This window comes from Argentina silus (assembly GCF_951799395.1).
Source record: "Argentina silus genome assembly, chromosome: 9".
NCBI lineage: Eukaryota > Metazoa > Chordata > Actinopteri > Argentiniformes > Argentinidae > Argentina > Argentina silus.
The window spans coordinates 16139883-16211971 of record NC_139663.1 but is presented as its reverse complement, the minus strand read 5'-3'; the positions used below and the strand labels follow the sequence as shown (position 1 = coordinate 16211971).

At 42.7% G+C, this 72089-nt stretch overlaps 1 protein-coding gene across 1 annotated transcript; it reads right to left on the bottom strand.

Moving 5' to 3' along the window:
* Positions 1 to 13834: 13834 nt before the first annotated feature.
* On the bottom strand, positions 13835 to 56594 carry LOC310809594 (shisa family member 6; the record flags this gene model as incomplete). The annotated part of the gene is made up of 8 exons (XM_083676944.1): positions 13835 to 14442; positions 18295 to 18423; positions 19502 to 19522; positions 20745 to 20810; positions 46490 to 46558; positions 47399 to 47497; positions 51421 to 51578; positions 56050 to 56594. 8 exons carry the CDS (start codon positions 56592 to 56594, stop codon positions 13835 to 13837), a joined length of 1695 nt encoding a protein of 564 aa, XP_083533070.1.
* Between the last annotated feature and the right edge of the window lie 15495 nt (positions 56595 to 72089).

The window sequence follows — 72089 nt, the reverse complement described above, 5'->3', positions numbered from 1 at the left end:
TATTCTCCTTGGCAAACTTGCAGCATTTGCTAGAAATGCCCACAGGAGGAGCCAGGCTCCCGCGTTGATGGCAAACAACAACGGCAGCATAAATTCCTCTTATCCACTCCAGTCCAGAGAGGCTGGATAAGACGCTGCAATTTTGAAGACTCTCACTCCTTTATTCACAACCCGTTGTACACCTATATGCTTGCTCTAAGGTTATCATTTATTTTAGGTGATGAATTTGTGGTTCTGCTTCTTTCTTTGCCCAGAAAAACATAATGTTTGTTTCCTCTCCGCGTCATATCTTTTCACAAGGCCACTTAATTATTTATTTATTTATTGCTGTGGAAGAAAAATACCCTACATATGCACCAGTCAATGAGAGGCACATTCAGTTTCCTGATGCTGCTTGTCCCTGGCCCTCCTGCTATTGTGACGTCAATGCTGTGAACTGTGTCACCCCTGCTGGGGGGCGTCAGAGAGAGAGAAAGAGCACTAATACATGCAGAGGCAAAGGTGTGGCTCGTATAAACAGATCAATAGCTCAGCCAGGACTAAATTCTGACAGATTTGTTTTCTAAGTCTGGTAATTGGCAAGGACGGAGCACACCACACTCCCCTGTTGATCTGACGGTGCTCTGTTTGTGTTGTCTGTTTACGTCTCGCTCGCTGTGGATTCGCATCAGCGGTTGTTTATCGGAGGTTGTTGATGGCTTCCGACTGAACTCAGACTGGGCACTTCGCTCGGCTATATCTTGGAGTTTGGGGGATCAAGGATTTAGTTGAGGAACATTTCTGGTCATAACACCCTCTTTGAATCTTAATTTCTCTTTGACTGTCTTTTTTTTCGCATTTTACTGGGAAGTCAGAGAAGGTTGACTTTGAGTCATACATCAAGTTGGAGTCTGCAGTTTTAGGATAAGCTCAAAAAGTGTTAGTTGTAACTTATTTCTCTATTTCAGGCGAGGCTAGGCGAGAACAGGCGCGGGCAGCGTATCTGTGCAATCTCAAATTGCAATTGTGACTGCACAGCTGGAAAACATGGCAGTGACAACATGACGGCCATTGAAATCCTCAATAAAATGTTCTATGAATTCTCTTTGAATATTCACCACATAACACAACCATCAACTGAACATATACAGTATGTGCAATCAATAGATCTCTCAAACAGCATAATGATTTATATCTTACCACAGTCTACACATTCTGAGGACCAGGAGGAGTGTCGCCTGGACAATCTTCCTCCTATTCTCAAAGGTGATGCAGGACTTATTTCTATACAAAAAAAACAATACAAAAAACAATGTCAACTCTCAAATTCTTGATCAGTTTTTCAACATGCATTTCAAAATGTCCAGGTACCTATAATGAGGGACTTGTTCAATTTGGGCTCCCCTCAGGGTACAAATATGCAGATCACTGTAATCAATATTACGGGATCTAGAGAAGAATGTAAACTTAGTTCCTCATTCAGCACCAGCTTAAGATCATTCAGCGATTTTTGAATTGAATCAAAACCCTGTTGAAAGTCAAGAAGGGCCTGCTGGGCTGAAGGGGCACAGGAGTAGACAACAGTATCATCAGCATAAACATGCAATTTACAATTGTTCAAGGACAAAACAACATTATTTATGTAAATGGTAAACAGGAGTGGACCTAGAATCAAACATTGCACACCTTGAACCTCAACTGAAATACATTGGATACTATCCTGCAGGTGATTTTGAAACTATTATAGGCTGAGTGATCCAAACCAATGGCAGATAACCTCTGCAATAGGAGGGCGTGGCCAAAAGTATCGAAAGCCTTAAAGAGGTCGATATAAAGGGCTGCACAATGCATATCCATAAGTGCACATTATTGCAAGTTATTGTTAAAAAGGGCCGCATCTGAGAATTGATCATGGACTCCAATATTTTAGCTGAACAAGAAAGCCTCAAGATAGGGTGGTAGTTATTCAAATCACTGGAATCTCCCTCCTCATGTCCCACCCCTGCCTTCCCCATTTTGGGAACGGTACTAGAGAGAATTGTCATGTTAATACAAATATTGTGTGTTAAAAAAAATATGAGCCAGAGGTTCAGCTATTAATAGGACAGAGAGCGCAGGAGATGCGGGTCAAGCATGTCAACCCCCTGTAAACTTTTTTGCATAAATTTTACACAACTCATCAAACACTTCCATGGTAGAATGAAGGAGAATGGATGGAGAATTTAGGGTCATTGTTTCTTTCAAATAGGTAGCCTGCAGTGATAAAATGTTGTTTAAAGGTGTCACTTATTAATTGTTTATCTGTAATGAGGTTACAATTGGATAAAACCTGTTGAGGTAGAGAGGGAGAAGAACTATTGCGTTTCTGAATGCAAGAAATCATAATACATGAACAAGTTATGAAAAAGACTTGTATTCAGGTCATGGAACAGTTTTTGAGTTCCAGGAATTTTAAATAGCCTTTTTGATTAAGAGAGTTTCTTAGGTAACTGTAGGGGACGTGCCCTGTAGGTGTCAGCTCAGTTTCAACACTGTCACTGCTGTTCTGCATGAGTGCAATGCTTAGAATGAGAAATCCAATCATCCAGAAAGAACTGAATATTTCCTTTGATGGCCAAAGCTATGTTACTGTCAGAGTTGTAGATCAACTATGCACTTAAGGAACTTTTTCTCCCCAGAAATGATCCGTTAGAAGATTTTAAACATGGTCATTTAATTAGTCAATGGTGACTCACCATTTTGTACATTGATAAGGGCAGATAAAGGCAATGGATGGATAGGCAATGTTTGGTCATTGTGCTGGTGGATATGGAACAGTTATGGGTGAAAAGCACCAGGCAGCCTAACCTTTGATGTTTAATGTCAACACCCTGCAGATGTCATACGAGGTCAAGACAGTGTTTTCAAGTGTCAACACACTGTTCTCTGCAGCCTTACACTTGACTTAAATTTGTGCACACTGTCTGCAAATAAATTTGACAAAGAGGGTCAATTCTATTTAACAGGATTACTCCCTCCCCCCACCCCCCACCCCCCAACCCCAACACACACAAACACACTCCGACCTCAGTCCATCCTAAGCACACAAACAAACAAAAAGTCTCGGCTCAAAGGCCCTAAAGTGATTGAATGGCCTTTGGCGGTTAGCAAACTTTCATTGACTGCCATCTTCTGCTCTATACAGTATGATCCTCTTAAAAGCAATAATGCTGGTATGGTGTCAGCACCAAACGGGGGTTGAGAGGGTTTCATCACGGTTGCAAGTGGACCACGTCAATATACTGAAAGTTATGACTGTGCTTCACAAGAGAGAGTCTGACATCTAATTTCAGATATTAAGAGAAAGGCTAACGGTATCAAGAGGTCTGACCATTCTGAGCCATGGGAAATAAGAGAAATCTACCAGAGGTCATAGGGATAAAAGAGGGGTAGATACACCAGTAAGTCTACCCTGTAAATATGGCTGTGGCCTGACCAAAAGCACTCTATAGATGGACTTGAAGAATGCACCATGAAGTGAGGAGGTACTCTACCTCTGACACAAGCGGTCAAAGTTCATAGCAATAATCAGCAGCCATGTGTATGTGTGTGTGTGAGAGTGTGTGTATGTGTGGGGGTCTGTCTGTCTTGATACCGCTAAGCTGTGGTCAGGGACGCGTCTCCCTTTGACAGTAGTGACCCCCCTGGCGGGTGTAACTACAGAGCCGTAACTATTGAGGCTTTTGAAATGCTAATCCCTGGCGGGGATGTGTCCAGTCAATGGTATTGATCCGCCATGCCCATCAGCAGTGAGGAGAAGGTCCCTCGGTCTTGTGGGAAAGTGCTGGTGTGAACTGAAGGAGCTGGGAGAGCTGAGAGTTCAGTCAGGGCTAAACCTCATTGACAGCCTGAAGGCTAAGGTAGTACAGATGTTAAAGCCTAATAAAGACAAATGGGCCCCATTTTCGCTTCATGTTAACTTCAATATGGCAGCCATACTCAGTGACCTATCAGAATTCCCTATGGGGCATGTGGCCTTGCAGAGTTTGGATGACTCTGAGGGAACAGTTTGTGACTAAGAAGTTGTAAAGTATGTTTTTACTGAACCTCAGTGGTGTTTTAAAGCACCTCAAAGTGCAACAGGTGTTTTAAGGCAACAGGTGGATTTCTGTCAATTTTGCTCAAGTCAAGACAAATTACTATCAAACTCTCACAAGTACACTGTATAGTTGAGGTTTCTGTCAGGCACGTTGGTCATTGGAGATCATGCTGAAATGTATCATAGTTTTCATTCAGCCTTTTGGGTAACATTTCAGATCGATCCATTCCTTTGACAGATAAATATTCACTTCTTCTCTGCATTTGTTTTTTTGTGGAGCCCAGTTCTGCTCTGTACAGAACCGAGAAAGGACACTTATGCCCCAGGATTAGGTCAATAACATTGATTCTGTCTATTATTTTCATTCCTCTTTTGAGACAATAATTGACTTTTTTTCTTGCCTCATCGAAAAAAGATGTGAAAATGTCATTATAGTGCACCCCCCTGCCCTCGACCCCCCCATGTCAAATCCCCCAACATAATGTGCAGTACATTTCTCTTTATCGATAATCTGAACAAAACGACATCCTGCACTCAATCCCAAAATCATACTGAAACTGTTATTTAACAGTTTTAGGTAAAACTGCATGATTGTCACACATTTTGATTTATACTGGGATTTGTTTTATGAGAAACAGTTTTTGGTTTTGCTTTAATAACAAGCTGAACATTGTCAGTATCAACATATTCTTGGAGGCCTTAATTTTCCTGCTCTCACAGTTCATTATAAAGTGGTGTTTACTGAGAGACTAACATACTGAATAATTCATGAATGTGCTTTTTTTCTGCATCTGTTATTGCCTGCTACAAACTGTCTCCCTGCATTTTAATCACTGTTAAGCCTCTCAAAACTTCGGGGACAGCTTGGCCTTAATGCAAACGATTTGCCCTTAACTGTGTCATCTTTTTTGTGGTGTGAAATCTACACTCATTACTTTGTATGCCTTTTTTCATCAAATAATGTATTTGTTGTAGCTTCCAAAGCGGTTGAAGTCAGCATAAAATCTATTTATAAAAGACCACCTTGCTCTTTTCCACTCTTGTCTATGGAGATCTACTTTAGCCTCAGTGTAATTCAGCTCAACTGTTTAGTCCAACTTCACACACTTGTTTATGCAATGTTCACCACTGTCAATGAAGCCCCATGATGGTGAAGGTAGCCAAAGCTGGCATGAAATGCAGCTGAAGATGAAGATGATGAAGATGGAGGCGTGACAAAGGTACAGTCTTCTAGAGGTGGCATTTAGATTTTTTAATAATCTTCACTCCATGGATTTCACTCTAGCAGAAATCAAGGTCACGGAGTGTCTTAAGAATCTAGGACGCTTCACCCCGTGAGAGTCTTCATCTCCCATCTATTATCACAGAGGCAGAAGGACAGGCCTTACACATGTGTAAACTGCGTGCACCTCAGTACAGACACCGCCACTATACGTTAGCAGTCATTGGGGAGATTACATCTTATTCATTGTTTAATTGACCTGCCAGACCTTCTTGTGACCTGTAAGAATGTTTGTCTACTATAAGTTGTGCTGTGAGAGGCTCCATGATGTGGATGTTTTTCTAGTTGTCATTTATATATCACTGATAATAAACCAGGCTATGGGTTCTCGTTATGAGTCTTGTCGTGTCCCTAGATTCGTTCCCTACCCTTTGAAATTTCTTGCTCAGTCATGATTGTTGAGCATTGATTGATTGATACCCTCTTGACTGATCAATGAGCTCATCCATAAACCTATAATGGGTTAACCTGTGGACATCTGAAGGTTGGAATTAAAATTCTAATAAACAATTGACCGATTCACTTATAAATCCAATACAGGCAGAGATGGGAAATTATGAGTGTCTATATGCATGTATGTGTGTACATATTATATGCACTTCACCATGGAATGACAAATAGCTGTACAGTAAGTAGAAGTCTAATTATTATTTTCTTTTCATGTCCTGCAATTAGAGGAGAATTGGGGTAGGGGAAAAAATAAGTAAAAAAGAGGAAGGGACTAGATATTATGCAACCAATGCTATCTGATAGAACTTAAAACATTCTATCTCCACAAGCTGATCTAAGCCTACACAAATAAAAATACCAAAAATAAATAAATGGAGGCCATAATATATGCACAAAAAATACATATATAATTGCTTATGCATAGACCACTCCAGAATCCAGAAGAAATGTTGAAACGTGTGTGTGTGTGTGTGTGTGTGTGTGTGTGTGTGTGTGTGCTTGTGAACAGGCCCAGTGGGCTTGCCGAATTGTTCTGGGCCTCATATTGCGCCCTCCTCTCCAGCGTTGTTGATTAATGGATCGACGATGTGAACTCTTGAACTGCCAATCTGCTGGAGGCCGCTCAGAGTTGTTTGCTTGAGAGAAATTTGAGAGGGAACAGAAATATGTTTCCTTTTGTGTGCTTACTAGTGTTCCTGCAGTGAATTCCTCCGAGGGATTTCAGCCTAGTTGCCTAGATTAAATGTTTCAGTCCTAAAAGAGGGGTGTTCTACTCGAAGGGAGCTCTATCAGCATGAGAAAGTAAACTGCCCTCTCTGCAGATATGTCAAACGTATAGTAAATACTCTTAAAGTTTTTAAACCCCTCTAACACATCTTGTTGCATAATGTGCACAAATGGAACAACACGCACGCACGCACGCACGTACGCACGCACGCACGCACGCACGCACGCACGCACACAGACACTTTTTTACAAACAAGCATACACCTCTGTTGGTGGTGGTAGCTCCTTTCAGGCAGCACTCTGCGGGATTCAGACACATCGACAGAACAGAGAGGTGCTGTCAACGCCCTAGTTTCAGCATATTCAAACAGTGGGAAGGCCAACACCTCAGCCTCGGTCTTCTCCTCCGACTGTGGAAACAACAAGTCCCACTTGTCATGTTCCACTTTTCCAAACAGCAACAGTGGGAGATGACTTGAACAATCTTTCCCAATTGTGTCTTGGTTGAAAGCAGTGACAGGACATAGAGGCTAAGTTAGTCACAGCAAGTTACATTATTATCCGCTGTCAATACTGAGCAATTGTTGAATGTTGAATTTTAGAATGTGTTTTTTATAACTGGGTTTATGCCTGTAATGCGAGCACCTGCTTAAGAGATAACGCCAAGAAAACACGGAAAAATACTTGCATGGTTTTAGTTTAAAAGACCTCAGGTGATTCTTGGTGCGTCACTTGTTGAAGTGAGCAGGAACTTTTCTTTGAATGATTTTTCTGGCATTTGATCAAATGGAAATATCTGCCAATCACACCACACGTCTCAAGGGATGGACTGATCTCCACTATGTTGTGCATTGATCCGATTCATGCCTTGGCCTTGTGAAGTCAGGATATAAGGTGAAGCTACAGGACTGATTGAAAACTAGCAGAGAAATTCAAAGTGCCTTTGCCCGAGATGAAAAAAGCTCAAGGAGAAAAGAGAGAGGGAGAGAGAGACGGACAGACAGACAGACAGAGGGGGGAGGGGGGGAGAGAAAGAGAGGGAGAGGGAAAGAGAGAGAGAGAGAGAAGGGGGTGTAATAACCATGGGATTGTTTTCTCAGTAGCAGATGGAGAGTGAATTATTGTGGACTTGTATGTATATTTGTTGATTAATGGAGGTTGTTGTCTATAAGACACTGCAGACAGCATATTAATCAACCTGGCGGGAGACTCTGACAATAATTGAAAACGCTTCTTCTTTTAGGAAGTGGAGAAGCCAAGAGAAGTGAAATGTATGGAGCCTCAGTTTCTTAACGACAGGGCATTGAGGATTAAGCCATATGACTGCAAAAGTTCTTGACCCCTATGAGTCCCAATACAGCCGAGAAGAATGCATAACGGTTTCGTTTGAATATGTTTATATATATATACATATTCTACAAATGGTCATGGTATCCGATAGTCATTGCTTTCATTTGATACTTTTCATAAAGCAATATCAATAAGGACCTTTATAATGCAAAAAAAAAAAGAAAAGAAAAGAAACACAAATCATCCGTCAGTGTTCTTAAAACACGTAATGGTCACGTATGTTCTTTATTCCACCGTCCCGCAGCTGGAATGTTTATATGACATTGCGCCCTGGTTGCGTTAGAGTTTAGGAATATGATGTTTGTCCTAGACCTCTCTCGCTGCTCTGCATCATCGCAAAGCTATTGCCATGAGCTTCGGAAAGGCATTTCATAATTACTCCCCTGATTGTTGTAATTATGGTTATTATGGTAATTATCATCATCATTTGCTGGTCAGATGCCCCTTCCATCGTACTTCCCTCACACAGTGGGGTCCTAACCTCACTCTGTGGGTAAAAGCGATCAAGGTGATGAGGGCCTAGATCAACGAGATGAGAGAGCATGGCTGGGCGTCTGTGGTCCGGCGGCGCCTCGTCAGGCCTCATTTAGGGAAATTACCCTGAGAGTTCCCACATCGTGTATCCATTATCTGCAAGTGGCCACCTCTCATGACCATTTCGCCACTCAATGAGGGAAGGGTTCAGATTCAGATTCAGATTCCGAAAACTTCATCGTCCATCAAATTTGCATTTAGACAGGGTGGCTGGAGCAGCTAAGGATCTGACGAAGACTTGTTGTGAAGATTCATAATATGGTTTCCATAACTAAAAGTAACTTATTTTAGCATTAGCTTCCTACACATTTTCACACCGACATAACTGTAGTAACACTTGTTTTCTCCTTTCTTCCCCTCGACCAGCCACAGCATTCCACAGAGAGCACACCTTCACAGCCTCAGTGCCTGCTCTCCAATTGACTGCTCTCATTTAAGCGGTGGCCAGGCAGTGTGTTGGGGGGGATCAATACTGTCAGCCTGTGGGGGCTGTGTGTGTGTGTGTGTGTGTGTGTGTGTGTGTGTGTGTGTGTGTGCGTGTTTGTGTGTGTTTGTGTGTGTTTGTGTGTGTGTTTGTGGATTTAGAACTGGGATCATTGCCTGGCCCTATTAGGTGCATTCATCATCAGACTCCCAGGGTACGCTGATCATCGGTGAAAGTCATGGTGTTTACACAGTCCTCACACATACACACTGCCTCCAGAAGCAGCCAGACACATTTACTCCCAGCATTTACATGGTGCCCACATCCATATATTGCTCCCATGGGTCGTGGAGCTGTAGTGGTGAACCACAAATTACACACACCCATGCAGTGCTACGGTTCTGGATATGTTATTAAAACATAATTGCTACCACTATTTCCCCAATGGCTGGTCAACATGTACTGTATGCGTGTGTTTTGTGTCAGCAGTATAGCATGTGATAGCCCCCCCATCACTGTTATTATTTCTCAGCACCATCAACCATAGATAGTCCTATTCTCCATGGTGCCGCGGGTCTTGATCAGATCAGGTATGTGGTGATACAGAAGGTGAACCGCAGTCCTCTGAAATCCTTCACTTCACAAGTCAGCTTAACCAACAAATGCCAGCTGTAATCAAAAGGAAAGGAATGCAGGAAACAGACTGTCATCCTCTGAAGGTGTTGTGTTGCTAAACTTCATCCCAGAAGCCTTTTTTTTTTTTTGTAGGATAGAAAGGTCATGCTATCAGAAATCTTGCCTCAAAGCTGGAGTCGGCTGGAATGTGCCATGAATGACAAGACCCATGACAGATATAACATGGCCGACGTACGTTGTGTTGGCGGTGTGTGGCATTTCCTTTGAATGGGAAACTTTTGAACATGTTCCACCCTGAGGCAGAGCCATAATTCCTCTGGTATGTATGATCTATCAAATCATGTTGTTTTGGCACGATTATCTAACACACATCGTATGACCATGGCGGCAAAAATGTGACTGTCACGTCAGATGAAGTTGAAACAATGGAGAGAAGGTTAGTTGTTTAATGTTCTCTGCCTTTAACTGACGTGAGCACTCATTTGATCTTTTCCTCTGGAACTGTTTGTATTGGACCACTACTTGGGGCGGTTTCGTTCTTACCACACAAGTCCCTATTTCCATGTCCTTCCCATCTAAATGCAAATGGGAGGGTCCTGTACAAAGTGAGAACCATAGCCTTTTCTCATTTATCCATTCGTCTGTGTGCATTTGTTTGTGTGTATCCACAAGGCTTGGTTTTCATGTTGTGAAAAATTTATTTCCCACCCACTCCTCTATGAATTTAAAGTGTTTTTAAGATGTATCCGGCTGTGATAGAAACAGTGAGTATTAATATGGGTGTCAAGGTATTGGCAGTCTTCATGCTTTCTGTTGTTGCTGTGAGAGCCATTTGGTCAGTGACCTCTATCAATGGTGCAATACTGTAGATTCAACCTCTCGGGGGGAAGAGGAGGAAAAAGAGCCGTTAATGTCCCCCTAATGATTTAGATTATCAGTGTGTGAATGGTAGTGTAGTAAAAATGGACAAAACAGAAACAAGTTATCTACCTCCCACTGAAATGATATACAAATCAAAACTAAATTTGCCAGGGATAATATCATAGCAATTGCAATATGTAATTTAAACATTTAACAGGATTGGATCAAAGTAAAACAACTATATTTATTATATGTTTCATATGGTTTTGTGTGTATTTATTTGGGAACTTAGTAGTATGTGAGAACCTCATTTGGGTGTGTAAAATAACAGCATGAAGTCTATGGTATCCTATTCTTATTAAAGGGACATAGCTGCTTTGACAATGAAACATGTAGATTAATGTATGTATGTATGTATCAGAAAAGTTGTATTATTCTATATGTAGATGGGGATCATGGCTCTGTGTCATTCTCCTTAATCAGTACAGTAAGTAAGTAAGTTACTGTGATACCTCAGACCACAAAAACATCTGTAGTTATAAGTGAGCCTGTATACAGTCTATGAGTAATTCTCTCGCTATGTGTTATTCATATATTGTATAAATGGAAATGTGAAAAAAATCGCCTCAGACTCCATATATTTACTAAACTGATTATAGATTTATACAATACACATGAGAGGTGCTTTAATAGGTCATTTGTAAACAAAAACATTGCACAGGAACAGTCATATACAGCTTACTTTGAAGCCTTTCAAACGACTCTCCCATTGTTTGTGCAACAACATAGACACCAACGGTTTCTTTCATTCACACCACATTTAAGCTGTACTTAAACATGAAAACAAACAAACTTCAAACTAAAAGGGATATTTTCCTCAAAAGGCAAAGAATACTTCTATGGCAGCATGTTTGTCTTATAATGTCATGAAATTAAAGAAATGCTAAAACTCCAGCCTCATACTTGGGAAATATTAACCATGGTGCAAAAGTTTGATGCATGATGACATCATTTATTGAGTGAAAAGCAGAGCTGGTGGTTCTGAATGGAGTAGTATTTATCTGAGCCAGACAGATGTTTGCTGCAAGACTTGTCTTAAAGATTCAGCAGGTGGTTTGATGTCAGTATAACATTGTGTTGCAGTTCTAATCGTGTCAACTTGCCTGCACATCCCATCCCAGAGTCAGGGCCATCCAATGTAGCTTCATCTTTGCTCCGAGAGCCCCAAACACTACTCATATGCGACGTTACCTGCCTTCAGAGTCTTTGTGACTAATGTAATCATATGCTGTAGCTTAGTTCTGGGGGGAATTACAGTGGGTTGACATGACAAAATGATGATTTCAATGTAATGTACTGTATCAAGCTAAAACAACTTCAAAGGGGAATGTGTGTTTACTGGTACACTGTCTCCTATCTCCAGTGTCTGTATTGTTACATATTTATGAAACAGCATGTGCATATTATACAAGCATAGAATTTACTGTGTAATGAGATTATGATTGGAAGTAAATATGGATTTACAAACACTACATACAGGCTTTATAACATGATGGTTCAATGGATACCTAAGCGCTTCACATTTTAACCTACTGTACCACACCCACCAGTGACAAAATGTAGTAATTTGCAACGACGAGCGATTTTCTTCTACAATATTTGACAAAACATTTCTATATACCTATAGCCATGTATTATAGGTTTTGACCATCATCTTTGAACTTTTGTGGATAAAGGAGTAGTTGAAAATAAAACCTACTTCAAGTACACACACTGACCTCCCTTAACCAGTTTGTAAGAGTTTTCCTAATATGAGAGGGCAAATCCTGTGAATTAGATAATGTGAAAAACAATAACAATTATCATCAGATATTTCTTTCATTTTAAGACTTCTATGGTCCTCTGATTGAACAAACATGTTCCTTTTCCTTTCCAAAGAACATTTTAGATTGTGTATTTAAGATTATTATCGTACACTTTTAGACTCTAAAGAGAATCTGAGGTATTGGTCTTTTAGCCGCTGGTACTGCTGGTAAATTATTCATGATTAAAACAGGACATACAATGCTGGTTACGCAAGAGCAAGATAGGCGCAATACATACTGTATAACACAAGCATGATTGTACAATTAAGAACATGGGATATAAGTATGGGATTCCACACAATAAGGCATTGCTTTTAATGAAAACTTCTGGACAAACAATTCACAGTTTTTAATCCTTGCTTAGCTAATGATTATAATGATGTCCTCTTTGTTGATTGTTTCAGTTACGCCAAGACCGCTGCGACAATGTAACCATTGTGACCACATAACAACAACTATTCTTCAATGCTGACATATTATGGAGTCATAAATATAACACTGAGTCATTGATATGTCAAAATGAAAGCAGCTTTTCCTGGCCAAAAACAGATTGAGGTCATCCCCACTAATGGTATAGCAAGGTTGTGAGTGAAAAAAATATAGCTATTGAAATAAGCATATACATGTTTACCTGTGGAGCAGTGACTACCTTCTAAAGCTGCCAGTTAACAGTGGCGTGAGGTTGATTCAACCATAGCCATACAGAATCATTCCACAAGCACAGTAAAAAACAACAAAAAGAAACACACACATACCGGTCCACACACACACACACACACGCACACACGCACACGCGCACACGCACACGCACACGCACACACACACACACACACACACACACACACACACACACACACACACACACACACACACACACACATTATTGTACACATTTGTAGAATCAAGTATTAGTTTGGGGGGTTTGACTAATATGACATTGTGATCATTAGTTGTGAATCCACTATAGATTCAGGGTACAAACATAATTCCATAATTCCACAGGGCCAGCTTTTCTCCTATATGCTGCTAATATAGCCTATTTACAATCATCTATGCAACAGAAAGTGCCACTGTTTTCACTAATAAGCTGATATGTGCTGGCCTTTACCAAAGGAGAAGAATAAAACAAGAAAACAAATTCAATAATTGTGCTTTTTAACCCACAAATCCACTTCATCATTGAAATGGGACAATTTTGAGAGGCACCCCTTGAAGTGCTGACACCATTTAAGTTCAATAAGAATCTCTAAAGCTATAACAAGGACTGAAAATACAAATAGTAAATATATGTATATATTTATAAAGTTGATCCAGTTCCTTTCCAGTTCCATCCCAATTTTTTAGAAAATAACCTCAGTCATCCCCTGACTTAAAGCAGTCCTTATGTGTCAACGTGCAAAGCCCTTATGTTGCTCTATGAGAGAAAAGCACAGATGTCTTTGTGATTGTTGACTCTAGCTGTGATGATCCCAATCTGAATGACACAGAGAGCTTGTGCTGAAAGCAAGAAGAGTTTTTTAGTTGGTTACTTTAAAAAGAAAACCTACGGAGGCTGCACACCTCTGCCTGGGGCATTTGCTGACTGGAGAGTTTCTGCCGTCTCAGCTGTTGTCTGTTGACACAGGAATCCTTGGCCAGCCACCCTCTGGTTAAACAGTTACCTCGTTCTTACTGGCCGTGCGGTACTGGTTATGGTGGTGGCCTGGGAGGTACTGTAGATGGTCCACCGTGTGTGTCCGTCGCGAGGCAAACTGCTGCCTCTTGTTGGTGGGCGGGTTGACCGTCAGCGTGTTGTACGAGTCGGCATTGGAGGCACTGGGATGGGAGTGCATCTTGGTCATCTTGTAGGCCCGGTCCACGACGGGCGTGGTGGGCACAAACATGTCCGTGTGGGACAGCGCCCGCGACATGGCCTCCTTCCGGAAGTTGGAGCGCCGTAGCGACAGCATCTTGTCGGGCGAGAGCAGGGGGTCCTGGGAGTGGAGGCGGTCGGTGGAGAGCAGCTGCTCCTCTGAGAGATGGCGGCTGCTGCCGTAGGAGACCATACCGCTGTAGGAGGACAGGCCGTAGTCGTGGCGCGGGGTCCTCTCGGGGGACAGCACGTGGTCCTGGGACATCGCCCTCTGGACACGGCGTGGCCGCTGGCGCTGCTGTTGCTGTGGCTCTGAGTTCAACTTCACCATGTGGGGGGTCCCCCGGGCCGCCATGTCAGGGTGGTGTCGCTTCCGCATGTAGTACTCATCTATGTCCTTATCGCCTGAGTTAGACAAAGGGAGAGGGCGAGGAGAGAGGGGGAGGGAAATTAGAAACATTACACTCTATAGAGAAAATTATTCCATACCTCCGGCCTACCTTGGGTGGATCTGCCCCGCAGTTCTACTATGACATGCATGCATGTCAACTCCTACATATCCCGTCAAAAAAACATTTTGTAACTGTTTTTCACGAGGAAAGGCAGCAGCTCTCATCACAATAATTGCACTGCTTTTCGGGTGTGGAGAGGACGATCAGCCTGCCGCGAGGCTCAACAATATAACAGTCAATGGTGTCAGCCTGGCACTGGAGGTAGCCAGCGATTTAACTCTCATGCCAAAAAGTAGGGGCACTCATCAGTGAGTGCCAACACACTCCTGATGTTTAAGCCATTACACCTGCATGAGGAGAGCTGCAGGCACCTATTGAATGACTTTTAAACAGGCTACCTGCTTTTCAATGGGACTGATGGCCACAGAGTGATGCTACCCTAGAACAACAGTGACTAGCTGTCACCCGTAGCTGGGGGTGGTTACCTCAGCCGCAGTGAAATACTGAGCTTCTCAAGAGCACTGTGCTTGGAATAACAATGTTAGAACAACACTGCTGCTCGACTGAGGTTTAGAGTATGAGGATTTCGTTTTTTGTGTGGATGTTAGAACTCTCCCCTTTGGATGGATGCCATGGCTGGGTAGAGAAGGTCACCTTATTGTTACCCCCATGTGGGGTTTGATTCCCCCAGCCTTGTGCATTACAAATGACGGTGGACCCAGGACAGGCCTGTGGCTATAACATCCTGTCTGTTTCTCCAGGGTTCACTCTAGATGTGACATTATGGTAGGAAATGTCAAGATAACTAACCCTGAGGATACAGCCCGCCCACCATCGACCAGGAATGCCCCGTAGCTCAATGAATAGGTCGATCTTAAGTGTCCAATCATTGCCAGAAGGAGTGTCACAATGTTGCACAAGGCTTTGACATATGGAAGAAAGACATTGATTGAATTGATTGTTGTACTCCCCTGTCAGCACAGAAATTAGGGCCCAGATCTGGTCCACGTCTGTTTTCTCCCGGCAGCCGGATGTGGCCCAGATACAACTTTGCTCCCCGGGCCAGAAGTAGGCCGACTCTAGCTGCCATCCCTGAGCTTTACCTTGGCCATGAAAAGGCCAGACCTTGGCCAGCATGTGGATGTGACCCAGGTATGACTTTGTTTTCCAGTACTACTCAACCACACTCAGACCAAAGATAGCCCAGTAACTACAGAAACATATCGGGGACACATTCCTCATATCATAGCTGGCCTATAACAAAATTGCCTACTCTCACCCAGAGCTGCCCCCCCCACACGCACACATTCAGACCATGTCTGGCCCATATAGTACTTGCCATTTCCAGCACTGTGTGCCCCCACAAGACCGGTTCTGGCCCACAATATGTAACAGCATCTCTCCTTAGATGCATTAGCTCTGGCAATAAAATACTTTGATTTTAACTTATGATAAAATGTGCCTCCTAAATAATACACACAGGGCTTGAGGCTACATTATTAGCATACACTTTTGTGTGAATGATGCAACACTCTATCTCTTGCCATGTTAGTTTGGCAAGTATTGACCGTGACAACCAGAGATTGCTCTGAAACGCAACTCTTGTCTGTTGTTGCCAGGTTGATGTAGATTCCACCCATAGTGTAATGATTGACGGGTCTCTATTGTGTGCCTGGGGCCTGTGTGTATGATCTTACAGCATGTATTAATCAGAGAGGATGAATATTTCCTTCCCTTTTTTACTTTCTTTTTACAGATGCTGGGTTCATTTTGCTGCCATGCAAACATGACTTTGCACTTCAAAAATTCATTAGATTTTGGAGAGGGGTCAAGGGGTCTCAAGCATGAGGTGAACCACAAACACCACAACATCCCAACAGTGGCTAACGAAGCCAAAGCTTCCACTCTCCAAGATTAAATTCAATATGGCGAGTACACTCAGCTATGGCGGCTATTGATCCAAACACTCTGTCCGAGCCCAGAAGCAACAGTAATCACATAATGCACATACCCTTGTGAAACTTGTGAAACATCAATTAAAAGTGATCTTTAGAAGGGATTTAGATGAAGGCACAGTAGAAGGAAGAGGGCCACAGTGAGATCATTTTGCTTTGTTCGCCACATAGGGATTAAAGAGGCTGTGTTGTTCTAAAGAGTGTTCTAATCCCTTTTAGGGTGATTGAGGAGGAAGAAAACAGAGCCAAATAAGATTCCTCCTGCCTCTCTCTCTCTCTCTCTCTCTCTCTCTCTCTTCTCTCTCTCTCTCTCTCTCTCTCTCTCTGCCTCCTTCCAGGAGCTGAGCAGGTTATTTTAGAGGAGTGTCCTCCATCTCAGATTCCCAGTCGCTGCTGAAGGACAGCGAGAACAAGAGAAGTAGAAGAACGTGTACAGTGTGTGCATTTAGAGTCACAAATTAACCATACTAATTTGATTTCGTCCTCATCTATCCAGATGGTTTCATTAAAAAAACCGACTAATTATATTACTTTTGGGATTTTTTCCAAAGACCCTCCCTTTGCAAAAAGCCACCCATGTACTTACACCACATATATCACAGGAGAGGCAGAGAATGAAATAGCTTTCCTATAAGACGAGCTGTCACAAAGCTGTAAGGAGGTAGAGAACTAGAAAAGGATTCACTTTTTTTTCTGACCAATATTCCAGAGGCCCAGCAAACTGGATGGCTACTTTTAGTTTCATTTAATTAATCTCTGTGCTTTTCTGTGTGCTTACAAGATAAGAGAGGGTTAATAAGAGAGAGAGAGAGAGAGAGCGAGAGAGAGAGAGAGAGAGACAGAATCAATATGTCCCTTTTACACTAGGCCCCATGTTACATTCCCTTAGATGTAACACAGGGCCTAGTGTAAACGGAACATATTGTTGTTCCCTGGTTGCCATTAATAACCAAGCACACTAAGGTAATACATCATGTATGAGACCTCTATTTTCTTTAGAATCAAGGTCACTGAATCCTTGGATAGTGGTGGTCTTGTATGTTTCTTTCTATTAAACAGCACTTCAGTAGATGAAACAGCAATATGATTCAGTTATCAAATATTTGTCCACATCACAGGTTGAGGGTTGAGTCACACTGATTTTCCCTGTCCACACTGAGAGTGACAAACAAAAACGTCCTACTGCACACACTGCACTGTTGAACATTCCAACGGGAAAGAACTACTGCTGTCCAGCATGCCACATGTGACCAATCACATGAGATCAGAAGATCATAGATCATGCAGCTGTCAGCGAGGCTGAGAATGATAAAAGTCTCATCATCAGGCAGAGGAAGTAATGGGGATAATCGAGGTGACCCACATAGCATTTCTAAGACATCAGTCCCATCTTGTAGGCATATAGGCGGGATGTTCAGCTGGAGAAATGTCATTAACACACATTAGCAACATGACATGGGCCACAGATGGAGCCAAATTATATGCCAATTAGATGTCAGTCTATGGGCTGGGGCGATATGTGGGGATGACGATAAGAGCCAATTTGACGACTTTAACGCCTGGTTGTGCATTTCATGGCATGGCTTCCCCCGTTTTAGACTCAGCTCATAACCCCATTGGCTTTTTATTGTGTACATCACTATGTACATATCCCTGTAATGGACATCCATACAGGGATACTATTGCATCACTGGTAATGCCATGTGTGGCAATACTTCAATGCAATGTGCAAAGATCAACCTTTTTTCCCCCCTTGTGTGCTGGTGGGCTCCAAGCAGGAGATCAGGCAAACAAGGTGGCAGATGAAATGAATGACCACCCACTTAGTTTCTTGAGAGAGGAATATTTACTTAGTTCGGATTTGACTGCCAGCTCGTAGGAGGGTGGAAGGTGGGTGAGGTTCTGGAAGGAGCGGGAGAAGGACAGGTCGTACGGCTCCGTCTGCGATGTCAGGATGTTGTTCATCCGCTGGGGCTTCTCTGCAGGGGAGACAGAGGAGATTGGCACAGTGCAATCAGGCCACAATCAGCCAATCAGCAGCCTAGAGGACGCCACACACACGGGGCTGATACACAGGGGGTCTTCACTGGGGGAGACAGGGGAATAGGGAGTGTGAGGGTGAGGGGGATGCGTGAGGAGATTGGAGAGAAGAGAGAGAGAGGAGGTGGGTGGGTGGGTACTGCAGTGTTGACTGTAGTCCACCAAATCGACTTTTCAAACCTGAGTTTTACATGATTTGTAAAAACATAACAGTGCACTCCTGGTGTGATTTGATTGGCTGTGGCTGCACTCTGTGCTCTGGCTGTCACAAGGAAGTGTGGCACCATTGCGGTTCGCTGCTCTGCGCCGCCTGCCTAGCTGGCCTGTGTGCCTGTGGATATGTGGGACACGCGGTCACGGTGCAGGCAGCTGGAGCTGGAGCAGCAGGGGGGGTGAGGTGGCGGCAGGGCTCGGTGGAGACGCTGGCCACTGGTGGCAGGTTTATAAATAGGGTTGGGTGACTACTGCGGCAGAGAGGACAGGGACACACAACACCAAGGAGCATGTGGCAAAGAAGTTCAGTGAGTGGGAGAGAGACACAAAATGAGAGAGAGGCCGTGGATGTGGTAGCCAGAGAGATGGAAGGAAGGAGAGAGGCAGTGTTGAGTTTGTGTGTGAGTGTGTGTGTGTGTCTGTGTGTGTGTGTGTGTGTGGGACTGTGTGTGTGTGCGCGTGCGTGTGCGTGTGAGATCAGCTCCTACAGAGGTCATGGACTAAAATATTAACACGGTTCTTAATGAGATTTCACAAATGCAAACAGTGCATGGGAGTTAACCTAGCAAGAGAAGAGAGATGAAAGGAGAGAGATAAAGAGAGAAAAGTGAGGGGAAAGAGTTCAGCTTCAACACTGGTGCATTCAGTCGGAGCAAAAAGGAAGAGCGGTCCCCCCTGCCTCGACCCCAGTGCTCTACGGGATGTCACTGTCACTGACTGTCACAACAGTGGTTGACATATACAGTATGTGTGAAAGAGGAAGGGAATACACATGTACAGCAGGGGTATATGTGTATTACTTACCATGTCTCATTGTTCTGTGGGCTACATAACAAATCCAAGTAAGAGAAAAAGGATCAATAACAAACATGATTCAGAGTATTTTCAACCAATGTGGCAGACCTTTTTTGTTTGCAACGAACATTGTTATGTGTATTGATTACATACACATCTGCTACAATTTACTGATCGTACTAGTCAACAGATGTGATAGAATAGCTGTGTGCTGTTCAGGTCATGAACAGCACACAGCTGAATAGAACATCTTCAGCTCTGGTTTGCCCAGGTTGAATCTGCCTTTAAACAGTTTTTTTCAATCCAGTTCTCCATTCTTGTCTTTTTGCCTTTGAAAATCATGGCCTTTAAAAATCCAGGATGAGTGGATACTACTGTAGCTTGACAATAAGTTGAAGTTTACAGCTTCAGTGATATTGAAACAGAGAGTGTGTGTGATGTTTCAGAGCTGAACTCTCAGCATGAACATTCTAAAAGATATTGACTTTGCTCTTGGCCAATCATGTTGGATAGATGGAGAGGCACCCAGGCATAAAACATATGTGATTTTTACTCTCTGATTGCATCACCGTGTTTTAGAGGTGTTTCACCGTGTTTTAGAGGTGTTTCACCGTGTTTTAGAGGTGTGACCACTCAGTAATCCCATGCTAAAAAAAAGTCTCTCTTTTCATAGAAAAATACATTTAAAGAAATAGATAAGGGCGCAGTTTTTCAATAACTTGAGTGAACTGCATAAATTTGATTATCATACATTTTTGTTTTTCATTTTCTTCAAACCGCATTTCATTTGCTATCTAAGCTTTTAATTTCCCCTCCAGAAAAATTGTTTTGTCAGTAATTACATTCACACATCTGAAAGAACATCTTTCGACTCATTTTCAATTTAGACAATGTCCATGTGTCTTATTAGAGCTGCCAAAAAAATGCATCTCAGCAATCATTATGACTGAGTCATTCCATGTCCTGGGGTAAATGAAGCCATCGGGGTGGCATACTGTACTCAAGAGCTCCCGTTGGCAGTGTGTAAACCGTCACATAATTTGCTCATAATGTGGGCGTTGTAAATCTCAATATTCTATGTCACATGAGATTAAGAGTGCTGGAATGATACTGTACATACCGCATCAGCTTTCTACAAACCTTCTTCTGCATTTCTACAAATTGTAAGTCTATCTGAAATATTGACTAGGACAACACAAGTACCAACAATAATCTAAGATTTACTTGAAATCTTAACCTTAGATATCCTTACCAATTTTCGGTGTGTGCAGAGCTGTGAGGTCCAGGTGACTATGTTGGTAATCATGTTGATGGTTGCCTGTTGGGGAAAAACATGAGAAAGTTAATATTAAAAATCAAAACATATTTTATGAAAATATTCATGTTGTTCCTCTTAATACATGTTTTATGTTGTTTACTTCTATCTGAAATGTGGATTCCACCTTGAATTACAACAAACAAAACATAAATCGAAACAAAATCAAAACACGTTTGCCAGTGGCCACACATTTCCCACTGACAACATTTTTGTTTAAACTGTCTTTTCGTCTCAAAACCCAAACTCTGAATTCTGTCTATAGATAGCTGTGTATAGCTGTGTCTGCCTGTCAGAGGTCTTCATGAAGTCTGTTCAGATGATTTATGGTATTGTGCGCACTCATCCTCCACAGAGGCCACCGCTGAGCACTGCATCACTGCTGCCCATTGATTCATGGTCTCTTTTGATCTGTCACGGAGGTAGGATAACAACATGGGCTTGATGGGCATCCATTTCAATGGTAGCTTATTACCATGTTACAAGCATGGGTCTGTTGAAACATGACCTTTCGTGCTACTTTCACACTGTGTTGCAGTCATTTTATACTTTCCCCTTTGAGCAATGAAGGATGAGGTAAGACAGATTTAATTTCAAATTCCCATCCTCTGACAGCTGTGGGACTTCAAATCATATGAGAGAATGAAAAGTTCCCTTTATTCAATTACGTCTGGTTAGTCGACACAAAGCAAGCTTTTCCTCTACAGCAGAGGAAGATACAGGGCATGAATATTTGATAACTCTACCTTATTTGCATTTAAACAACTTCATTTATCATCCCATTAGAAGGCTTAACACAATAGGAAATGGAACATAGTAACCTGGTAAGACTCAAATTACGTGTTTTAATTTGGAGTGACAGGACAGTGTGTTCTTTTTGGTGAAGGAGAACAGTTGGTCTCTCTCTGTTACAGGGACTTCCTAATGGTGAGAGGTGGCAGTTACAAGAGAGACACACAAGCCCGCATTTCATTCTCTTTATCCTCTAACTAAGTAATTGGAAATGCAAATAAAATACATTTGGGGAGGAAAAAATTAATAAATAACCCTAACCCTTTCTGGTGGAAATATTCACGTCATCAAGACAATAGCTCAAAGTTCCTTGTTAAACGTGATTTTTTACAAAGCTTCAGCATCTTTCAGACAAGCACAATAGAGCAGAAAACCAACAACAGAAAACATGGTCCAATTAAACAGTCTTAAATGACAATGTACTAGTATTCCAAATCCCAGTATCCTTTACATACATAAAACAAGACTTTTGCCCAATCCCTGCACTAACTACAGCTGTTCAATCACTCTGGTTTGATCAGGGGACCAATTATATGATCTTCAGATGGCTGAGTTAAACGAACCTGCTTTGAGCTTGGCAAGCAAACAGCTTACTTGAAAAAAAACAACAACACTGCTATCTCCCTATTTGCACAAGTTGCCCATCCTTAGGGAAGACCAGCCGACCATCTCTTAAACCTGGGAGAACAGGCCAACGGTTTTTAAAGATGGTTCAAATGTTGCCTTGGATGACTGACTGACTGCTCATGCAATCAAATGCTCTCCTTCTCTGTTGGTTTTCCTTTTGCTTGTACAGGTACATGTAATAACTGGCGAGAACAGCTACTATAGTATTATACTATATAGTGGTTATGATACAGTTCATATCTCATCGCCCACCGTTGTCTGATCAGGGCTCATCTCTACAACTGAGTATGAATCCAAGGTGAGAACAGCCCTGTGCCTTGAAATATAATACTTTTAAAAACTGTATTATAACAAATGCCATTGTTTGCAGAAAATGTTCCCTCTTTAACCCTCCAGATGCTGCTTATCTCTGACAAACAACCCAAAAGAGTCGTGTAGTGAGGAGGTGGAAACAAGCCAGGCCTCAGGACCCCCCCCCACCCCACCCCTCACTATGCAAATGTCCCAAGTATGAATCAAATGGAGATATTGTGTAGTCATACAACAGAGAGATCTATACAGAGGTTTCCATTCATGTAAAACCAGTCGAGAATGTGGGCAGGAGTGGAACATTTGCGTGAACAGCTGTGCTGCCTACAGGGCTCTGGAGCCTAATGTTAGTGGAAGGAGCTCGGAGGGATTTGAAATGAGTAACATCATTATCTGAATTGTGCGAGTTATGGAACTTCTGCACCTCAGGTTCTGTCTTTCAACTGTAAAAGTGCTCCTTCAACAATGAGGGCCAGGAAAATGGAGCAGATTCCATGGGATTGCTTTGGTTTGTGAGATTAATCATCCAGACTTGATACTGTATGTCAATGTATTACTTATCATATTGTTCGCCCCGAGAAATGTTTTACTGTAAATCCACTGTAAAAGATACACACTTACAGCATAGGTATACTGTACATTATGGATAATGCAGCAGAAAATATCGCCCTAGCATATCATATAGGCTTGGTTGCACAAATGCAGGCATATTGGGCACAAATGAAAAAGAGCCCTCTCAGGTTCCAGAGGATGGACAGAGCAGAGGGAGGGATCCCACTGTGACCCAGATCCATTTTAAAAAACCTCCCCTGCTCTGGCTCTGTCAGAGAAACCTGACGGATGGATGGATGGGCCGCCTGTAATGATGGGAGCCCACGCCGTGTCACTACCCTGGCACTACCCTGGCACTACCCTGGCGCTGTGGGAAGAGCTGTGTGGGTCCAACGGGTGGCTCACCATGTTACTCCTCACACCTGGTGGGAAAGCGAGGGACACGGACCAGTTGGGACAGTTACAGCCCTGGCTGACAGAGCCTTCCATCAACACAGGCTTCATATTGAAATGGGCTTTGTATTGATATGGGCTGTGACCAGAGGTTTCTATGTACACAATGTTCCATAATGGGATATGCACGTGCATATAACAGTGTAGTTGCTGCTTCTCGTCACAGTGCCTTCAATTATGAGTATTGTTGTATTATATACATTGACATGGGCAAGAGGGGCCACCCACGGGTAAAGCATGACTCACTCTGTCACTGTGCCGGAGTGAGTCAAGAGAAAACATTCACAGAAAACACATCAAAATGGTCTGATAAAGCTTTTCGGAGCATACAAGTTAAAACAAGGACTGAAACGTATCAGTGTCACAGACTGGCCATGTCAATATACTACTACCACTGTACAGTGTATTACACAGTAACATTTTGAGGCACAATAAGAGATCGTGCTTTGAACAGGGTGCAATTTAGGTCTGGACACTTGTCACTGTTGCTTTAAGACACGCTGAGACACAGGAGCTTTAACTAATGCTGGTCTATAATTGTATCTGCCCTACATTGACAAATCTTCAGGGGGTCGGGGCATTTTTCATCCAGCTCATCTGCCAATGCCAGTGTCGACACAAAATCACTAGTGTTCTGTACCACATACTGAAAACAGACCCCACTAGGAAGAGTGGGAGGTGTCATCTTTATTTTGTAATTAATATGGTATATATATACAGCTTTTACTCACCAGAAATATTTATAGTGCAACCAAAGTCACTAGTTTGTATAAGGGGAGCGACGCAGTAACTGCACATGATTGACACAAACCAAAAACAGGTTGTAACTTTACCGACGTTGGTTGATCTTGCCTTGAAGAGCTTCTTCCTGAGGTGACCGAGTTGCTAACAAGGATAAGCACAGATTTATCTGATGTCTTCTTAAATATGAAAGAAGTAACATCATTCAAAGCTGCCTTTATCCGTGCCTTAGCATGCACCTTCTTGGTAGATGAGTCCGTAGAAAGAGGGAGATCCAAGGTGAATAGAACAACAAAGCCTGAAAACGTACTGGAGTCATAGGAGAGAAGCCTGTATTATGAAAGGTATCCACAGGCAAAAGTAAAAAAAAAAATAAAAGTGAAAGATGAACATGTATAAACAGGATATAAAAACAGCATTGCTTTTTTATATTTTGGAATTACCTGTAATGGGTATCTTCACTAGAGAATGCTCTTACAATGGATGAGTCATATGTTAAAATTTCAATTAATTTGTAGTGATGCTAAGCTTTTCAAGAAGGGGTCTTTGTGTTTGGTACATTGCTCAGAAAATTAGCTGCAAATTAGTTTCTCTTTCTCTACTGTTTGTTTCAATGATTGCTTTGAATGTTTTCCGCAATTATATTTGTATTTCAGCATTAGGCAATAGTTAATAAGGGAGATGATTAAATAATGAAGGAGAAATGTCAGGCTTTGTGAAAACACCACAAACTAGAAAATTACAACTCAGATCTGTTAATGACTTTGCAATTATGAGCTGGAGCTGGCTGCTCACTGACATTTTATCGTAAGTGTACGGAATACAGAATCTAAATGTTTACATACTTCAGTTCAATTTCTGCAGGCTTTCCATAGAGCTCTGCTAATTTGAGTTCACTCACTAAAAGTCAACATTTTGAAGAGACAAAATCACTCAATCATGCACATTGTAAACTTCACAGTCATAAAGCACCACAGAGAAGGCACTGTACCTTATATTGGTACAATATCAGAGGTTTCATTTCATTGGAACACACCAAAGGGTGGATAGGAGGTTTCAAATCTAGGTGTTCCTGGAAACTGAGCATTTAAGTGGGTGCCGTGGCTGCCACCGCCCCTAAGATCTTTCTGGACCTCTCCAGCTATGTGCTAGGAGGTCCATCTATTACACTGACAGATCTGTGTCTCTGTGTGAGGCTCTAAGGCTCTCCGACAATCCTCCCTCCCCTCAGAGAGACCAATGCCAGGGGGGTGAGAGTGCTAGGCTGGCTTTACAGATGACGTCTTCCCCCATGTGGCCCTCCCTGGCATGACGATCTTTGATCCGTCCCCATCGATTATGGATCATGTTTCGTACCGCCTCCATGCTGTCTTGGTGGAGACTGAGGTGAATCATGCTCTGGTTTGGTCTGGCATGCTGCTTCCAGTCAAGCGAAGGCAAAACCCTTTTTCCCCCTCAGGCTGACTTTGTGACTCATGTACAGGAAATCCCACATCTAACACTGAGTCTTGGGCATCAGGGGACATGGAGTCTATATATGCAGGGAGAAAACACTCAGGTATAAATAAAGGTATAAACAGAAGGTATAACATACTTCAGAAAACTCTCAAAAGAGTCTCTTTCTTATACAGTGTTTGTACAGAAGGCTTTGAGCCTTAATAAGTAAGTAAGTAAGTGGCTGATGTTAGTCCTATTTGTAAATGTGGTTTTACTTGCTCACCTTCTGTGATGTGCCATCCTTTGTCTAACTTTTCTCCAATTACTCAGAGAATCTTTGAGCAGGACGCTTGAAGGAAGTGGGTGTTATTGTACCGGCTTTTCAGGGAAGGAGGGATGACTCGGCTTAGTATCTCCTGTTATTAGCAGTTGTTTTCGTCTCCCTCGCACTTCTGGCACTTTCAGAGGATTTAAAGTAGCTAGCCTCCCGTCTTCCCCAACACCCTTGTTATGCAACTAATCTGATGGAGAACGTGTTCCGCAACATGATTAGAGCAGTTAATTGTATCTATTTACATAATAACCATGATTGATACTGTGCGTACTATTGTACACAGTTAACTTTGTTTATTGGAGCTGCATGAGCTGTTTGCTCCTTATCTGGTTACCCTTCCCTCAAAAAATGTTTGGGATATATCTCCCATCTAAAGTTACCTAATTAAATGATCGCTCACAACCCGCAAACAGTTTGGGGTACGATGATGCTAATTAATAGTCATTGAACACAGTGAGGCGCCTTGTGTGACTGTGCCGGATGGATGGCGTTCGTCTGGTAGCATGTATCATGAGGCTCATGATTAATGCAGCGCTATCCTCTCGTAGAAAGGGAGAGAGCCTGAGCCGCAGCACCAACAGCGGCAGTCGGATAGTGATGGAGTGACGGCCGAGGCGCTCGCTGCTCCAGAAGCTATGGGCTTCATTGATTAGTCGCCTTAGCTTCTGCCTTCGCCCATAATGATGAGCGCTAAGTTTTAAGTATCTCAAATAAACAGCGGCAGGCTGCGGTCGGCACTCCAGTCTGGTAATGCCCACATTAATTACAGATTGTGCACGGTGGCAGGGGTGGAGATGGCTCTGTTATTTGGAAAGCAGTGAGACTCCCTTTCATTAGCATATTAAGGGAGGTAATTGGCGCCGTACACCTGTCCTCTGTGTTACCGTGGTGGGTGGCACAGTACGGCTCTGCCCGGCTAGCGTTCCACGTCCCGTTGCGAGGGTCACGCCACCGTGTCTCACCGTGGTTTCTGATGGAACAACCACTGTGCCCTGCATTTCTAGGCACTTCTTGTGTGTGGAGGCTGGTAGAGGTAGAAATTGGAGGACGGGCTCATTGTAATGCATGGAATGGAATGAGGAATGGTATCAGTGGTATCATGACGTGCGTTTGATACCATTCCTCATCTTGGATACCATTCCTCATCATGCATTCCATTCCATGCGTTATCATGAGCCCTTCCTCGGATTTCTACCTCCACCAGCCTCCACTTGTGTGTACTGTACTGTACGTCAAGATGATAACTATCGGGCCTTTACAGTAACGACAAAACGAACTGCAGGGGTTCTTGGCAACGTTGTGTTATTGGATTTGTGTGGGTGTCCAACAGTCTGCCTCGCGCCCTCCTAACACTGCGCGCAGGAGTCAGAGCTAATTAATGAGCCTGCCGTGTACAACAGTACAACAGTGGAGTAGCTGAGGAAAATGAACAGGTCTGGTAGAAGAGGTAAGATCCAAAAAGTGTTTTTTTTTCTGATCAAAGCTACCGATTTCTCTCACCCCCATACTGTACACAATACACATCCATCCATGTTTTCATACCCATTTGGAGGCAGGGGACAGAAGAAAATGTTTACAGTGCACATCCAACAACTGAGATGAAAGAGATGGCAGGAAGATGGAAGAGATTGAACCAGTAGGAGATTATACTGAAGGGAGATACTTGGACAAAAATGGTGCTGGGAGATATTGATCAAATGCAGTGAGAGTCAGCAATGTTTTTTTGGAGCACATACCTGAACTCGACAGAGAGAAGAAGTGATGTGAGAAGATTAATATGAAAGGTGATGGCAAGCCAGGCAGCAGAGTACATTGAGCATGTAATGGAAGGCAGAGGATAAAAGTAAGGTTATTATGTTCAGGCTTATTTTAATGTATGCAGGTTGAAGCTAAGACATTGACAGACAGGCAATGCTCTCAGATATTCCGAAAAGAAAATGGATGGACAGGGAGAAAGATTGGTCTAGCTAGTTTGAAGATGGCTGTGAGTTTGAGGGAAGGTTCTTAAAAAAGATGAGCTTTCATGTTGTGGGGTGGAGTGTAGCATGAGAGGGGCTTTTATTCTCTAATCTGAAAGGTTCAATCATGAAGTTGAGATGAAAAAACGACAAAAGGGAATGAGGGAGATGAGGAACTGGAAGGAGGCTGGAAATGATGAGAGGGAAAAGGGCATGAAAGACAGTGAGGTGGGTGGAGGGCTGTGTTTCACAGTATTGGAGAGCTGTTAGAATCAGAGAGAAGAGGGGTCAGGGAAGAGGGTGAAGAGTAGGTAGGCTGGGTCAAATTGTCCAAAGAAACAGGTTAAAGGAGCAGAGAACGCCAATATGAAAAGAGTCTGTAATATTGTGGATGTAGACAGGAGGCCATGTCATTAGTGGTTTTAGGGGATATGAATAAGCTACCGACTGAAGTGATGGTGAATTACCAGGGGGAATAAATTGAACGTTTGAGGTTAGGTCTAAGGAGATGAAGAGGCAGGAGAATGAGATGTGGTCTGAATGGAAAGGAGGTAAAATGACTCATCTATGGCCTGTCTTCGGGAGAGGTACAGTATTCACACAGGTATTCCACACATCACAACATCAAGGAATCAAACACCTCTAGCTCTTTCCAGTTTCAATCTGACAGCCTGCATAGGTCAGTTCACGCTGTCAATCATTGATTTGCAGTTTCCCTTTATGTTCACCTCCCATTCTTGTTCTCATGACTCCTCCTGAGTTCCATTTTTGGTTGCTCAAACACTGTTTGAAAGTGATCAATATTTATCACACACCAAAACCTCCTGAAAAGCCTCTTCTTTTTGTAAGCGAATCAATAACACCCTCCGTTATGCCTGCCTCAGTAATGGCATTTCTATGACCATCCCATCCCCCTTCCTACAACCTTCTTTTCTTCTTCAGCTGAGCCACAGTCAGATACTGTACCTGACTCAATGGGAAAATCAAAGACTGAAGAGGCCCTAAAAGCATTTTCCTCAAGACATTCGTACCGCCTCTGGACCATGCATCCTGCATTTCCATCACAACAGAGCAGAATGATCTAATGAACTGAATGTGAAGGCATCTTTCTACATGATGTACTCTAGTTTACATAGGAAGTTGTTCGATGTACCATTTTCAGTAATGCCTATGACAATAAAAACATGCTTAGTCATCACACACAATCATCAATCTCAGCAGAGAAGAGACTGGGAGTCTCCTAAGTGCTCATTTGCAGGCATTGAATAGGAGAAATCAAACAACGATTTGAGGGACTGATTTGTTTGGAGTCGTGACGCACCTGCGAGCGCATCAAACTGCAGAGTAATTGAAAACCTTGCTATCTCTTAACAGCTCTTGTTGTCTTCCATCTGAAGACTGCTGCTGTCAGTGTGCCTGCACGGGTCAAATGCTGCTCTTTTCTTCCATGTCTCTCTCTCTCTCTCCCTCTAACCAAACATCTTAAGCTCTTTTCATAAGACACATGAAGAGATCATCACGCTTTGCCTACGCATTGGTTTTCTTTTTTAAGATACACTTGAGAGACAATCTAAACTGAATAAAGCAAAGCAGATTTCTCCGACTGTTTACAGAAAGTATAGGTCTGCAGTTATTGTGTTTTGATCATAGACTGGCTGCTTTAAATCTGTGTAAATTATAGAAAATTACATCCCAAAGAGCTGTGAGATTACTTTGAATACAGGTTATATGGAATGAATATTTAATTAATATATACTGTATATATATATATATATGTTTTGTCTTCGAATGCACCCCTATGATTATGATTGCAATGTATTTTTAGGTATTCCTCAAAAGACAGAGTACAGCAACATACTTAAGTAACACGCTCTGAGAGTGCCTCATTTTTCTACCACCATCCGTTTGTCCTTTTTAGGTGTGAGGCAAATCCGTCTACTGGTGTTGTGGGTTATGACTCCTTCAAGATGAATAGCTAGCAGGCATACAGTGACTATGATCTATCTAGTTATTCAATCTCATATCTGCAGTGTCTGCTCTTGTCTCGGGAACCATAAAACGATGTGCTGACCGGAACTCGGGGGAACACAAAGGAGTTGCCTGTTGAGTCAATCACACACCCGTCTAAAGGAGTCTATATACCGCTCCTATACACCCTGTTTAAATTATATAGCTGACACACCAGTGAAGCCTTTCAAACAGTGAAATAGGGAGATGTAAACCCAATTACAAAAGGTCTCCAGCTACTTTCCAGAAACGCTTATCAGAAGTGTATGAGAGATAATGGGTCCTATTACAAACTGGCGGACACCACCTCCTTGCTGACTCCATTAAAAATCTATTATCACTTTGGCAGATTAAACAATCAACGGCAGATATGGAAATTCATCATTCATTTCCAGTTTGCAATATTGGATGACATAAAACCAGGGAGCAGCTCATCGTTCATAAAGGCAATCTGAAGAGAAAGAGTTAAAAAGCAGGGCAAGGAAAGGAGAAACAAATAACAGAGCGCAGTGGGAGAGACAATTTCAAATAATGTCATGCTAATTAAATGTTCACATAACTCTGGCAAAGGCCATTAAAATCAAGGCAATATGGATGTGTCGTTATTGAAATCACATTAGTTTGAAACACATCAAAAAACAAAATGGTGCTAAGTGAAATAATTCAGCCGAAAGCCTGCTGGGTCGTGATCATCAATTTACATCCTTTTCATCAGAATACTTTAATGTAAGACGTTAAAACCCGTTGATTCGCTTATCAACAACAGTAAGCTCCATGTTAATCTATGTTTAGAAACTGCAGTCTAAATGCTATGAAGCTTTGTCTACATAGATAAAAAGCTGCAACATAAAGCAAACATTTACCAGAAGTCAAGGTTAGAACAGTTTCCATCTGACTTTGATTCTAATCAATGCATCATGCATTTCAAGAACAGAGCAAGGCAATGTGACCTTGACAGTTTTACCAACCGACTCTATGGTAATAAAGCAGCCAATATTACACCGCCAGTATTATTGAGTGCAAAAGAGAGACCAGGATAAACAATCCGTCTATTTTAACAAAGTTCTGCTACTTGTGGTGTTATTCACCAGACAGAGCGATTGGGAAAGGCATCCAGTGCAAACATGATGCAACAACAACGCATGGAAGCTGATTCTCTCATTCCTTCAGTCTCAAGGAGGAGGACGCCTGAGAAGGAAGAGGCTGAACTTGAGAAAGAGACAGATCGCCGTTAGAGGGCAAATAAGCCCGTCTGGGAAGTCTTAAAATACCCCTTTAACTAGGGCAGCTAGAGCGTGAAGGCTCGGGGTAGGTTAACACTACCCGTATAGAACAGCCAACCTGTCCACAGACACGGGACCAGCAGTTGCATGACCGTCCAAGACGTCTCAAACCTAGGATCAAACCTCGTGCTCCAACGACCCGGGGAAGTGATCGGTCGCTCGAAGACGTCGTTGCCACCACATACAATGGGGCAACCTGGGGACCGTGTTACACATGAACCACCTTAGACAGAGCAGGCAGCTGCACAGATGAAAGCTGGCACTTCCATTTTACATTCCAGGGCCGCCAACTAAGCAGGTTCTGCAATCAGGCATTTAAGGCAGCCTTATATAGCAGAGCTAGTTAAAGATACATGGGCCCTGCATTCACAGCCATTCGTTTCATTAATGAGGACTAGCGGGGGATTAAGAGATCCCCTGCATATTGTTAAAGTAAATTGGTACCTTTCAATTCACACAATATCACCCAGTCTGTCCACAGAGCACAATGAATTCCAGTAATGAACAGCCCCTATATAGGAGAGTACAGTATAAATTGTAAAGTGTTGTACTCTGCAGTGCGCATTTGTCACCATTAGCCAATATTTGGTGACTGGCACAAGACAAATGTGTCCCCTGGGAACCATGAACGAAGCCTGTTTTAATCTAATGGGAGCCATGATGCCCTCGCCCTGCTCCTGTAGACCCAGGTAATGGCCTGCATTATGCAACAAAATACACTCTGTTGACTTATTTTGCCTCCACATCCAGAAATGTGCCTCTGCTAAATTAGTTTTTGTGGCGAAAGAACAGATAGCTAACCATTAAAATAATCAATCACCAGATTATGCCCTATTTCCAAGATCAATTAGGTGCAGAGAACTCAGTTGGTTGGTGCATGATGATGGCTACACCAAGTGGGTTCAGTTCCATTTTGTGACTTCTTTCTCTATACAATGATAAGATCCATCTTCTCCTTGTAAAAGTCTGGAAACCCCAGTTTTCCCACATTGTTTTTGAAATAAACAGAAAGGTGTATTCATTAAATCCACCAGAACATTATTGGCAAAAATCTGCTCTGTTTCTGATTGCTCTGTTGTCTACTGTGATTGGCTTTAACAAGACATCTGTTCATCCAATTGAAGTGTTTAATAGGTTTGTACTCCCTTCAGTAACCAAACGCTGCCACATCCGTACCTCTTTTCAGTCGATGCAACACAATCAGCCTGAATATCAATGATCATCAATCAGCTCACTCTCGAATCCATTAAGCCCAAATTAATGAGAATATGTTTCATGTAATAAGCTGTTTCTGACTTGAAATGCTCAGTCAGTTCTTCAGCGGTTTGAGATGTTTTTGCTTCTGTGTGATCCCAGACATAGACAAGTTAGAACGTTGCTCACTGAGCATCTGTCTTTTATCATCCATGCTTCCATCTCATTTAGCCTATGTGAACATCCTCTGGTTTCATTAGAATCCAACCAACCATTCCAGACAGGGAACGTTTCAACAGGCTCACACACTGCAGCTCAGGGAACATGCCTCAGGGCTGCTCAGCACACAAGGCAGGGCCAGAAGGATATTACCATGCATATTGAGTGTAAGCTTCAGGTCCACACCAACAAACCCGGTGTAAACCGAACATCTGTCGATTCCAAAAGAGTGAAAACACACAACATACTTCTACACGTTGCTATGGTAACCTCATATGAGGACTGTTAACGATAGCGGTGTTGATATTGTAAAAGCATGTGCTGTTATAGCCTGAGGCCTAACACCTCACTCACACACACTCACACACACTCACACACACACACACACACACACACACACACACACACACACACACACACTCACACATTAATTTTCAGTTAACAACCCTAGGACATTTACATGATGTCCTATGGGTGTCTGATTCACTTTGTTGGTCTTTGGTTTTTGGTCACATTGCATGTGCATCTGAGTGAGATAAAATCCTGGCAGATCAAACTGGTAAAAACAGATAAACTTCCTAAATCAAACAAAAAGTTGAGTTAATAAAAAGAAAAATGATGTGAGTAAAGTCACCGGCTAATCTTAACTGGCTTCATTAATGTCAGTGCTGAAAACTAGGTCATGCAGCAACCAAAGATCATAATAATTTCCTGAGATGAACATAGTCAGTGCAGGGCAATAAAGGGCAATAAGGGCAATAAAGCAGAGACACACCTCCTAGCTCACTCTGAATAATGAGGTCAAGTATTAAATATGCCAGTACTCGCAGTACATTTCATTTCCTTCTTTTCATCTCCTTATCTGGCTTGGGCTCCATTTCCTCATATTGGCAGTTTCTGAATTTTAAAGCCTTTTCTTTGCCAGTGACATTTTGATTGCGTCGCTTGCAACTACCACTGAGTAATGTCATTGTCAAGGCAATATGCCAGACGCCAATGCATCAGAGTTGAGTAATTTGAATCATAATGTTTATAATTGCACATAAATAGCTTTCGTGTGTACAATATCAACACTGCTTTTTGTAATTTGTACATGTACACAGTTTTGATGGTGAATTACATTACCTGATGGGGATTCTAGTTTAGTAAACGTAGTGAATAACTTAGATTCAACAATAATCAACTGAAGTACATAATTCTCACATTTAAGGAGATTTGAGAATCACAACCTTGGGAGAATCTGTGAAAAAGAAATTGAACTGTAGAGTACATTTCTGCTTTTTTTTTAAACAATGGATGTCTTTAGCTGAAATGCATTACTTCTGCCGTCATGAATAACATTGACAACCTCTCCCGGACACATTTATCAACTGAGAGGCTGCACAGATTTCATTAACTCTGCATGCAATATTTAAAAAAAGAAAGAAAAAGGCCAGTCTATAGCCGTTAACGACTTTTGTGGCAAGGCACAAAGATATCATCATGCCCAGATTCATACTTCGTCAGAATGACATGAATAGACACAAGCTAATAAATGTCTGTTTGCTCTGCCAGCACACTTTGGGCATATTCTGGGGCATTTTTACATTTCAATATCAAGCCTTATGCAAGCGTGTGATTACTAAGACTCAATTCAAAGGGAAGACAATCATGTCAAAACCCACCAGAGCATGCAATAGCTGGCATGTGTTGTGATGTGATTGGGATTTATTGGAAACTGTATTGTACAAAGTCCAGCCTTTACTCTGGGATATTTCATCAAGTCATAGCACTCTCCTCTCCTAAGCATCTTCTATAGCTATTTCATTGCAATGTGTGTTCTCATAAACTGTTGTTCTCACTTCAATGAGTTGTGGTTATAACATGCAGTTATGTTGCTTTAACTTTCCATTTACTTGCCTTAAAATCACCACTTTGAGAATCTGAAGAGATAATCAAAGGATGAGACGTTACCCCATTTAGACGTGATTCATTTTGGATCCCTGCAATGTTTTAAAGTTATTTTCTAATTTATGTAATCTTTTAGAATGGTACATATAGATAGTACATTATGTTCCTGCATATTCACAGAACCTTTTCTTGTGAATGTGAAAATTATTAATGTTGGAGATCGAATTAGCAGATACTGTATCGTAAGCCATTCTTATCTAAATCAGGTTTCTTTTTCATTTGATGACGTAGCAGGTGGATGACATGAGTATAAAAACAATTGGTTTGTTGAGGTTTGAGTTGATTAGTGGAGGTTAGGCTTGAGGTGATTAGTGGAGGTTAGGTGTGAGTTGATTAGTGGATAGGAGGGAGCACAGTTGATGACATTGTGTGTGTGTGTGTGTGAAGAATAAATTAGTAAATTGTGGGGTGGGATGATTGGATTGAGTGCAAAAGTATTGTGATTAAGATGCTTTCATCTTCCTCCCTGCTCTCCAACTCTCTTTGTTGTTATTCTTCAGTGAAAAAATAAAGCTTACATGTGTTTGTTTCCCCCCTGCTGTGTTTGAAATACTTTGAAGTAGTCATTGTGAGCCATGCACTACACACAACAGTTAAAGGTGCAATCTGTCTCCCTCTTTATATGATTAAAACAAATGTCATTTTCACAAGACTTCACATGCCTGTTTTAAGCAGGTATCCACAAAGTAAAAACTGTGTAAATACCATCTAAAACAGGGCTGTAAAATAAAGGGTTTACCATAATTTCAAATAACGCCACAGATGATTGAATGCAGTAATATGGGTCGTGAACGAGGAAAGCCTACTGAGACTAAAACATGGGTTCTGGTGGGAAGAAACTCTTTCAATAAACAGCTCTTCCACGTCTCTGTGCATTATTTCACCTGGCTGGCCTCCATACCACTGAGGCAGTGAAAATGTTACGCTTTTATCACCTTGTAGCATTACTGCTGTTTACCTCTTGTACTGTATCAGTCGTAAAAAGATTGTAACGTCATCTCAAATAAACACCTGTGTATCAATGATCTGTACAGTACGATGAGCGTATCATAGTACAACTAAGGTCCTGCTACTGGTACACTGCAGAACAAACACCTCACATGCACCCTAAAAGTGGGTGGAGGACAGAATATTTGATGAATGCCTGTAGCTGGTCTGCAATGGCTTCAATTTCTCCTTTGTTATCACAGTGGGAATATGTAATATGTATTCATAAGGTATCATAATTGAGTGTTGTAACTCTCAGAATGACTGGTACTGTACTTGGTTTCTGGTTCTCAGGTGCCCTCCCATACCACATTCAACATACTTACAACCTCAACACTATCCTGAACGTATAACAAACCCTGTATCTGCTGTAGAGCACAGAGAAGTCTTACATAAGGGAACACACACTGTTCTCTGTGTGTCTTTGGTTGAATTTTCTCCCTCTACACAAAACATTCCTTTTAACACAGTTGATACTTGTTATTTGTAGTGAGACCCCATGTCCTTGACAAAGTGTATTTTCATGCACCTTGCAATCGACCATGCACCAGCATGCCTTCACAAATACCATAGATGGCTGGAGATGCGTTCATGCCCTGAATGACTCAGTTTGGTTTCAATTTCGCACTGAGTGGCTGGTTTCTGAGTGGCTGGTTTCTGAGTGGCTGGTTTCTCAGCCGCTCTCTTGTTCCCCTTACAATCTGCCTTCCTCCATTTTATTCTTAATTTCCTTCGGGGTCCTCTGAAGGATAGATTACAGATGATAAAAGTGTTTTTTTTTTGCATCCAATCTCACCCAACACGATGCCCATGCGCTCTGCCGCGGCTTCGGTAATGAGGTCATTATTATGCATATCTCAGATATTTGGAGGAATGCGGCTTAAAAGCTTACACGTTTTAATTGATTAAGGAATGCAGCAGCCATAGCCTTTTTGCAACACAGATGGCTGTGTTCATGAAGGTCATGATATTTGAACGCCATATTCAAAGCATTCTAATTAAATATCACTATACTCTCTGACTGCTATAAATAAATGAATGTCACGCTGCATTTTCATTCTTGGAAAGCAACAACAAGATGATATTCTATCAACATTGCCTAGAGACATGAACGTAATATGCCGGGAAAAGCAATTCACTCCACACTACCTCTTTGAAAATTTTCCATAACAATGTATTCTGGCAAGACATCAATAATTAATGCATGCCCAAGCCATTTTGGGAGGTAAAGTCTCCTCTTGACAAATGATCTGTGGTAGATTTTTTTTTGTCCTGAAGCCCTGAAAAAAATCTGGCTGAGGCAGAAAGCTGCTCAATCTTGATTTAATGTAGAGTCGTCTGTCACTGTTCTCCCACTCCGAGAGGGGACTTGACTGTTCAATCTTCTGTATTAACACATCTTTTTAATACCCCCTTGTTAGGTTGTCTTAATTACACCAATTATGTGGCTCATAATGTTGTTAAGCTCTGCTTGTCTTGTTATCATGGTGTGATCCCGATTATCCAGGTTCCTCTGGCTCATACTGTTTGACGGGTTTAAACTCGTACCCTTCATTGTGCTGTTGCCCCTCTCCTGAATGTCTCCTAGATTGAACACGCCTTTCACTACAGACCAAATGAATGATGGACACTCTACTCTGACACCATGCTCTAACCGTTGCAATGGTTTATACCTCTACAGCCAGACAGCCTGCTGGCACTAATAAACCCCAGCCATCCACCTCAAGGCAGAGTCTATTCTGTGCTGCTGCTGCTGCTGCCACTGCTGTGTTACATGGTGCAATGTGACCTGGATGTGAGTTTGAGAGCACTTATCCAATGTGGGGCAGCACAGATTGCATTGTATCCATGGGGCTAGAGACTGCATAGCTGGGAACCATTGGAGGGACAAAAACTGCTTAAAGCAATGCACTGCAGTGATGGCCTACTCTCTGCACTGCATGTACTGTATCTGCAGTCTGTCTCCAGCCTCTACCCATCCCTTCTGTCTATGGTGGGCCGCCAATGGAAATATACAGTATTTCCCAATAAAAGTGTAACAGCACCCTACAAACATTTATCAGTGTGTCCAGAAGCATGCTTTATTGTAATTGATTTCTTGAGTCCACTGATAAAATTCTATCATATCCAAACATACGCCGTTAACGGACCACTATCGTACAAGCGTACAAGCAGGCTGTGTTCATAACCTTGCTTTCTGTGTATTTATTCATTTACTGCTACAAGGTCTGTACCTATAGCAATCATCCACTTATTTGTGAGAGTGTCATTAAAAGAATACAAGCTTGGTGCTTGAAAGATATATCCGATTTGTCCAGCATTAAGGATTTGTGAAAGGCACTGCTTTCTCAAGGTAAACAATCCCTGACAAGAACTGACAGAACAAAACGCTTGTCGGCTGCAATGTCACCCAAGTCAACTCTCGCAGTAATCCAGCCATGTCCGGAGACATCTTGTCGAGGAAACTGACCAGCGATGCAGTGTCCCTGAGCTCTGCTGTTCCTTTGTCATGGGCTAATGTAAGCATAAACACACACACACACACACACACACACACACACACACACACACACACACACACACACACACACGCATGCACACACGCACACACACAAACACACAAACACACAAACACACACACACCTCCCTCCTCAGGGTAGATACTGGTCCCTACCCCTCGGATCACAAGTTCAATTAATTTCACAGTTGGCGGCACCCACAGTCATTTTTCCCAGTCTGTTGTCTGAGGCTTGAGAGAAATAGGAAGAATATGAAGTGCCCGGAGCAGAAGTTCTCAGCCTCCACCCCTCCACCCATGAAGGCTCCACTCGCCCCGGGCCAGATCTGGTCTGATAGGGCCGCTGTGCTGTACTGCTTGCCTGCATATTACAGGACACATCCAGACATGGGAAAGGATAAGGATGGGAGATGAGAGCGCTACATGCATCATTACTGCCCCATAAAGGCACCTGGTTCTTTATCTCTCCACCCCAAAAGATTTTGGGTCATGTCTCTGCTTACAGTATATGTCGCATTATAATCAAACAAATCTCACCAAAAGTCTAATTCAACTGATATAATTCCAAGCCAATATTGCCAGTAAAATAGCAGTCTGGTGTTCTGACTGTCAAAAGATATATAATCTAATATAATCTACATAATATATCTAAAATGATTTGTAGCTGAAGAGAAAACATTTTTCAGTAATAAACTTTAGGAGAGTATACTTTTTAAGTATACTTTTTAACCGTTTTAACCGACGAGAATATCTAAAGAGAATTCAAAGAGCCGCTGTGTGTGATTTTATGTTAGAAAACTGCTTTCCTGGTGGGCGGTTTATGCACTTCAGAAATATGTGCACAGCAATTATTTGCTTGAAGAAAAATAGCTGCTATTACCCGATATGGCCTTCAAAGCCACTGCTCTTCCTGTCCAGATTCATGGGCCCGTACTCTTGCCGATATCACACAGCAACATGAGCCTCAGCTCATGATGAATAGGGACAAAATGGGGAGAAATTAGCATGAAAGTCTCCTTGCATTCTTGCTGGCACCCAACCGGTGTCTACTCTTAATGAGCTGTAATAAAAAGTGGCCACACAGCACGAGGAAATGGCCCTGATTGATGTGTCACATTACGGGGGATTGCACCCTTGGAACTCCAAAACCCTAGCCTTCTGCCTGCTTCTTCTGTTCTCTTCCTCTGTCTTTCTTCCTCTATGTATGTATGTCTGTATCTCTCTCTCTCCCTCTCTCTTTCTCTCCCTCTCTCTTTCTCTGCCTCTCCCTCGGTCTCTCTCGTACCCCCCTCTCTCTCTCTCTCTCTCTCTCTCTCTCTTTCCCTCTCTCTGTCTCTCTCCCTCTCTCTTTCTCTCCCTCTCCCTCGGTCTCTCTCGTACCCCTCTCTCTCTCTCCCTCTCTCTTTCTCTCCCTCTCCCTTGGTCTCTCTCGTACCCCCCCCCCTCTCTCTCTCTCCCTCTCTCTTTCTCTCCCTCTCCCTCGGTCTCTCTCGTACCCCTCTCTCTCTCTCCCTCTCTCTTTCTCTCCCTCTCCCTTGGTCTCTCTTGTACCCCCCTCTCTCTCTCTCTCTCTCTCTCTCTCTCTCTCCCCCTCTCTCTCTCTCTCTCTCTCTCTCTCTCTCTCTCTCTCTCTGGCGGGGTTGTTGCTGGTTCCTCTTTTCCTGGACAACACACTGGGCTGATAACAGACCTGTCATCCCTGTCCACTCTCGGCTCTCACACCTCTGTCTTATTTAAAAGCACAGCTCTGTAGTCAGCCTGCATTCCTTGACCGTACATCCCTCCTCCTCTGCCCTATGCTGCGGATATTGAAATGTTCCTGTGAAATGGCTCCCTACGTTCACCTTTAATGTGAAAAAAAGAGGAATGGATGTGGCCATTGTTCCAGTCAGCAGAAAAATGATGGCCCAAATCTGGCTTATGTCTGTTTTCTACTGGCATCTGGATGTCACCCAGGTGCAACTTGGTTCCCCGGGCCAGAAGTGGACCGGAACTGGCAGCCATTCCTGAGCATTATCTTTGCCATGAAAAGTCCAGACATTGACCAGCATGTGAATGTGGCCCAGGTCCCAACCACTCTGAGACCAAAGATGGCCCAGTAGCTACAGGAACGTATCAGGGCCACATTCCTCATACCAGAGCTGGCCCACAGCAAATTGTCAACTCTCAGCCAGGGCTGGCCCACATTTGGATCAGGTCTGGCCCATGTAATACTTGCTGTTTCTGGCACTCCATATGTGCCACAACGAGAACAGATCTGGCCCACAATTGTCTGCTTACTGGGGTGTATAGAATGCCTCCCTACGTTTGTGTTACAGATCTGGGGGAAAGTGAGCATGCTGTGCTTTCCTGAATAAGCAACAGTCACAGGCGATTGTTACGGTGGAGCGTAGGCCTCTCCCCATTCGCTAGAAATCTACTCAAAGGCGTCGCCTAGTGAAGCAGCCAGAGGAGAGTGCGTGATGAGGACTCCGGTGGTGTCATCAGCATATGGATTAGCCGCAATTGTGATTTCTGACGCCATTCTGCAGAGCTGCAATTACCAGCCATTTGTGCCCAGAATGAGAGGAGATAGAGGAGGCAAGGTTTTATGTGTAAACCAAAAACACATCTCCACTGATGTGTGTGCACTGCAGTTTTCTGTCTCTCTCTCCCTGATGAGCTGATTGTGGCGTTACTTTGTGTGTGTGTGTGTGTGTGTGTGTGTGTGTGTGTGTGTGTGTGCGTGTGTGTGTGTGTTTGTGTGGGTTTCTGATTATATACCTTTACAAAATTGAAGCTTACACCATTTGCTTTCCACAGTAGGACATTGTCCCTCCCTGTACGCATCACAGTCAACAAAACCCCAAACACACAGCCTCTCCTGGCTATGCTGCAGCTTCTTGGCCTTTGGGTGTCAGATATCGTTTCTATCTTTCAGCCCTTTGTTCCATTTGTGTCAGCTTCGGTTGAACTTTGAATGAGATATCCCTTCAACGTGAGGGCAGGTACTGACTTTACAAAACAACAACCTGTAAAGCCTAGCATGGAATGGGAAACAGAGCAGAGGTGCGCCATGCATTCAGTATCAGCTCTTGCCTGTTAAGTATTCTGAGGGCTGCGGTCACCGCTCCCCATTCATGTCGCCTCTTTCCTAGCATGCTGACAGATGCAATTGCATGTCCAGCACTGCCCTGTCCTTGCCCTCCCTTCACAACAGATATTGACAGGTGGAGCGCAGATAATGCTAATCTACATACTAACAGGTTTGCATGTGTAATGAAGTGCTTTTTCATCATTATTGCATTAAATTCACAACTGTGTTGGGTCGGTAACATTTATAACATGGTAATAACATTTCACGGTAGCATTCCCATGCCCTTTATTTGAAATGCTCTTATCGTCAACCTCTCTCTCATGTTTAGTTCCTCCTGCTATAGCTGGACAGGTGAACCATTGCCAGTGGCTTTCTCTCTCTCTCACACTGTCTTTATGTGTAGTTTACGGCACAACCAAGCTGAATGCTTGGTCTCTTCAAATCTGTACTCTTGCTGTACTGTCTATTTCATTGTTTATATAGAAAAAAAAGTGTTTTAGGACATTCCCATCCAAATGCCCAGTTCATGAGTAATGGATGGGTCTTATTAATGACCTTATGGGGCATGCAGAAGTGATGTGGTGAGAGAGAGTAATATACTGTATCCTTCCTTAATAATAACAGAGTGCATGTCCATATACTGTACACTAATAACATGTGAATGAATTACTTTAAAAAACCCTAATTTGACATTGTCTTAATGTGTTTACTAGATGTATAGAGCTAATGTATGTATTGCACAGCTGAGAATCTACAGAAATACACAATATATAAACATCTGAGGAGAATACAACAGAATAGTATGAATGTCCGTTCAGAATTCAAGTGAGCATTTGAAGTGAGGCAGTGCAATATATGCAGCAATATCTGATATGGAGATTAAGAAAGGGAATCACATTTCCAATTTGAGATAACGCCACATTGGGATAAGTAAGCAATGCATTAATGCATGCCCATCCCATCTCTCCCTCATAGATAATGAAGGCCAGAATACTATCAACATTCAGATGGTGTCTAAAGCCACATGTAATCAGAAACACACACACACACACACACGCACACGCACACGCACACACACACACACACACACACACACACACATGGAGGCAGGCAGGCACACACACACACGCAGCTCACACTCAATGCTGATCTATGACCAGCTCTTCAGATGTGTTTCCGTTGAACAAACACACATAACAGCAGAGCATGCGTGAAGAGAGCCTAGATCAGTGGGGGTGTTGTTGTGAGGGGAGCCTAGATCAGTAGGGGTGTTGTTGTGAGGGGAACATTGATAAGTAGGGGTGTTGTGAGGGTATCTGTTTGTTTATCAGGAGCGGCCAGAGAGAGAATGAGGGGAGCAAGGCTCAGTAGGGGTGTTGCGAAGTGCAGGTATCTGTCTGCGTGGCAGGAGCGACCAGAGAGAACTGAACCCTGACAGCCACCCACGGCCGTGCGAAGGCCCTGTGAGATTGAAGGAGCGTAAGATTCATGTTGCTGGCATAATCACTTCCATTAGTCTGCTGCTGTAATAGACAGGCTGAACAAGGATCAGAATCAATTCAATTGTGCATTTGGCTGTCGCAGATTCATACGCCAGAGAGGACAGGTTGCCCGCTGCTGCAAGCCATGTTCAACAAGAAAGCAAATGAAATTGCCGCTTGTGCAAACGTTGCTGTCGCTTAGAGAAGAGAAAAAGCAAGCGAGAGGCCAATCAGAGTTGTCTCACTCGATAGCTTAAACACGTGTGTACGCTTCCGTATTGTAATAATCTGTTTTAATATTTTACTTGAAGGAATCAACGATTCATCTTCCCCATGTTGAATACAATCATTGAGAGTAAATAAATGGTGTCTGTCTGAAGTTAATCAAAAAGACCCCAGTTCCACAATGTCTGCTTGTGACATCTCTGTGGTCTGCTATTCCCTAGATGCACCCGAATGTGCAAGACATGTTTTTATTAACAAGAATCACTTAAGCAGGAGCATTTCTGTAATGCCTCTACTGTAGAAAAAAAAAAGGTTTGTCTCCCCTTTCAAAAGACAGACCACAAACAGAATATTCTATCCTCCACTTTCACCATGAATAAAGCCTTCAGAATCTCTTTCTAGGTGACAGAAAAGAACGAGTCAGAGACGCGTGAGGGTAACAAATTCCGTGCCTCAGGATTCCATGCTCTGGTCACAATGCCCACCCTTTTGGCTTACAGCCTGTCTTGGAGCTCAGTTCTGTCTATTAGGATTTATCTGGCGCGGCGTGACATGCCTCCCCATCACACAGATTGAGGGCACAGTGAAGTGTTCAGGAGGGGCGATGGAGGCTCACACTGCTGGGAGGGAGGTCAGGCCGCAGGGGTCAGGCTTTTAACGCTCCCTCAGCCCGGCCCTCCGGTGGCTGCTTCGGCTGGTCTTAGAGCTCCAAGACTTAATTGTATTGGGCTCAATACCTCTTTTCACCTCCACACTGGGCTGCACCTTTGTGTTTCTACCTCTGAGTGCTTCTTCTCACTGTGCTTTAGGCTACTGGTATACACTGCCTCCCTCCTTAAGTACCCCTGTTCCTCTTACCCTCGTTCAGGGGCAGTTTGCTGTAGCCATACCCCTCACTCCCGCCTTGCTGGGATACCACTCTGCAGCTGCTATGTGTATCATTAGGCCTCAGACATAGAGAGGGCTAAATAATGGAGGTAATCGTGCAAGTGACACCTGCTTGGTTTACTTTAACTCCCCTCCAAACGTGTGGCGGTGCAGCCCGAGGGACTACGGAGCAGGGGGGCGGGAGTGCTGCAGCAACGGCAGCGCAACGCGTCCCTATGAGACAAGGTCACCTTAAGTGGATTGGGATGAGGAGAAACCAATTCCCCTCAGGACAAAAATCAGGGAGCGACTCATGAAAAAGTAATTAACCAGGATGCACATCAGTGGATGCCACAGGCAGAGGGTGGGAAAGAGAAAGACAGATAACCCGTAGGACAAGGGGAATGTTTGTTCACGAGATGTCTGGGAGACGTTAGCGGGCGAACTAACACACAAAGGAGAATTTGTTTGATCCTCAGACACACTTGGCTCCCTCTGCAGAAAAAGGCCTGGGGTTCAGGGTTTGGACACGAGGGGATGAAATTATATTTGCTATAATATTATGAAACTTTCGACACACATTAGTCTATACCCACTGGCACAGGCTCAGACACGCTCCAATATCATAGTCAGTTAGGATACAAATTATTAGGATATGTTTAATTTCTACCATAGCTCAGGGAAGCTTTGCATTTTCATCACCAATTAGTCAACTGAAAGGTTCCAGGACAAAACTTGTCAAACTATGATTTATGGGTATAGCTTCCTGAATAAATCAAATCAGTCAAATATCAGGGATAGTCAGATAGAGATATTACTGTCACACTGAGATTCTCTAGAAATGGACAAACAACCTTGCCATGACCTCCAAATCAAGCGAGAGAGAACCTGACTATCTTCAAACTCCTCCAAGTCTAGGTAAATCAGCCGGCATATAAAGTATATCTTAACCAACGACAAAAACACTCCTGATCAATGCAATGTTTGTCAAACAGATGAATGAAAGTGATTCTCCAGAAGCATTTACTGTGTGGCAGCTGCTTGGCCATCTGTCAAATAAATCTGTAGCGTCCAACTGTCGGTAAACCGCCTCGTCGGCTCACCCTATCCATCACTGGAGGAGGTAGATGGCAGACAGGACCTTTCCACAGCAGCACTCTTGGCCGTCTCTCAACCAACACACTGATATCATACTGCATAAATCACAATCATAAGCCTCTGGCCCAGGCCTCCAAAAAGCCACTTTACCAGACACCTATTTTACAAGGATTAGCGACGTTAGCATGCAGCCCGATAGTGTCTGTGTTTATACGTATGAGAAAAGCATATGCTACAGTATGGTGTAATGTCACTGATGTATGAATATTAATGCAAACATCGCCTGGGGCTTTGTTTACATTAGCTGCCTGTTACCCTTTGACGCATTTTCAAATCTGTACAACTATTTGTACTGTTCGTTCTTCTCACTGCTTTCGCCCCCATGGAGAATTAAACATTTTGCTCAATGAAGTCTGAGATAATTTCTATTGCAGTTGTTTGTCTTTTAAAGTGGTGTTTTTTTCAGTTGTTAAACCATCTTGAGAGTCAAAAATCCCTCATGAGACGACCCATTTACAGTATAACCATTGGCTAAATCGTTCTTCTTTTACACATTTAGAGATTCTAAGTGAATGACAATGAAAATGAAAATCCAGAATATCATTATGAACATGCAAAATTCTACAAAAGCATGAGGGGATTCAGGTGAGATACTGAACTGTATGTGTGGCACAGTGTACTGTATCGTAACAAGGTTCAGCTGTGTTATCTAGGGACACTGTACGTTCCATGTCTGTCAGTCAGGTGGTCCTGATTGAGGTACAGGAGCAGAGTGCTATTGACAACCATTGTTAGACTGACATGTGATTGAGGTTGACAAGCCCTGTGCTTTGAAATGACAGCTACTAGCATACGGCAGCTGTAGCATTGGCCTAAAAGAGAAGGGAGTAGGTGTGCTTGTTCAAATCCCAGTTGACACATGTTGCTCCGAGTAAACATTCTGAGCCAGAATAGCTTAAACGAAGATAATCGCTAAATCCGATGAAATAGGGCAACTATTTTGACACATTTGCCAGGAAAAAGTTTTTTATCAGAAATGTATGATTATTTCCTTTTTAACAGAACAGTTAATCACTTACCTTGCAGACACCTAAAATGGACAAGAAGTGTTATGCATGTATGAGATTGCAGACAAAGTCACAACATCACACTGTATCTCTCCAGTCAGACCCACACTGTTGATCATGATAGCGCCCATGTGAATGTCTGTCACTCGTCCCTGTCTGACTTAGTCATCTAAATCAACCATGACTGCTTCATACTCAGAGAACAGACCAGCACCGACATCCAAACCTGCTTTCAAGCCCTCTCGCTTTTGTTTCTCTACTTACTGTATCTGGTAAAACCAAACATCATCAGCCATGCTTATTAAAAGCTGAACTTGCAGGATTATAGAAGTAGGAGGCCTTGCACTGAGCATCCTGAAGAGCTGGTGCGATTAACAGCCAACCCCTACTCCATGGGACTAAGGTCTGGGAGTGTGAAATAGGGAGAGAGGTGTGTTATCTGGCGAGAGCAGAAAGGAGGTGTGTGTGGCTGTTCTCCTGCAGGAGGCAGACAGTGAGGGTACGTACTGTAGGAGATAGGAAGGTCCACATCTCCCTGCCAGGACAGCTGCCCTAAATCGTCTACTGAGTGCTGCGCTGTAAAGACACAAGAACAGCCACTTATTCACTACTTAGCTTTATAACAACTCAATTACCTATCTATTACCATCTATATCATTACATATAGAACTTTTCAACATATTAATTCCGGAGATGTGTCTAAGCATGTATCTAAAACAACAGTGTACTTATTGTGGTTATTGCAGCATGTGAGAGGAATCTGCTGGTGTAAAACATTCGCGGTGCATCCTGTCTGTCAGTTCGTTTGACTCCATTATTCTCCCTCATTTCAAATACACAGTCCTGTCCACAGTGATCTGGCACAAAGAAGACGAGGACGTGACAGAACAGCATGCAAGGCTGACGGCGCTGTGTATAATGTGAGCCACACATGGCCATTGTTTAGAGCCATTGTTTAAAGTGAGTCAGGGGAGAGAAAAGAAATAAGGAAACAATAAGGACAACATACTTGCATTCACAATCGAACAATGCTGTATACTCATGGAGGCTTCTTCTCCATTCATGTAGCCTTTTGAGATATAATTATTGTTCAGCTAATTACTTTAAGCCCATTTCCCAAGTTGCCTGACAGCTTGGAAGTGAGGAAGTTTACGAAGCACTGGAAATATCTCCAAGTTTCCCCCCTGATCCACTTAAACAGTTTGACTCTTCTTCCAAAAGGGAGTTAACAAATGTGTGGAGGTGGGGGATGCAGGAGAAATGAGATGAGAGTGAGATTAGCTAAATGTTTTAAAAAATTACCCCAGGGTTATCAGACAGACAGACAGACAAACAGACAGACAGACGGACAGATGGACGGACAGACGGACCGATGGATGGACGGACAGACAGACAGACAATGGGTGTGGACGATACCTTTGAGGTGCCCCCGTCCTAGTGTCACAAACCCAGACGAGATGTAGTTGTGCATATCCTGCTGGCCTCCACTGCGGAAGTTCTCTTTCCCATAGTGCCCTGTGTGAGGAATGCAGAATCAATGTGACTAAGACCATTTATCTGACCAAGATGCTTCATGGAGCATGTTCATCACACACTCACACGCACACACACACACACACACACACACACACACAGAAACAAAAATACAGAATCACAAACAATTATGTACAAATATCCATGTGTGAAGCAAACCGATCCAATGCAATAACCTGCATTAGCCTCATTCTTCCATTTAATGAATAGCTGTGTTCACAGGAGATTGGCTTTTATTGTGTCTGAGTTCAGTTCGCCCATTATCCTGACAGATACTGAAGAGACTCTGTATTTCAGTCCCTCTTTGGCTCCTCCACCTCGTAAAGGAGCGGTGACATTGAGGGCAAGGAAGGTCTCACATTAACAATTTATACCACCAGATGTACACTCAGGATCATCAGACCACCTCAAAGGTCACACTCACAGAGCCATGACCACTAGCCCAGGGAGCTAGTGAAGACTTTAACGCTTAACGCTTTCCCCAAATTGAACAGAGATGCCCATTCAGGTCAAAAGCCTTGGCCTTTCACCATGGCAAGTCAAATTTCCAAAAATAATTAGAAGGCGATATGTCTGTAAGGACTGGGCTCTTGACCCTGAAGGTCAATGATAGCCTCTAATGCCCTCAGCTGTATTTTTAAAACACATTAATTCTGTTCCCATCATTATGCAATGGAATTCTTTGACCCTTCTTATGTACAGTTCCTTCGGAAAGTATTCAGACCCCTTCACTTTTTCCGCATTTTGTTGTGTTATAGATTCAATTTAAAATGGATTAAATTAAAAGAATTAGCCATCAATCCACACACAATACCCCAGAATGACAAAGTGAAAAGACGTTTCCAGATGTTGGAAACATTCCTTTTCAGATTCTGGTCCATGATGACATGATTGCCTCACGCAATTCCTGCAGATTTTGTTCTACCACATCCCTAAGGTATTCTATCGGATTCAGATCCGGTGACTGGGAAGGCCACTGAAGAACACTGAACTCATTGTCATGTTCATGGAACCAGTTTGAGACGACTTTAGCTTTGTGACATGGTGCATTATCATGCTGGAAGTAGCCATTAGAAGATGGGTAAATTGTGGCCATGAAGGGATGCACATGGTCAGCAACAATACTCAAATAGACTGTGGCATTCAAGCAATCATTGATTGGTATTAAGGGGCCCAAAGTGTGCCAAGAAAACATTCCCCACACCATTACACCACCTCCACCATGAGAAGGTGTACAAGTGTTCCTAATAAAGTATACCACCTCCACCATGAGAAGGTATACAGGTGTTCCACCACCTCCACCATGAGAAGGTATACAGGTGTTCCACCACCTCCACCATGAGAAGGTATACAGGTGTTCCTAATAAAGTGTTCGGTTAGTGTATGTGCCCTTTTATTCTCCATACTGTCTAGATTATAGAGTCCTGGGTTGCCTTGCAGCACCACATATCGTTCTGGCTTGACTTGGTGTTAAAGATCACCAGGTACCATAATTTGTTCCAAGGTGCTGTTCTGTCTGGCTGAAACCAATCCTGTAATGGAGAGTGCAGAGGTGTACAATGGAGCGAGCAGAAGTGCCTGCCAGCACTTTGACAACCTCCATTTGTCCTGCCAATCAACCACCAACATGTGTGGCACAAAAAGAGGCAGGTAACTTAGAGAAGGGGAGTGTGCATCATTGAAGGCTTGCATTGAAGGAAGAGGAGAAATTTGATGACAGCCTGTCTTAGTCTTAGTATGGGCTATGGAGTTACCCCCCCCCCCCCCCGTCTCTCTCTGTCTCTCTCCCTCTCTCCCTTTCTCTATTTCTCTTTCTGTTAGTCCCAGTCTGCATTGTCTGGCAAATAGTTAAACAGCCTCATCTTGAAGGAGCCACTTCAAAGTCAATACCGTCATTCAGACCTTTGAGCCGTGGAGGCAGAGATCGAACGACATTTCAAATGACCATAATGAAAGAGAACACCTGGGACCATTACCCCTGGTCTTCATTACATTGAGGTTTTATACAGGCCAGAGCTATGTTCATCTGCTAGAAAATGTGTCTACATGAGGTCTGCTGGTTTAGCGATAATACAAAATTGAAAATACGACAACATAGTACTGTATCTGTGCCAGTGTTGAATAAGCTGCGATGATTATCATCAGTTCCATAACCTTGGTCTATTCCAAGGACAGTGCCTAAGGGTTGAATGTAGTTACTTTAAGACTTTTAATGTGATACAAACCCTACATTGAAAAACAATCCCATTCCTCCTTTTTATCTCAGTAAATGTAGCCTCAAAATATCTCAAAAGGTGACATTTTGTGTTGTTTAGTGAATAATTGACTCATTATCCTTCAGCAGGATGACTGTAGAGTCAAGCAGAGGCCATACAACATCAATAAAAACATCCCCTTATAACTATGAAAATAAAACAGGCCCAGTACAGTGCAGCTGGTGCCAGACTTGAGGGACTTGTATATTTGGACATTTGAAAGCTGAGTAGAGTCAGAAAAGAGGACACAATGCATGCAGACCAATTACAGGAAGGACGTGAACCCAAACCAAAAGAATCTGCCGCTAGGGACCTATTCAGCACATCACAATCTCTTCATGCAAAACACTTTGGCATCATGGTTCTCTGCAGGTCACTTAAGGGTCACAGAGGCGCCATTTGATCAATGAAGCAAACTGTCTGTGGGCTGTAAAGAGGGATGAGAGTGGAGACCCTCTCGGTTCCAACGCTCGAGCACCCATGTGGGGTTCATAATAAAGCAGCAACCCTATTTTTGGCCATTTGTGCAAAGCAAGTCAAAGTGGTTATTATTTCCACAATGAGGACTAAGGTGTCAAGTGCAGGAATGTAGGGAAACATTAGTGCCTCTGTTGGCTGGCCCTTACAGTGATGTAGCTACATTTCAATTACACTAACTGCACACACCAGCAGAAGTGTCTTTTGTGCCCGGAGTCTGCCTGAGTAAAGCGGCTCACATCCCGCGGTGCAGTACGTAACCGCTCTCCTCTGACACAATCCCTTGACGAGGGGGAAAGTCTACTTTGACACGAGAGTGAAACATAACGTTGTTGAATCTGGGACACTGTAGTAGGGCACTTAGCAAACGAGCTGATCCCTGGAGCAGGGATCTGGAGACCGGATAAAAGTAGGAGGAACAGCTTCGCAAGACGGAATTATCTCCGGACAAAAGCTTGCGTCTCCTGCAGAAGATGTTAATTTGCATCTCAATTTTTAGCCAATGCTGAGTAGGCTTATGGGACCCCAGCATGAGGAAGAGGAGAACTCAGCAGAGGCCCTTCCTCTAAATTGCTACATACTGTATCTTCTCTTGAATAAATGCTGCTGGTAGGATCATGGCCCCTCTATTTCAGTGTGCGTGTGTCAAAGGCCCTTTTGACAGATAAAGACAGCAAAAAGGTCCTACCATGCATACTGTAGGCCTTGTACCATAGTAATAATATCTGGTCATAACCATGTAAGTACAGTGTAGGGTACAGTACGCAGTGCGTACAACTGTTTGCAGCATGCACAAGGTTAGCAAATAAATGTGTCAGCAATGTAGTATCAGCAAGTCAATTGGCTATTGGCTACACAAAACCGATGCTCCTCTCAGCCTAGGTCTAGTATACCTCTCAGAGAGTGTTTCTGGGGGAACACAACTGCAAACACTTTAGATTGTAAAGCCAGTACCTAACTATGCTATTTAACATAGTATCTGTTGCCATAGTAACCCTGTCATCGTGGGTATTGATTTCATACAGAGCAGGGACGTCAGACCTCATTTGATCTGATATGTTATCATGCAGCAAATGCATGTCAATAGGCATCTTCAGATTCTGGTTTCAACTTAAAAAAGAAAAAAAGGCTTTTCTGTGATATGGTGAGTAGACACAGGACAGGGACACTCACCGTGGTTTAAAGCCTTGGTGTGAACTGGAGTGTAATGGTTCTTCAAAGTTCTAACAGGAGTGTTTTCTTTAGGCGAACCATCCATCGCTGCAATATTGTCATTCTCATACTGAGATATTGGAATGGGTCCTTGTTGCCTCAGAATGTCCGCAAGGGCTCTGCAAAAAGAAGAAAAGAAAAAAGCACAAATGCAAATTGTTAAAACAATAATTTCATTTCCAAGTACCAACAATATTTCATTTTCCAGTCACCTACAAACATTGTCGTTACCATACCCAGAAGGTCCATCTAATTAATTGAGTTACAACAACTTCAATGTTATTTGTAGAGGGCCAGAGCCAGGCACAGTGGAAATTCTAATTACACCCAAGGTGGCAAATGAGCCAGGATTTCATACTGAGGTACACCGTGTACAGCTGGGCCTCCAGGCTTTGAGAAATTAACAAAAGCCATTCATCAATGCACTCTCAGAATTGTACCTCTCAATGTGCTCAAATGGATCTCTAAGTAACCCGTAACAAGCCCATTTTCTACTTCAAGCTGATGTGAAATGGTTAGGGTGTTCGCCATCTTGGTTTCTCATATGAGTAGAAAGGGCGTCTTAACTGTGTCAATGTCAACCTGTTAAAGCAACCACAGAGTCCACTTCTTTCCATAACTCTGTGTGGCTTTGGGAGATGTATATTAATAGCCTTTCCCTTCCAGGATGAGCACATTTTAACCATATCTTTTTCACAGAGAGAAGCGACCTGATTTGTATCGCCCCAGTTGGCTGCTGCGTCTTGTATAGCGGGAGTTAGTACAGCCAGTTCCACACAGTGGAGAAACAACAGGGCTTTAGAAAAGTGTGATTTAAGAAGCTTCCAGACTTGTCAAAGTTTACCTCTGCCTCAAAAACAATCTAAGTTGAAGAAAAAAATTAAACAAAGTTGAATTCTACCTCCTAAGTCTATTATGACCACCAAAATGATTTACTGCCCAATGATACAGTATGGCTGAACAGTACTGTATTGTAGCATGTACAGGCCATCAAGAAAAATATAGAAATTCTACAAGATACCCAACTTCAGCAGAGGGCACTTCGGCAGAAAGATATGGGGTGTTACGGTGCTTATAAGCATGAATGTCGTACTGAACTATGATGATCTATTGGAAGCTCTACAGCTACATGACTCACAGTTATCCAATACTCTTTCTTACTGGCAAAACCCTAAGCAGATGCATTAGCTACACAGGGCATTCACTTACTATGATTCCATTGATTTCCCCTCACATTCTAAATCTGTTTTCTTTGTCCTATATAATGGCTTATAAGCTCAACAGTGACACATTCAATCACACCTTGAGCAAGTCCATTCTAGAAACCCTATTTGAATTTCTTTGAACAGGGTTTTTCATTGGTCAAACAAAATCTTTCCTTTGAGGACGGGTGTGTTCAATTATCCAGTCCAAAGAGGAGAGCTCTCTTCTTCCTCTTGCAACAGATCCAGTTTAAATTGCATCCATGTTTGCTTTCGAGAAAGTGATCAATACAGACCACTCAAATCACTGGCTTTGGCTTTCACCCGACATTTCTTGTGCCTCAGTGAAGGTCACAGATGAAACCGTAAAGGTCTACCAACATCTCAGTATTCACCTCACATTCCACCATTCGTCACTGAGGTAAAAGTCTCAAGCACTTCAGGGAGAGAGAGAGGCCAAATACATTAACAAAAAAGTTCCTCCACTTTTTAGGAGCAAACCCTCACCAAGTATAGTTAATCCCATGTTCCACTACTGCTTTCTGGACATGGTTGTCAGCATGAATGTTTAAAGTCAGCCACAGAAGTCTTTTCCAGCAGAGACCATTACGGCGGCACTACTGTGCCAAATGAAAAATATAAATATATCATAAAAAAGCTATGGAATGTCCACTATGGAATGTCTCCCCATTCGGTCGTCCCTACTCTCTCTCTATCTCTCTCTCTCTCTCTCTCTCTCTCTCTCTCTCTCTCTCTCTCTCTCTCTCTCTCTCACTCTCTAAACTCCTGTGGCCACTGCTCATACTGATGTGGTGGTATTAAGCAGTTCCACTTTAAAGTATGCCCCATGGCTAGGATAGGAGAGCATTAGGAGGCCATAAAACCTCACAGTCTCCACACTTCTGAGTGCCGAGATGGAGAAGCTGCAGCCTCAGAGAAGTTTTATAGTCTTTGGTGTGATGGAAGTCATTTATGAAGTGTCTGAGAAAATTATCTTGTACAGTAGACCATGGACATGACATTATTTGTTGTTGTTGTTGTTGTTGTTGTTGTCATGGCATTGGGTCAATCAACATAAAATATAGCCAACATGGTTCACTTTTCAAAATCTTGTATAATATACTTTGTAAACAGCTCTGTCTACCTGCAAGATCCAGGTGCTTCGCATGTTAAGAGTGATTTCACTTTAGGAGTGAAAGTCCCTTGTCTTGCTGAGCTTCATTCTCAGTCCTAAACCTTGGTAATTCAAATGACTGGAACGTATCAATATTCAAACCAAGGCTAAATGAGATACAAGTATGATTTTCCAACAATAGCACAGTGTGAGACGTATCAATGGGGATATTAATTGTGCTATAGTAGTTCAATGGGTATTATGTATGTATTATGTCACCATTGTGAACTTCTCTAATTCAATTAGAATCAGTTATAATCTGAGGCAAATCCCCCTTCAATATCCTTGCAGCTAGTTTCACACACAGGCATGCACACACACACACACACACACACACACACACACACACACACACACACACACACACACACACACACACACACACCCACCAACGCAGGCATGCACGCACTCATTCATGCATGAGCACACACTCTGTCACAGGTTTACCATTGATATGACCACCGACACAACTTGCTTATATGTCTCTCTTCCCTGTACATATAGTCATAGTCATTGCAGGTACCTGTGCAAGTGTGATTATGTGTAGTCTTCCATTAGTGGATGGCAGTATGCAAATCTGGTCATAGGAGCTTATCCCATACATCTATCGCACATTTGATTTGAATGTAACGTCAAGCTAGGGTGTTCCATCTAATAAATCTGTGAACATCTCCAAAAGACTGTTGGACGAACATCCACGTTCTATGGGAGGGGCTTTCGAAAGCATTGGTACAAAAGAATGCTCCATGCGGTCTGAGCAATCATTGTGGATAGCAAGCATTCTATCTTGACATTCTGGAACCAGCAGGCAACAAGGCTATGAAAGTCAGTTCCAACAAGGCACAATTAGCTTCATACAGGCTTTAATCAACCTCTTTGGCTAAAGAGCTAGACATCCCCCTCTGCTCTAGGCCAATAGACACCACACCATCATTACACAACAGCAATGATTAGCTAACCACATGCGGTTTCTCCACGCAAACTGTCTCTTTGGATACCGTCTGATTTGCCTCGTCTGAATAGTTTCTACAGATCTTCATGGTGAATTAATGGTTCATAATCACCATCTAAACTGGCAATGATGGGTAATGATGTGTTCATTAGCGGTTTTACTGGGTCTTAAAAAATGGATTCAAACAGAATTCTATGGAAACCTATTGAGACAGATTGGGGAGAGGGTCCAGACAGCTCAAAATCCATCATATTACAAAACCCTCCATTACAAACCCTCCACTTAAGGAGGTTAACAATGCCAGTCCCATGATTCAGACTGGCTGACTGTCCAAGCTGTGGGAAGAGCTTAATTGATGCAGCATAGTCAAGGAAACACCCATATGTCATGTACCATTTCACACCTTGCCACCTCTCCACCAGGCATCTTGAATAATTCCTGTGTCAAATTGTTCTTCTCAAACACCTACCTAATTGCCTGGAGGTACAGTACATATATAACAGTATAGGAGTATAAGGAGTAAGGGTATTCTATGTTCCATGTGCCCACTCATTTCTTTGCAGTGAAGAAACTGGGACCATATATACTGAAATGTATGCACTCACTGCAATGTAAGTTGCTTTGGATAAAAGAGTCAGCTAAATGGCATATATAGAAACAGAACCTTGCTTGTTCAGTACAAACCTGAACTCTGAATCCTGATACCCTTTCTATGTCAGTGATATGCCACTCCTGTCTAGGTGGGTTTCCTGTGTGCTGCTTGTGAACCTGAAGCAATACTTGGAGTAATACTTGACTATAAAAGATTACATCAAATGCATGGTGGGTCAGGTGGAGGCTGTGTAGCTGCATACGAGAGATTTGATTTGAAAGAGAGGTAATTGTAATGAGCTGTTCCTATATGCGTAATGGAGTGTAGGTGACTTTAAACATAGAACATTTTCCAACATGGAAGATTGAAATTGTGTATGATTGTCTATCATCACTTTGCATTCATAAGCTGAGCATCACAGCACACCTGTGATGCATTTATTTACAAATGTTACGCTAAAATGTCACCTCCTTAGTGTATGGAAACCGAGGCTGATTTTTTACTGACAGTGGTGACGAAGTGAATACATACACACACACACACACACACACACACACACACACACACACACACACACACACACACACACACACACACACACACACATAAAAGGAAACTCTCAAAACGTTCCCTAACGTGAAAGTCTTACTTGATTATTTCTTTGACTTACCTATGGACATTCATTTCCTGAGGGGGCTTGGTGGCTTTGTCATAGGCAACTTTAGCAGAAACTCCGAGGACGATGATAAAAGCTATTACGCCACAGGTGATGTAGACCGTTGTGTTAGTCTGATCCAAATCAGGATCGTATTGGTCACCTGTTGGCGCAGGGGACGGAGGCTGTGTTTTGATCCAATCTGGTGTGTTATAATTCGTGCAGGTTTTCTGCTCTAAGCGTTTCCCTTTATCTGCACAGCAAAAGCGCAGAAAACAACTTCCACAACAGTAACGGTGGTCAGTGTTGTTGCACACGAACTCTTTATCTAATTGTCCGCTCACGTCGTAGTAGCCCAGGCAAGTATCGTGGGCGCCGACCGAAGGCGCCTGGACCTGTGTGATCCTCCGTGGGACCGCCGTGGGCATCGCTGTGCTGTTCACCTCCTTCATCTTCTGGTTGCGCTTAGGAGCGTTTTTGCTCTTCTTGTTCGTAGCCGCGCACAGTACATTCAGCGGGTCCAAGTAAATCAAAAGAAGCAGAAGATGTTGTATCCCCATGATTTGAGGTTCTATGTCTTTTCTGATGCGATCGTTTGCCCCCCACTTTCTTAGTTTTATGTTTTCGTCCTCACACGAACTGAGTGCTCCGCTTCTTCACCGAGTCGTGCTCCTTGGCAAGTCTTGCGCCTGTCCACAGGAGTTCATTTTCGATACCCTTCTCCAACTGTCCACTGCTAAGAGTGTCATGCTCTGATTGAGGGACGGACGCTTCTTGCACCAATCAATTGAAGTCGGACGACCGTGTCACACACGTGCATCTTCCGAATAAATGGAGTTCTGTGGTCATCGGGGGACTTTTGGGTAGAGCAAGTGTCGTCTGTATTCAGCTTGAGAAACGGGCGGAGGAATCCCCGCCGGCTATCTCCGAGAATGCCATTTAGCCTAGAAAATATATCTTTATCATAAACTCTAGTTCTTGTGCAGCTGAACTCTTTTTTTCCTGTATAGAGGGAAAATATGAAGAAAGAGATAGAGTCAATTCCCCATGTCGAAAACCTTTCAGTGAAAAAAATACAAATACAGGCCATAGAAAAAAATAGAAAACAGTATGCACCAACAATTGTGAATTATAAATTGCAATGAAAGCCGGAAAGTAAAGAAACATACGCGCTTTAAACAAGACTCCACGCTAATAACGTTCCCCCGCACAGACGCTCAAACTGTTTCAGCACCTTGGACAGCGCACAGCGGAGACTTCTTATTATACGACCACACTAGCATGAGGAATGCTTTGAGTGTGCCATGATTTGCAATTTTAAAACGTTCATACAACGTTATTTCGCAGACAATGGGGTCCAACACATTTCTCAGATGAACTATGACTTAACAGATAAAATAGAATAGGCTACCGAAATAAGGGACTAATTGATTTCCTCCGTATCATGTAAAAAGTTAACACCCCATCAGTGTTATGCATAGATATAAGTATAATGTGACTAAACTTTTGCACAGAGTAGCAAAATCATTCCGAAGTAAAAAACAGAACATATCTTACCAGTTGATGTGTCCGGCAACGGGGTGTCTGAGCACTGCCACTGAATCAGAGAACCTCGGAAAGGCGCGAGACCCCGCTCCGCTCCGGCCCGCCTCCATAGCTCATTCCCCCTGCACATGAGCCATATACGTCACCAATACAGGTACTTCAGTTAATTACCAATCCCTCTCTGACAGCAGTTCCTTGGTCATGCCTTCAGGCTGCACTCAATAATCTGGACCGTTCTACAACTGCATTAGCGCTTCTCTTTCAGATTGCGACATTGGCGGTGTAAATCCTCGCTTGACTGCACAATGCTGCAATCACTTATGTCCTGTAACACAGTATGTTGCAACTGTTGGTGTTTCTCTTTGATGTTGAACATTTTCAATTTCGTGAAAACACGTTTATCTGTTGTTGTTGTTGTTTTTTTAAATCTAAATATGGCACTACAGGCGAATGCAATATGATACAGAGGCCGACTCCGGGCATCTTGAATGCTCTCTTGTGTTCAGAAAAGTGGCTACAATACGAGACATTGCTAGTATGGGATGTGGCTTTTAGTAAAAGGCAAAACTGATACCACAGACTATGATGTATGGCAAAGTGACTGTAATATCTGAAGAAAAAAATGCAGCACTATTTGCAGCAAACACACTTGCAAGAGGCCTCATAAGCTGCAGTAACCTAGTTTTCAATGAGAGCCACTGCATCATGTTCAACCTCCATGTAATTTGGGATGAGGCAGTGGAGACTGTAACAGAACAATGTCCTACATAATTGACGCCAAGCCTCCAGTTCAGTGGAGGTTCCTGGGAGACATTGTCATCTAAATTGAAAAATGAATTATGCACCTTTTACATGTTCTCCCTCCTCTCTCCATTTCCACAGTTTTGTGTACTCACATGTTTTTGATATGTGAGATACTGTAGTGGTTTGATAGTTTAGGTTTGAAAGGTGAGATAATTTATCTTAAAATGTTGTACAGTACTTTGTCTTTTGACCTTGTCCACATCCTGAGTCGTGTGTTGAAGACAGGAGGGGGCGTTTGATATCACTTTCCTACTGTACGCTCCCCTGTGCCTCTGACAATGTTGGGAAGCTAATATGACAAGGAGACAAGAAAAGGGCACTATGTGTTTGATGAATGCATTTCCACACTGGATGCTATGGACGACAGCATTTGCAAATTAGCCCCCCGTCTCCCTGTCAGTCAAAATGGCACATGAGATGGCATATGAAGCACAAAGGGAAGAAGGATTGTCCATTAGTGTTTAACAGCTTAAAGCGTTGAAGCTGGCCTCAGCAAAAGGCATTGACAGGTAACGACTGGGTTGACATTGGCTCAGGAATAATGAACCCATATTTCCTCAGAAGAATTAAATAATGAATGTGTGGGGATTATTTGAATTTTACTCACTTGACCTCTTAAAACTACGAGGTGTGATCAACGTTTTGAGACCGACTTGGAAACCGTAAAGCGTAACAATGTAATGTTCCACTCTTGCTTGCGTAGCTGTAAGCATTTGACAATAATGAAGCTTTTTTTTTTTTCATTATTATTCTGTCCCATATACAGTACTGTACCAAATCGAATTCATGTCTAAATATTGCCCTGTTAATCAGGGATTTGATGTGGGTGTTGTTTTGCCTTAGTTCAAGGCACCAGCCAAAAATGTCTGCCCCAGTTCGGATGCAGAGGAAACCACTCTGCACTTCTGAGTAGTTTTGATCTGTTTAAGGTAGAGTACATTCAGCTCCCTTTTCTAATGGATTTGTGAAAATATATTTTCAACAACAGAGGAAATACTCGAAGCTATGTGAATTCTTAAAAAGCATTTTTGCTGCAGTGAAGGAGCATTAGATATCCGCAACATCATTAGAAAAACACATTCCAAACCTACACGTTAGAATAACCCTTATGCTCAGATCGGATTCATTTCCGACGGGTCTGTGGACTACTTCGAACTACCTATTATAACTCTCAACCTAATGAGAACATATGTTAGGGTCCACTATCTTCACTGTATGACAGGCCCAAGCCATCTCCCATCAAGAGCAGATAGGATTGTGGAAATTAGTAGATCTTATCCAAGCTGATGTTATCAAAGTTTCTGTGTGGCTTACTCATCTCAAATGTCACATGAAGCTAGAACAGAATGTTTCAACATTCATGGTGTCGGTTTGATTACTTTAAAGCAATTTTTCTTGGAATACATGGTATATGGTACAGAGCCATAACTGTAATAAGTCTTTGGGGGAATGTCAGTGATGGTTTGGATTTATTGAGGCGACACAAACAAACAATGGGGTGTGGAAAACATGAAGGAGAGGAAAAGGGTGAACATGGAGAGAGCAAGGGGGGTAGAGAGAGAGAGAAAGAGAGTGAAAATGGAGACAGAGAGGGAGAGAGAGGGAGAGAGAGGGAGAGAGATAGAGAAAGGTTGAACATGGAGACCTGAGAGAGAGAGAGCGAGAGAGAGAGAGAAAGAGAGAGAGAGAAAGAGAGAGAGGGAGAGCGAGAGAGAGAGGGAGAGAGAGAGGGAGAGGGAGAGAGAGAGAGAGAGAGGGAGAGGGAGAGGGAGAGGGAGTGGGAGAGGGAGAGGGAGAGGGAGAGGGAGAGGGAGAGGGAGAGGGTGATGGCGATGGCTACTGGCCTGTGTTTGTCCTTCTACACCATGCTATCAGAAAGAGCCAGAGCAAAGAAGACTAGCCAGCCTGTGGAAAATGAGAGCAAAGCTTCAGCAGTCTTGCCTTTCTCTCTCTTTATCAGCCCCAGCAAAGCTGCACAGCCATCACAGAGGCTGCTGCTGCTGGAGCGCTCACACTATGAAAGAAGTGCTTGTGTGTGTGGCGTGCTGTTAGCTGTTACAGCTATAAACCCTTATCTCCCGTAAACACGTCAGTGTTCTGTGATTCAAAGCACGGGTATAAAAGGTACGCTCAAACTTCCATGTGCACTGATTTTGACATTGACTTGAAGTGACCCTGTGTGACATACTTGAAGTAAACCCATGCTTCGTTACTGAAAGCAATGCAAAGTCCAGGACACGTGAACTAATAGACACACATTGATGCCATTACTAATGGATGTGTGCAGTAGACTGGACAGTTGGAGAATTCTGGGGTTGATGTTATTGATGTGTTGATGATATGTATGACGGCTCTCATGAACATACAACATACGACTTCACGTGTTGTGAATACCAAGGGATGCTTCAAGGGAAGCAGTGAAGCTATGGGAGAAAATGCAAAACTAGTTTGTTGGGGGGAACCAGGAACAGGCAGCATTGTGTGGCGCAGGTGCTTTTTGATGAGCAAACATGCATTTATGAGAAGGCATCTGGCAGTTCAAATGGGTTATTCTGTGAAGGGAGACATTGTTTTTAATAACTCCAGTACCATAGAGAATCACAACACCACAGTAAATTGGTCCTTGTATTACTCATGTCAGCATTCCATTCTCTGTTGCACAGGAGATAATGTTGAAATAAAAACACTCCTGGGAGTAAAGGATTTACCAATCATAGGAAAGTATAGCTACCACCTGCTTGAGCTGTTGGCCTATTAGGCTGCTTCCCAAGGTTTTCTGTCCATCGTCCTGAAAAGCCAGGAGAATAGATTGTCCCAAGATGCCACAGGTATATATGTGCTAACAAGGCTATTGTAGGTTTGCAATCTGATCCCTGTTTAACCAATGAATTGCAATGGAAATACTCAGGGTCAGTGGCCTACATGTGCACTTCTTCTAAAAGAGTGTGTTATACTTTAAGAAGTAGGGCTCCTTTAGAGGACACAGTTCAAGTTGGAAAGAGAAACATTACAGTTGGCTACACAAAGGGGACAGGTTTGCTAATGTATTCATTCTATAATATATGCCATTTAGCTGACGCTTTTATCCAAAGTGACTTACATTGCAGTGAGTGCATACACTTCAGTATATATGGTCCCAACAGGAATCAAACTCACAACCCAAGCGTTGTTACCGCCATGCTCTACCAACTGAGCCACAGAGGACCACACTGAGCCACAGAGGACCACTCTCCATTCTCTGTCTTGACTATACACTATGACTATGTCAATAGTGGCTTCATGTATAATCACATTCATCTTAGCGGCTGTTATTCAAGCCAAGAGTGTAATGAAGACGACAGCACGCAATCACAACCTTTGCATGGGTCCCCAGGGGGGTCAGATCGTATCATGACTGCGTTCGCTTATAGTAAATGCTAATGAGAGACAATTGTGAGTGACTATTATTTGTATTTCCTGGGATCCCGTGGGCAGAGTACGACACAAAATGTGAAGGCAGTTTTGTGTGCCCTCCCTGACAGCATCTGTGGAAGATTACGGCTGCGTGTCGGTCCCTGTTGTGGCGCCCGGGCTTCACAGGCGAGACGATGACGCACCAGTAAACACAGCCTCGAGGTTTGGATACCATGCACTACTTGTGACACGGTTCGTTCTGCCCGCGGCAGCAGCCAATCAATAACTAGCCTTACCTCCGAGGGTGCACTGTTGGTAAACCAGTAAGCAAAATGCGGAAAAAAAACGAGAAATCTGTTCCAATCTCCTTTTACACAGCTCCCCAGGCTTTGCTGCCCTCTCTGGGGTGTGGAGCGTGGGTAGCCTCGGATTGGCACTGGGTAAACATTCAGTACAACACAGTTCTCTTTCCAGAGCGAGATCCCTCCTGAGATGGGTTGTTAAATTGTAGCTGCATACCAACAGCTTCCTGTGAATCAATTACCATTTGGATGTAAATGTCACCGCTTTGGAATTACATCACAAGCTGTCACTGGACAGAGATGGAGAGGAAACCAATGGTTATCCAGAGAAACACGGGGAACGAGAGGCACTGGGGGGGGATTTGTAAACACACACTCCAGCATGCATACCATGACATCGTATGTCTCACAGCTAATCACAAATGTCACCTGAATGTATGTACGGAAACACAGGAATATAAATTCCCATGAATCCACTGCAAATCTCTATGACAGCATATCATAACCTTGAACATCTTACACTAACTCAGATTTCTACTTCAATTCTTTTATAATACATACATGAAAAGACTACGGTGTAGTAACAAGTAATGTCATATTCATATTCTAATGTCATACCTGCAAGGAGAAACTCTTATTTCCTGCAATAAAACTGGTATATAGAACATGGAGGCATGATAGAAAGCTAAAGAGAACACGTGTGTGTCAGAGAATCGAAGGAACCGAGGACCTTGACTCATTTAACTGCCACTACATTTACTTTTAATAACCTTGAGGTAATAGATTTCCTTGAGAATTATATGTTAAGCTCTTTTTTCCCTCTACATCGTCAGTGTAAGGTGTTCAAACAGTCAGTCAAAAAGTAGGATAGTCAAGGGGCTTGTACAGCTTTAACCCGGCAGCTATTCAACCCAGGAATAGGCATGGTCCCATTGTGGCATAGCCTCTAATGCCTCACTTTGGAACAGATTGTTCTTGGGCTCAGAATCCTGATCATGCCGTGTTTCTTATGCCTGGGTATATATCATGCTACTCGTCACGGCGTCTTGCCTTGACATGTGGATCATATGAAAGAGCCGTGTCTTAATCCTGACGTACCAGCTAGTCTTCTTACAGTATACCACAGCGCTGTGCTCCCTCTCCCTCAGATCACAAGGCATTATTAAGTCCCCACTACAAAATGCATTTGGATTCAGTAGTGCAATACAAGACAGACAGTGGATAAGATGAACACCCAAGAGAAAGAGGGGGTGGGGGTCGGGGGGGGGGGGGGAGTCTTACAGTAAGTGATTTGTACATGTAGTCGGTATGCCTAACTTTACATTTAGGGTTCAATTACCCTTCAATCTAACCAAAGAGCCCCATTAGATCCACAGCCAGCATGTGCCTCTCTCCACTCAAATATCCTCCTCACCCCACTCCACCCCACTCCACCCCACCCCACACCAATGCAAGTCTCTTTCTGAGACTGGCGTTCCAAAATTATACTGAGAGGCTGAGCCACGTCCTGGCCTGTTAAGAGAAACCTGCCCCTTGTGTTTAAAGACTTGTATGTGTGTGTGTGTGTGTGTGTGTGTGTGTGTGTGTGTGTGTATGTGTGTGTGTGTGTGTGTGTGTGGCCTGCTGTGTGCTGGCACAGTAATATGCTCTATCAAGATGCCCAACTAAACGTGCAGGCACTGGCCTGCAGGGACCAGGCAGAACAGCAGGGGTGCAGGGGCATGCGGTCAAAGTCGCAGTGTACAGAACACACATAAGTCATCAGAATGGGAGGGAAGGAACAAACTGTTTCTGTGGCGTCCAAACTGAATTATGGCTCATGCCCTGAGGATCTCATAGGAGCCCATTCTCCCCTCTTTTCTGGGTTGTTATTGTTTTTATATTGAATCGTAATTTTGTTGAGATGTCTTCCAGGGAAACTGAAATCCGATCTACTCATTGGAAGTATTGCATTGTGCAGCGTGCAGGGAAAATGTGTGTGCTTTAGTATCATAATTGTCTTTTTCACAGTAAACACAGTAAAGATGTAAATACGACAAGTCATTCCACAAGAGGGGGGAAAGGTATTCTCAGTAGACAAATGATATAGTGTCAGTATGGGGTTTGAAGTGTGTTCGCAGACACAGATACATGGATGCAACTACTGAACACAGTAATCTAATGTATAAAACCCAGGGGTGTCATAATGGTTGTGTTCCTTTCTCGCTCGATCCCTGAGGACAGAATGGAGGACAGAATCCAGACAAACAGACAGACAGACAGACAGACAGACAGACAGACAGATAGGCAGGCAAATGGACAGACAAACGGTTGAACGGACAAACGGACGGACTGACAGAAAGGAGGATTCTGTGAAACTCCCCTTCATTCTGACGCCCTAATGGCCACCTGACAGTCGGACTTTATCACCCCCATCCCTCCACTTAATCAAAAGTGCTGGCTTGGGAGTTTCTCTAATCACACCAATTAGACCTTGCCATTCTAGTAGGGGGCGTCCTCTCGTTCTCTCAATCCGAGAAATGTTCTCGCGAAGGATGTAGTTCCTTGACAGGCACGCTCACTCAAGCCTAGCAAAGCATTTTATATGAACACCCCCCCCCCCCCCCCCCCCAACCACCTCCACTCTCCCTGACAGTGACATGGATTCCACATCACTGTTTTCTTCATTTTACCAAGAGCAGCAATTTTTTTTTGCTCTGATAGATTTCAATCACACAGCAAAGGCTGTCTGGAACAAGATCATTTCTTGATTGCAAAACTTCAAATGAGCGACAAGCTGTGTTTTCACATGTCAGGAACATCTAACTATGAGGAGTAGGTGTCATAATATGTTTACATTGTTTACAGTGTTTACAAACTAAATGCTAGGACAGGTAGCATGAGAGGATGGCTGTCAGTCAACTACAATCAATTCAAGGTGAGTAGAAAATAGTCACTATTTTCATAAACAGAAATGGATGGAAAAATTTAGAGAGTCAATCTCACAGAACTCATATATTAATTTAAAAAAAACAATTACAGTTCACAGAGCCATAGAAATGGGTGTCTCTCTATCCTCGTAACTGTTTTTGACATTGAAATTCCTGAAACATGTTTAATCTCAATATAATTATCATAAATCCAAGAGCATTATCCATCATTGCCAATTCTAATAACCTGCATATAAATCAATGTCACATGAAAAAACATCATCAAGGGGAGGAGCCCTGTTTTAGCAATGGGAAAATTAAATCAAGCTACACCAGGCAACAAGACCAACGCCCAAGTGCTGTGATTGAACATGAACCTTAACAAGGTCAGGTATTCCATTCTGATAGCCTTAGTCACAGTGGGGTGTACAACCATGTGACAGTCACACCAACATCTCCACGGATGAGCAGTTCCAACACCAACATCTATCTGTTGCACGGCACGGTTCAGTTGATGTGGGGATGAAGGAGAACACAACACAACACGGCTAGAAAAAGGCTTTTAAAACAAGCCAAATATGTGTCTTTGATCTATTTGGCATTTGGAGCACTGTGTTTATTCATTGTTAAAACATGAGGATGCTGAGGGGTTTTGTAATGAAAGTGGGTTTGTGAGTATGTCCATACAAGTGCTCATGACAACAGTGTCTTGTACTGACACAGGTGTAAACAGTGCCAGACAATCTGACTGTTTTAAAGGCAGAGGGCCAATAGAAAAACACCCTTATGACCAGCTGTTTCAAAGGCTGTAATACTGGAGACTTTAGAAACTCCTGATGAAAGGATCTGCTGTGTGAATGAGAGAGAGAGAGAGAGAGAGAGAGAGAGAGAGAGAGAGAGAGAGAGAGAGAGAGAGAGAGAGAGAAGAGAGAGAGAGGGAGAGAGAGAGAGAGGGAGAGGGAGAGAGAATTAGCCGGAAAGTAAATTGCCTTATAGCTTTGAACAAAAATGGAAGAGAGAGGGGTTCATTTGAAACTAATTGATTTAGGTCTAATGACACTGAAGGATTAAGATGGTTATCAGCCACTTTTAGGAAATTCATTTGCATATTGCCTAAGCAACTCTGAACAGTTGAATTTGAGGCCAGGATTTGAAACAGAGTCAGAGCAGAGTCAGTGGTCAAGCTTTTGTCCATAAACTTTTAAATAGAAATGTTAGCATTTTTCATAACATTTCTCAAACATTTTATAGGAGGGGATCTGAATTCAGGGCAACATGATCGTATAACCAGCAACGTAATAGAATGTTTTATTCATTTCTGTTGCAGTAAAAGTCGATTCAAAACTTTCATTTCAATATCTTCTTTCTCCAATAGGAACCTTTGATTGAATTTTCTCTTCACTATTTGAGACTGAGTTACACTATTGCCTCAGACTCCTTATGAAATCAATACCTAGTCTGATAAAATGCTAAACCTGGTCAGCCCTGCTCCGACATGGGGAGTCTCAGTGGGGTATTTTGTTCCTACATGGTTCAAACTCTTCCTTCCAACATACAGTACAGCGCCATGGCACAGATCACTATGTTTTTCTCCTGCCAGTTTGAGGTTCCACTTTCAAAATGGCTGCCACTGTTCATATACTGTAGGCTCTCCTGATAGAGACAGCATGCAACTTGACAAGCAATGAGTATAAGTTCACAGTGTATTGGGCAGGTCATAATTGCAGTCATCAAGTGTACAGTAGTGCTTGCTTTTGCTCATCACGGTTGGCATTATGGGACTGCACAGCGGAATGGTGGGGGGTGGTGTGTGTCCTAGCAAATCATATGTGTGTGTCCACCCCACGGGGGGATAGCTTTTCAGCTAGTGCTGTTGTCCTTCTGAGTCTACAAACTGGGTCACAGCTGCACACAGTGGCACCATGGCACATTTCTCATTCCTCTAAGTGGGGGGACTATCTGAGGGCTGGGAGAAAACAAGCATGGTTGTTAAAGGGGATGGGGAGCATTATCTGCTATGGCAAGACTAAATGAAAACAATGGGGGAACATGGGGTATAGGAAAATAAGCTCTCATGTTCAGAAATTTTACCAGACCAGTATGAAGCATGTCAAAGAGACTCGACGATATTAATGAATGAATGAGCAAGTGGTGCATCTCTCTCTTACAGTACGTTCAAACCATAATCCCTGTCATCCTGCCAACCCACGTCATACATCATGTCTCATTTCTGGAGCTTACTGCAAAGACCCATAATGTGGACCAGGGGTTTTTTTTGTGAATGGTTTTGTGACATCAGTTGAAAAACCTCCACTAATCAATGCAGTCCATTTTGAGCAGGTAGCAGAAAATGTCAAGCACAGCTTTGCCCTTTACCTCCATGCTGCAAAGTGTGTAATTGATGGGCACTCAGGACACAATAGAGGCTAGCACCATGACAAATAACCCCCCATTCATTACCTTTGAACCTTGAAAAATGTACCTGCCATGCACAATGGGATTACTCATATAATAGAGTCCCAATATGGCTCAGGAGATGCAGTAGTTATATCAATGAGGAGATTGACCAACATGTACTGTAGTATGCACATTTCTTCACGTTTCTCCTATATCTGTGTACAGAATTTACACTGCAGATACTCTAATCACTTTGTATACACATACTGTAGTCATTTCCCAATCTCTTCAAGTAATAGTTCACTAATATGAAAGTGTACATTCAATTATTTTTTCACCGAACTACAGTTTGCTGTTATTGACCGCAGAAGCAATTATGGGTTAGTTCTTTCATCAGCCCCAGGTGAGCTTCAGTTGAGGCAACAGTCTAAAAACACATTAAAACTAATTGTACTGCAGATACTTCAGTCCAACATCAATCCAGTGTTACCCGATACTCAAAGTAAAAAAAGATGACTATCATGTTGCATCATAATTCCCATTAACTTTGTGTCTTGTCTCAGTGAAAAGCATTCACGTTGGGTCACCAGTAACTGTTATCAAACCCTTTAAAGCATATGTCAACTTGGTTCATTGTTAATTAACTTGCAATTTCACTGACGCAACTTTCCTGTGATTCAAGAGAGAACTGATGCCATTATAGAGGGAGAATGGGAGTCAACCACTGGGGAATGAGCAGAGCACAGAGACATAAGTACATGTCTACAAATATGGCAGTGAACTTTTTAAAAGTAATTTATTCAGCACACAGGAGCTGAGCAAGATTGATGTTCATATTTCACCCATCAATGGTTTTCATAATTCAGTACATTGGTGCACTGTTGCACCAGTCAGGGCCCGTCAAGTATACCAAGTAGGACTGCACTCCAAATAGCTGATGTATTGATCATCAGATCATACAAATAAAAATACACCGAGTGGCATAATGTCATCATCACAGTTACACAGAGGGCCTGGGGACCAGAGTTGAAAATGGCTATGATACAAATGACATGAACTCTACAGTAGCTGACTCTGGCAGAGTGGCTGCTGTTCCTCTATGAGCGACACATCTTATAAGTACAGGAACGAAATTCCAGAAAATCTTCAACCATGCAGACCTCTTACTGTAGACTGCTCTACCATAAACACTGTTATCACAAGTACATGCCGCTCCCTTAGGAAGGTGAAGGTAGAGTATGAGAAACCACCAGAAGCCAATGATATCATCCAGCTTTGAGAATTACCCGTTGCAGGTAAATTGTTTGGGTAATTATTCATTATATAGATAGAACCTCCACTGTTTAATTTGCATTTAACAGAAAAGTGCTTATTGGCACACTGCAGATGGTGTGTGTTAATTTGTTTGCCAAAATAAATATATAAATATTAATCATCAAATTGCAAGGAAGCTCAGGAATGTCAGTTAATATTTCATGAGCATTATGCAGCTTGCACAGAAGAAAATGGAATTATTGATGGAATTTATTTTCTCTCCTAATTTCATGAATGGCAAAGAGGACATGCAGGGCAGGAGACACTCCAAAACAATATGTGTTGTGATGAGAAAACTTTCCTAAAAGTTGTACTTTCCAGGTCTCAGAACTCTCCGAAGGTCACCAAAGTGTGTTCTCAACATTTTGGCACTGTCACTAAGCCAGTCTGGAGAATATGTCATATGCCTGCCAGACTGGGTTTGCAGTTGTCTTCTTTTGAAGCAGCCAGCAGGGTTCTGTCTCTCTAAAGATTCTGGAACAACTCAAGTCTTCCCGGGGGGTTTTGAAACTTAGCTTTAACTTTTTGTTTGTGGACAAGTAATTACCCCTCAAATGTCTGGTTTGTTTCTATCATAAACCGCCTCTACACATCACATGATGCTAATTACGAGCCAAGACATAATTCAGTTTTTTGTTTCAGTAGAGCACATACTGTAGCTGACAAGTGCTCACTTTAAATTCCACTACCTGTAGATGACTTCAGCTGACAATTTATTGCTTTTTCCACAAGTTTTTTTTCCAGTTCCAAGTTTCTGAATGGTGCTACTGAATTAATGTTAGGATATATTGTATATGACAAATGATGACAAAATACTGGCAGGCATAACAGAATGTCTTGGCAACTACGTTCAACTCAATGAAATTCATCACCATGACTTTAGCTTGCTTGACTCCTCAGTAAATCCATCTGTCATAGATAAATGGCAGTGTACACTCACTTACCACTTATACTGTTTGGCAGAGGATGCATTTGGACCCGATCACAATATTTACTGTAACTCTAGATATACTTTCTTACACTCCAAATGGTCCAATGTTGACTTGCTTACTCCTAAATCTTTCCATAGTGCTAATTTCACTGCAATTTTTTTCTTTTTTCTTGAAGGTTTTATAGTAAGCAACAATCGTAATTATGGATGGATATCATTTTTTCACCCACTGCCTGGACAGAAGCTATTTCTACAGTCCTTGAGTAGCGGACCTGTTTTCTGAGTGTACAAGATTGTGTAAAAACAATAGCTAGACTGTGGGGAGAAACCTACACAAGAGATGCCTCCTAATGAGGACAGGAGGCCATTCAGGACAGAGCTTCAGCCAGGAACCAGGAACAAGGAACTGATGGAGCATGCAGCACAGTTGTCTACATGTTTCAATGTCCCATGTCTGCTCCCTAGGGTCACTGGAACCTGCTCTGTGGGGTCTATGATACCAAGAGTTTTTGATGATGAACACAGCAGATATCAAACCTTGTGAGATTGCAATTAAGTTTAAATTGTAACCACAGCGATAACAGTGTTACAACACAAGAATAACTTGATGCTAAATGTTTTTGGGAAATATATTTCAACAGCCTTAAAATGCAATACAGATCCCCTGCCTCACTGCTACTGTATAAGTCTTCCTGTCGACTGACCCTGAAGGAGAAGACCATGGACCCTTTCGCTAAAACACATCATTTTAATTATTAGGGTTATTCCAGGGTTGAACCAGCAGTATACAGCTAGCATCTCAGTAGGAATGCCTGTGGACGAGGATAAAGTAATCAGATTTCTTGACCCTTTGGACTCTGGATGTGACCCTCTTGTGACCTCTGTATATATTAGAAATGTTATTTGCTCATATACAACAGACCTGCAGAGTTCACTTGAGGATAAACTCATGGCCCCCTAATTTACTGAAAGTCTGTTCTTGTCAGGTGGCCTGTGTTTCCTTTAGAATAAAAATGTTTTATTGTACACGTGTTTTATTGAGCAACTGTAGGCAAGTACTGTATAAAGATGCGTTGCCCTGTGTAAAGTCAAAAGTATTGTAATGTATGAATTCAAAACTAAGCTTCATCCATTCAATTCAAGTGTTCAAACTTTACACCAGACTTACACACTTTACACTGTAAGCAGTAACAGCAAGTGTAACTTGCTTGGGAAGTGAATTATTCTTATTGCCAATGTAATTCTTAACATTTCCTACCATGGCTAGCTTCAAAACGTAATTCATAGAGTACATATTTTTTAAAGCCATTGTATTATTCAGTCCACACATTTCCTGTCCTTAATTAAACCACATATCTCAGGCATTCCAGTGCATTGTCTTGCATTAAATTTCCATTGGTGGTTTTTCATCCTTTGTGATCCATCATAACTAGTTTAATTTATGGTTATGGCGTGTGTGTGTGTGTGTGTGTGTGTGTGTGTGTGTGTGTGTGTGTGTGAGAGAGAGAGAGAGAGAGAGAGAGAGAGAAAATGTGAGATGCAAATGGCAAGCAAAATTAGTGATTCGTTATGAAGTGTTCTCATGCAAATAGCTCAGTCTCCCTTTAACTTATCTAGGACTTGTTTATGTCTGTTGATAAATAAATAAACTGGTTTTCCTCAGGGGTGTTTGGGGTGGCATGAAGCACAATCAAAGGAATATTCTGTTGTCAATACAGTAAAGCGTAGTGTTTGCTGTTCGGCACTGGAGGTTTCTACTTTATTTAGACTGAATAGACTTTCAGCATGGCGGTTGGAGAGGCGCTGATGCAACAGTGTCCTTACACATGAATGCATAACTAGTACTGGTTCATAGATGGAATAATAGTATTTGATGTGAAGGGATGAGGGGGAGCAACCTTAACCCCATCACACAGTTTATCTGTGGTATCAGCCTTTGGAACTTGCCCTTCAAGGCTCTCTCAGGTGGCATCTGAGAACGCATTCAGACGATGAAGTCAGCAGCCTTATTGCTCTTACCATCCACACCCATCACACAGGTGCTTCCTACAGCAGAGATAAGGCTGAGGCTGCCTTGTGGGAGTCAACGCAGTCAAATCACACATCAGGCTTACAGGCTATCTGAACCTGGGAAGGAAGACAGGAGGGTGTGTGTGTTTGTGTGTGTGTGTTTGTGTGTGTGTGTGTGTGTGTGCGTGTGTGTGTGTGTGTGTGTGTGTGCGTGTGTGTGTGTGTGCATAGTGTATTTACTTTTCTAATCATTAAAAGAAACACACTTATTGATAACCTGCTGTCCTTGTCTAGTGAACATCTGGCCTGACCTTGTATTCCAGAGCAAAATGAATAGGTCTGAATGATAATGATGTTTTACCAGCCCCACCACCCGCATTAACCTTTATGAACAGGTGTTTGCACAGACCTTTGTTTACCCTTCAACATTGTGTTAGCATTGTTCTACGT